Here is a 67,539-nt window from a genome sequence, read left to right on the forward strand (position 1 = left end):
CCGGGTATGGTCAGCCCCAGTGGGGCAGGCGTCCGCTCGGCTCATCTCCCCTTCCCCCAGAGCTGCGCTGCGTCTCCCTCCCCCCAACCAGGACGCCCAAGTCACCCCCCCACTCCAGCACCGGCGGTCACCTCTCAGCTCGTCCCCTCCAGTTGCGCCCGCCCCGCCCCGCCGCACACTCGGCTGACCCCCTCCCTGTTGCGGGGCCCACCTGGCGAGCCCCCCTCCCTGCTCACACCCTGCGCGACTCCGGGAGTGCCCCGCGGTCACGAGCCCCCCACGTGCACGGGGACCGGGGCAGGTGCTACCTGCGCGCTGGGCCCGCCCTCCCTGCTCGGCGCCGCCCCGCGCCGCCCCGCCCCGCGCGCACCGGGCATGCCCAGAGCCCGGTCACACGCCCGCCCGCTCGAGTCCTGAGCGGACCCTGCCCGCGTCCGCCCCGGGCCCGCGCTACCCCGCGCGCCGCCATGGAGCGCATCGAGGGGGCGGCCGTGGGCCGCTGCGCAGCCTCGCCCTACCTGCTGCCGCTCACGCTGCACTACCGCCAGGTGAGCCCGCCTTCCGCGCCTTCCGCGCCTTCCGCGGCCTGACGCCGGCCCCGGGCCCCGCCCACGCGCCCATGGCCCCGCCCATGGCCTCGTGCCCCCGCCCCGCGGACCCCGCCTCTTCGCCGAGCGCTCTGCCCCGTGAGTCTGCGTTCGCAGACACGTTGAACGTCCGGCTCTGGGCGGGGACACCTCGGGGGACCACTCATTCCTCCAAGGAGGCTTTGCTGGGCCCCGGCCCTTTTTTGCGGTGGGACGTGTTGGGCGCCCCGGGGATCAGGGAAAGCTTCCTGGTGGTGGTCTCCGTTCTGGGCAGAGGAGGCCGGCGATGGAGCTGGTGAGCCCTGGAGAGCCTCTCCAGGTGGGCTACCTGCCGGGGCGTCACCTCCTCCTGCCGGCCCGGGAAGGGAGTGCAGGACCACACCGCCTCCCGTGGCGCTGTGCAAGTAGTAGGCTCACAGGAAACACTTGTTTGTCCAGTTCGGGCCCCCACCTTTTGCTTGCCGCTCCACCGAGTTCCCCCACGCCATCCAGGTGAGGACTGCACTCCTCCGAGTCTGGTGCAGCCCCTCCCCGCCCCCTCAGTTAGGACAGGTGGTGCAGGTCTTTGGTGCCCCTCTGCCGGGCTGTCCCTGGCCTGCAGCATCTTGTGACCCCCCCCCTCCTCCCCAGGCCCTTTACTCTCACTAACCTGTGAAGCCCTCTTGACGCCCAGCCTGACAGAGGCTGCAGTCCCCTCCCCCCTCCCTTGTCGCTGCTGTCCCGTTGGCTCTAGGGGACAGGGAATTCCTATCCCCAGGATGGACCCAAGTTGGCAGCACCGGCCTGGGGCAGAAGCCAGGGTTGGTTGAGGGGCAGAGTGCAGGGACACCGAGGTTGCTGCCCTTTCCCTGGTGTTGGCCTGGGGCAGGGATGCCTAATTGTGGCTGCACAGCCTCCAGGGGCTGGGGCTCTGGGGCCAGCAGGTGGGCACAGGGTGATCAAGGCACGTAACCGCTGTGGCCTATGGCTGTGGCACCCTCCCCCACTTCCTGTGGAGTGTGGATGGGTGCTGGTAACCAAAGCTGAGCCCATGCGGGTGGTAGGCTGCGATGGACACAGGCTGGGGGCCGGGGTGGTGTTTCCCAGGGGCCATGGGACACTGGGCTGGGTGGTGAACGTCACTGAGGGGCATCTGCAGCCTTTGGTCAGTAGCCACCCATGGCCAGGGGAGACCTGGTGGATGGACAGACAGACCAGCCAGAGGCAGGGCACCCGCGTGGCTCTGAGGGGGAGGGGCTGTGTTTAAACTCTAGTCCTGTACCTCCCTCCCAGGGCCCTGGAAGATGAGCCAGGCCTGGGTCCTGATCCTCTGGGAGGGGCTGGCTGGGCCTCAGTGGGCCCCTCTGGACCTTCCCCTGCACCCTGCCTTGGCTGGACCTGAGGGTCTGACAGATGTTTTGATCTTGATCCAAGAGGGTACCTGAAACCAGCGCGAGATGACACTTACCCTGAGGGAGGCAGGGGGCACAGCTGGCACATGGCAGACTGGGGGGGCAGGCCTTCCCCGGAGCTCATCCTGGGGGGTGGCTGGCCCTTGGGTGGCCAGATTGCAGGCAGGCCCAGGCTTGCCTCTTGGGGGTGGTGTCTCACAACGGCCTCCCGGGCAGCCCGACCTGCACAGGGCAGGCCATCGGCTCTCCCTCCAGCTTGGAAACCGAGGCTCCTGCCCGTCCAGAGCACCTCCGCCTTCAGGCCCAGCTCAGACCAATGTCCCCAGCTCCCCCCAGACCAGCATGCGGGCCTCTGCCTGTCAGGGCCCACTGCTGGGAATGAATGCCCTTTCTTTTCTGTGGGGCCTGGTGCAGTGTCACCTCCTCCAGGAAGTCCTCACACAGGCTGTTCCTTAGTGTCCTTCCTCTTTTGCAGCCCCGGTTGCCCTTTCGGTGTCTCTGGTGCTCAGATCCATGTGTGTTTCGTGGCTCGGACAGGGCCCCAAGTGTGGGGCCAGCAGCTCGCCAGGGCGCAGGGCTGACCCAGTGGCTGAGCAAGCCGGTGGTGGGCGTCCACAGGGCTGGGCTCTAGGGCCCCAGGGCCAGCCGCATCCTCAGAGACCCCTTGGGGAGGGGTCAGGGCGAGGCGGAACAGCCCGGAGGACGGGAGCCTACCTCACTTAGCGGTGTCCCGCTGGCAGGGTTCTGGCCCCTCATGCCCCCTGCCGGCTGGAGCCCCGTAAGCATCGGTTCTGGCCGCCCCCGGTGGTGCTGGCCCAGGCCCCGGCCCCCCGCACTGCCTTTTGTTCACTGAATGCTGCTCAGAGTCCTGGGAGCTGCTGGGACGGGGCGTCCAGGGTCGGGGAGCAGGGGGGTGGAAGGAAGTGACAGAACAGCAGGACCACAGGACACAGGACAGACAGCCCGAGACAGAAACCGGGCTGGGGAGAGGGTCATCCACTGCCCAGTCATCATCATTGAATCGTCACGTCCTGCGGGCTGAGCTCCTGCCCGGCGCGGGCACACCCTTCCCCAGCTGCTCCCGGGGCTGCTGCGCTCTCCGGAGGCCCGCCTGCCCCTCCTGCCCTCCTGTCGCCCTTTGTCCAGTGGCCCAGGGGAGCTTCAGCAACGAAAACCTGATCTCTGCTCTACCCGCGTGGGACCCCTCCTGCCCCTCGCCTGACTGTGAGGACATGTCGCGCCCGCCTCTCCCCACAGCCCCGTGGCCCTTCCCGCACGTGGCGGCAGTGTCGTCCCTCTGCAGCTTCAGCTCACCTTGTGCTGCGTGCTGGCTCATTCTGTGCCTGGGACGCCTTCCCGCCCTTTGGCCCGGCTTTCTGCCTCACCCCTTGAGAGCACCAGGCTGTCCTGGACTTCCCTGCCCACCCTGGCGGCTACGCCCTGCCCCACCCGCTGCAGCTCGTCGCTCCCGATGGGCCCGGGCCATGACTGGCCGGGTACGGTGGGTCTGTGTGGCCCTCTCGCTCCCTGGAGCACCTCTACCCGCGCTGCCAGCCCTTCAGTCCTCCCTGACCGCTGCCCTGCCTCTTGCAGAATGGTACCCAGAAGTCGTGGGACTTCATGAAGACCCATGACAGGTGAGGGCCCAGGCTGGCTGGCCGCCGGGGAAGCCCCAGGCTGATGTCTGCAGGGGCACAGAGCCCCACCCGCCTCTGCGTGTCTGAAGTCCCCACTTTCCCTGTCGTCTCACTGAGGGGTCAGCCTGAGGCCTGGAGCCCGAGCTGGGTCCCAGCTCAGGCCACCTGGACCACCTCTTGGACCTGAGAGAAGCTGCCCAGGTGCCCTTGCCCCCGAGCGTCAGAAGTATGGGCTGGATGGCAGCGTGGCTTCAGGAGTGAGGCTGGCGGCAGCTGGCCAGCAGGGGCCACGTGTCCCGTCAGTCACCCGTCCTCAGCTGCTGCCACCCCCGGCCTGCCCAGCTGCCCAGCATGTCCTTCCCACCCCCCGGCCCCCGTCCTGCCAGCTGGGATACAGGAGGCCTGGGTCCTGGCCTGACTGTGTGACCCTGGCAAGCTGTGGCCCGTCCTGGGCCTCAGTCTGCCCATCTGAGCAAGGGACACCACCTTCCTGGGTTGTGGAGGAGAGGAGGTGGGCTGGGCCCCCAGGGGGGTGAGGTGAGGGGGCTGTTTCTGTGCTGAGCTGGGCCCCTCCCCCTGCAGTGTGACCATTCTCGTGTTCAACTCTTCTCGAAGGAGCCTGGTGTTGGTGAAGCAGTTCCGGCCAGGTGAGGCGGCCCGAGTGGGGTATGGGGGGAGGGGAGGCCTGCAGGCTCACGTTCTGGCCCCTGGTGTCCTAGGGTCAGAGTGCAGACGTGGGGAGAGGGCTCTAGAGGAAACTGAGGCCCGGCAGGGGGGTCTGGCCAGAGCGGGTCACGTGGAGCTGGCCACCACAGGGCGGTGACTGCGGTCTGCCTTCCCCCAACCAGCTGTGTACGCTGGCGAGGTGGAGCGCCTCTTCCCGGGGTCCCTGGCCGCCGTGGACCAGGACAGGCCCCGGGAGCTGCAGCCGGCACTGCCTGGCTCGGCAGGGGTGACATACGAGCTGTGCGCCGGCCTCGTGGACCAGCCCGGGCTCTCGCTGGAGGAGGTGGCCTGCAAGGAAGTGTGGGAGGAGTGCGGCTACCACCTGGCCCCCTCCGGCCTGCGCCGGGTCGCCACGTACAAGTGAGTGGGGCTGGGCCCGTGGGCCTGCGGGGCTGGGGAAGGGCCATCTGTTGCCAGCACAGCCCAGGGGATGGGACGAGCTGCCTGGGGGAAGGTTGGACGGAACGCACCTCAGGGCGTGATCTGGGCCGGAACCCGGGGCCCTCGGGGCTAGTCCTGCAGCCTGCTTGGCCCCGTGCCCTCCACCGCGGCGGGGCCGGCCAGGCTCTGGCTCCGGGTGGCAGCTGATGCTGACAGATGCCTCTACTTCCTGTGGGATTAAGCGCCGGGCGCTGGGGGTGGGGTGAGTCACAGGTCTGCTCTGACAGCGGCTCAGGGGCGAGGGAAAGGCCAAGTCCTGGGCCGGGGTTGGGGGGCGAAGTGCGGCCCGCCCCCACCAAAGCCCGCCCCTCATTCCCCCGTCCCAGGACAGGATGTTGGGGTGCAGCCCACCCTCGGCCTGAGGGTGTCACAGTGGGTCCCTGACCTTGGTGAAATCCGGGGGCAGCAGGAGAGTCTCACGGTGTGGCCCTGATGCCGAGCACCTGGCGGCCTTCCCCAGAGGCGGAGCCGCCCTCCTCGGCCCAGCAAGGGGCCGCTCAGTGTTGGGCCTGGGCCCCCCTCGGCGACACCCAGGGCCTCGTCCAGGCGCCCCCGGCCTGGGGGTGGGGGTGGAGTTTTAGTCCCGGGAACTCAGGCGTGGGATTTCTACACCAAAGAGCCAGACATCTTGGTGTGCGGGGCCTCAGTTACCTGCAGCGTCCTCCGCGTGGCTGGCCAGTGGCCACGTAGCCTCTGAGCCTTTGGGCTGGCGGTCCGGGGGGTCAGGAGGATCCAAGGGGCCTGACCTCGGTTAGGGGTGAGCCAGCGGGCAGGCCAGGAGGAAGGCAGGTGGAGGTGCCTTGGAGGATTGGGGTCCCCCGAGCTGGTGAGTCTGGGGGAAGTCCTGGCAGAGGTGCTGCACGGCAAAGGCTCAGGGGCAAGGGGACAAGTGGCCCAGGGCTCTGGGCTACGGCCTGATCCTGAGGGTGCTGGGTGCCAAGGAGGGCTCTGGACAGCGAGTGGCCAGCTCAGGCTGCACTTTCGAGGTGAGGGTGGCTGGCTGTGCGGAGGCAGGGCCGGACGGGGCTGGCGTGGAGGCCAGGGCAGCTCTCCCTGGGAGCCCGACGGCGGGCTGCGTGAGCGGGAACTTGCGCTGCCCTGGGGTGGGGCCCATGGCTTCCTTCCGTGGCCCCGGGGCGGGGGGAGCCAGGCCACTCATCTGCCCGGCCCAGGTGACAAGGCCCAGTGCTTGTCTGAGATCCCCCAGCTGAGGACGTGATTGAGTGAGCAGGGAGAGGCAGTGCCCGGCCTGGCCGGGTACATTCTTCTCGGCGCCGGTGTCCGTCACATGCCGGCGGAAGCTGGGACTGGAAACCCCACAGGCCGCTGCTTCCATCAAAGGCGCAGGCTGTAGCTGCCGCCGGAAATGGGCTGTCAGGAAGGGTCCGAGGGAGATGAGGGGCGGGAGGGTGGAGGAAGCAGCTGGGTGAGGTCAGTCTGGGTGGGGCCCCCGCCTGGGGGTGGGGAGCTTGGGGAGTGGGAGGGAAGGTCCTCCGGCTCTGCTCCCTGCCCCATGTGCGGGGCGCGCCTCGGCGCTGCGTCCACCCTGCAGGCCCCGGCTGGCCTCAGCTAACCTCCTGGGGTGGCCTGGGGTCTCCCTGAGCCCCTGGATGTCTCCCCAGACACCCTCTGCCTCCCCTCTCCCCCAGCAGACCATGCTCAGCCCTCCCCTCCTGTCTGTCACCCCATCCTCATGGCCAGCCGTCACCATGGCTGCCCACTCGTTACCTTCCCCGGCACCGGTCTGGGCCCCTGCCCTCTGCCTGGGTGCCTGTCCCCCTCCTGGTGGCCAGAAGCCCCCTCCTGGCCACCACCTAGGGAGGGGGGGGACTCCTTGACAGTCCTCTCCAGCCTGTGAACCCTGGTCCCGGCCCTGGGGACCGCGCCCCAACCCGCCATGAGCCCCAGCTCCCCACCCAGCCCAGAACAGGCGTCCTGCGGGTGCCCACATGGGAGTGCTCGCAGACCCAGGCTGCGCCGGCCAGAGCCCCGGCTGTGAACCGGGGCCCGCCGTGCGGGGAGAGGCCTGGCTGAGGCCGAGCGTGTGCAGAGTGTCGGTGCGCAGAACCACCCGCCAGACTCAACGGCTTTCAGCGACGCCCATTTACAACCTCGCGGTTGCTGGGGGTCGGCAGTCTGCTTGCTGCGGACTTGGCCCACCGCTCAGGGTCTCGCAGCCTGACCGCCAAGCTGCGGTCAGGCGTTGGCCAGGCCGAGGTCTAATCTGGGGCTGAGGTCGTCTTCCCAGCTCCTCGTGGCTGTGACTGAGGGCGCTGTCTCCCATTGGCTGTCAGCCGGGGGCCCGTGGTCGGCTCCTAGCCCATAGGTCCTGGCACGCGGCCCTCTTACAGCATGGTGGCTTGCCTCGTCTTCAGGTGTCTCTCTGACTCTTTCCACCTCTGACCCCTAAAACCGGCAATGAAGAGCTTGCCTGACTACGTCAGGCCCACCCAGGATCACCTCCCTTTTTGATGAACTTAAAGTCACCTGATGAGGGCCCTTAATTACATCTGCAGAATTTCTCCTTCATCACCTGACCCAACCTCAACACATGGGAGCCTAATCACGGTGGGAGGTCACATCCAACATGTTCCTAGGTTTCCCCCACACTTGAAGGGGGAGATTACATGGAGTGTGTACACCACAGGGGGGAATCTGGGGGGCCAGGGGGCATCCTGGAGCACTGCCTACCAGGGGCTGGAAGGGCTGTGGAAGGGGCAGGGGCGGCCAGCAGATGCCGTCTCCACCCGTAGGTCCGGTGTGGGACTGACCGGCTCCAGCCAGACCATGTTCTACGCAGAGGTGACAGATGCCCAGCAGGGAGGCCCAGGCGGGGGCCTGGCGGAGGAGGGCGAGCTCATTGAGGTTGTACACCTGCCCCTGGATGGCGCCCAGGCCTTCGCAGATGACCCGGATGTTCCCAAGACCCTTGGCGTCATCTTTGGTATCTCATGGTTCCTTAGCCACGTGGCCCCTGGCCTGGGTCCCCAGTGAAACTCCAGGCGGTCTGGACGAGCCCAGTTCTGGACACCTGCTCCGCAAACCTAATAAAGGCTGGTGTAGCTCTAGCCTGTGTCTACCGACTCCGAGCTGTGACCGTGGTGGGCTGGGGGGCGGGGGGGGGGGGGTGCGGTCTCCGTGAAAGCCCCTCGGCTCCACCGGGGCAGAAGCCTGCAGGTTGTGCAGGGGGCAACTGGGAGTTGGCGGCTGGCAGAGGGCTAGGCCAGGCCCCGGGTAGTGCCCCAGGTTGAGTGGGGGGCAGGGAGGATGGTGCCGTGCAGTGCCACTTCTGGGGGTAGGAGAGGTTGGGGACAGGGGCTCAGCCATGTCAAGTGCTCAGGGTCCACTGAGCACTGGGCAGTGGATGGAGCTGTGGCCTTTGGAGTGGCGGCCGCGCCAGCCGCGTCAGGAGGGTGTGGACTAACCCACAAGGCATGTGCTCCCTGCTTCTGGGGCCAGTGACGGGTCCCCTCCGTGACTGGGGCTCTCAGTAGCCCTGTGTCCCCTGTGTTGGTGATGAGGTCTCACTCCACCTGCCAACCTGTGTGTGGTGTAGCCTGAAAGCCCCGTAGGACCCCTGCCTTGCACACTGGCTCGCACTTGGGGCCGCAGGAGGGCTGGATGTCTGCTCAGCCAGGCACTGAGTAAGACCTCTGTACATAACGGGTGGGCTGGAGCCCACCATGAAGAACGTGTGCTGGTCACCATGGTCATGGGCGTGTGTGGGCGTGGCTGGGCCATCAGTTGGGGATGAGGGCCCAGCCTGAGGGCCAGGCAGGCTTCTTGGAGGGAAGGCTGGCCTGACCTCTTCTGAGGGTGGCGACCTGGCCCGGCCTTTTCCCAGAGGCCCCCAAATCCTCTGGTCAGCCCCTTGGGCAGTGCCCTAGGGGATGGGATGGGGGCAGCCTGGGTCATGGTCCACTGACCCTGGAGAGGGCAAGGTGTCCAGGGGATGCTGCCCGGCAGGCAGGTGGGGACTGGGGAGCTGGAGTGACCGGGAGCTTTGCCGTGAACCTGACTTCGTGCCCTGTGCCCAGCGTCCCCTGGGACTGGACCCTGGGCTGGAATGGTAGAGGATGCCAAGGCAGGACATGCTGCCCTGGCTTCCGCTGAGACCCTGCTGTCAGGTGGGGGCACTTCCCCGGGGCTGAGGTCACCCTGCCCTCCTGTGCCCCCTGCCCCGCCCCAGGCCCAGCCCAGGCAGGCGGGCACTTTCCTTCCTGCTGGCCTTCGGAGTGTGTGTGGCTGAGCCCCGCCGGGAGTGGCTCAGTGCCAACAGCCCCCGAGCCTGGCATTCGAGGCTGCCTTGGGACAGCTGCGCCCAAGGGGCCCACTCAAGCAGCATCACCTGTATGCAAATGCCGGCTGTGACCCAGGTGGGGCCACCCAGGTGGGGCCTCCTGGGAGCCCAGCCAGGCAGTGACACGCTGCTGGGGAGGGGCACTCAGGCATGGGTGTGCGTCCAGGGGGCCGGCAGGGTCGCGCTGCACTGGGGTCTCGAGCAGCCCAGCTCCGCCGCGTCCAGAGGAGGCCTAGTGGGCCGCCCCGGGCCCCAGGACACCTGGAGAATTCCCAGGGCAGCACGCCCCACCCTGCCTGTGTCTTGCGGACTGCCTGATACTCACCTGAGCTCCGCTGGCCTTCTGAGCTGGGCTGCAGGCGCTGCCCACCATCTCAGAGGGGCCCCTAGTGGGTACTGGCTGGGGCTGGGGGCTCTCTGTGCCCTGGGGAGCATGCCAGGCTCCAGCCTGGCGGGGCGGGGGCTGGGGGCAGGGCCGCGGACTTGGCTGCAGTCCAGCCCCGCACTCTGCTTGGCAGCCCGATGGGGCGGGTCAGCAGGCACCAGTGCCGGACCTAATGGAGCTGGCATTGATTTCCCGGCACAGGGGTGGGGGGGCTGTAACCGGAAACTCCCCTCCCTGGCCGCTATATTTAGCACCGTAGAACACGGGCGGAAGCGCAGCTTGCTCCCGAGCCCAGCCGGCTCTGTCCAGACGCCCAGCAGCTTGTACCCCGGCCTGGTCCTGAAGCCCCCTGGCCAGGCGGAGAGGCCTCCACCTCGTCTCTGCCTTGTCCGGCACAAGTTGAGACCCATCCCAGAACTTGCCTGGTGTGAGGCGCTTGGAGAGGGAGCCCTTGGGTTAGGGGGCAGGTGGGGCGGGGAGACTGAGGGGTGTTGTGGCCCAGTGGGCCCCAGAACGATGCTGGGGGTCCTCCTGGAAGAGGCAGGGCAGCCTGGCCCAGCAAGGGAAGAGGCAGGAGCCTGGCTGCCTCTGGATCTCCAGCCCTCTGGCCCAAGGGGTGCAGAAATCCCTGTAGGAGGGGACCCCAGGAGGGAGGATCCCCTCTGCCAGCAGCCCCAATGCCTTCCCTCAAGAGGCCAGCTTCCTGTCTTGAACCTCTCCTGGGTCCCTTAGGTCTGGGCTGTGGCTTCTAGGGGGCAGGAGGGGGAAGGGGACCATGAGCGCGCGGGGGTTTCTGTTCCCTGGGCCGGGAGGCAGGGAGCCCATCCCATTCCCAGAGGGCCTGGCTGGAGGCAGATGGGGCCGGACCACTGTCTCCCCAGGGTTGCAGGGCGGGCGGGGGCTCCCTGTATCCCTGAGGCAGGGTTGGCCAGTGGGAAGGGCTCCAGGGTGGCCACGTCCCCTGGCAGGTGGAGCTGGAACCTTGAGACGGGTGAGCATCCCTCACTGGTGCCTTCATGCCGAAGACGGCCCTGAGCGGGGGAAGAGCCTCCGCTGAAATGCCAGCTTCTGGAACCGGCCGCACAGCAAGCCCAGCGTCAGCCCCGCCACCCGCCCTGTGAGCTAGTCCAGGCCATCGTCTCCTCCCACAGCTGGCCAGGAGCAGGAAGCGTCGGACAAGGGAGGGGCGCACGGCGGGGGGCTCTTCTCCAGATTCCGCCTCTCACTTGCGCTGGAAGTCCCCCCTCCTCCACCTCTCCACGGAAAGGCCGGCCCCCGGCCCCTCTCGTTTGCACTATGGCCGTGGCCGCCTATGGCCTCCCTGTCTGACCTCGCCCTGTGCTGCCCCTCCCCCCCCAGCCAGGGGTCTTTGTGACAACGTAAATCACAACCATGCAGCCCAACCCAGCTCAGCTGCTTTCTGTGACTTCCCGTCAGCCTTAGCAGGAAGACTCTAGCCAGGCAGGCCCAGCACAGCCGGCACTCACCACCACCTCCAGCCTCCCCCTCTGCCCCTCACCTGCCTGGCCATGTGTTCTCCTCAGCCCCAGGGCCTTTGCATGTGCTCTTCCCAGCCCCTCACCTGGCTGACCCTGGCCTGCCCTCTGGGTCTTAGCAGGCTTCTTCCCCATGTGCTGCTGCATGCCTCACCCTTACAGTTTGCTGTTCTGCATTGTTTGTCTATGTTCTCTGCCCACCCCACCCCCCAGCCCCCACTGGCTGTGTCAGCCTTGCTCACTGCTTGATGAGTGCAGGAGAGCGGTGGGTGTAGGACAGTGGGCATGGGTAGGGTTGGAGCCCTGGACCCCTGGGACAGAGCCTCCAGTACTCAGTACTGTCTCTGGGCCAGAGCAAAGAGGAGGAAGCCTCTCCCCGGGGAACCCCTGTCCCCACAGCAGTAACCGCTACCCACCCTCAGGAAGAAAGCAACTGGAAGGCTCTGAACACAGCTCACATTCCCTTATTTGGTGGGGGTCACTGTGCATGGCGGTGCCTGGCTTGTGTCCTGCCCCCTCCCAGCCTACAGAGGGGCTCAGGTAGGGATGGGCGCTTGGAGTGAGCAAAGCCAGGCCCATTTCTTTAGGCCCCTGAGGCCTGGACCCGCAGGCTAGGCGGTGAAACCAGGGCATTAGGCCCCTTAGGCTGCTGCCGCGCCGACATATCCTAGTGTGGGAGAGGGCAGTGTCTGTGCTCCTGAGTTCCTTCTGCCATTGCCCTTGCCCCTGAACCTGGCCTCCTGCAAAGCTCTCTTCCTCCAGGAAGGCTTCCAGCCCCGCCCCACCCCCCACATTGTAGCAGTGACTAGCTCCAGGCAGGGGTTGCACCCCCAGCATCCAGCCCAGGGCCGCAGGAGCCAGGGGAATGAAGAAAGCCCAGTTACTACGGAGGTTGAGCGGGAAGACCCCTTTGGACCGAAGCGGTATCCCTAACGGCAAAGGCGAGCTCCAGCCCTGAAGGGGACGCTGACTGGGGGAGAGGCTGGGATGTTTGGAGACAAGGAGCCTCGGCGGAGGCGAGGCGAGGTTACTCCGGTAGAGGGCAACAAGGTGATGACAGAGGGTGGGATATGGGGGCCTGGCGACCGGGACAGCAGCAGGAGCCTCTTTGGGCGGCCCTCACCTTGTCCTTTTGCGGGTGCACTACCGTCCTTTATTCGCCCCGCCCCGCCCCGCCCCGCCCGGCCCAAGCCCCGACACCCATCCTGGGCGTTCCTCGAAAGTATGGCCTGGCGAGCCCCGCACCAGCACCGAACTGGGCACACAGTCTGCGCGGAGAAACATTCGTTCCCTGGCTTCCTGACCCCCCCGGCAGTGAGGCGGCGAGGGCCGGGGCGTGGGAGGGGAGCGCCGGGGGGGTGGGAGGGGAGCAGCGCCCCCTGCGGCCGGAGTGGAGGTGGTAGGAGTGGAGGTGGTAGGAGCGGCACGGATGGGGGCACTCACAGGGGAAGGGGGTCGCGCAGTTAGGGCCGGGCAGGCTCGGGTCCCAGGCCGCGCCTGCCCCGCGTGGGGCCGAGCCCTGATTTGTGCAGGAGGCGGCATCTCCTTTGGAACCGCGAGCAGCGCGGCGGCGGCGGCGCACCGATAGGAGGGGACCACGGCGGTGACCTCAGGGGGCGCCCCACCTCCTGGCTCCTGACACCCGGCGGGGCTCGGGCGAGGGGAAGCCGCTTTGCGGCGCCCAGCACCGCTCTCTCGGCTCGGCGGAGGCTTTAGTAGATCCGCCGCCGCCGCCCCGCCGCCCGAGGGCGCCGGGAAGCGTGCGCCGGCTCCAGGCGCTGGCAGAAGGAGTCCTCCGCCGCCTTTAAATCCTGGGCGCCCCCGGCACCCCCCCCCCGCAGCCCCACCCCGTGGCGCGGCCCCGCCCCCTCATGCATATGCAGGTACGCGGGTGACGAATGGGCGAGCGAGCTGTCAGTCTTGTCCCGAACTTGTTGGCTGCGGGCGCGGGGAGCGCGGGCGCGCAGAGCCGAGACCGGGACCCGCCGCCGCTGCCGCCCGCCGCCGCCGCTGCCGCCCGCCGCCGCCGCCGCCGCCGCCGCCGCCGCGAGGGAGCTGGGTCGGCGCGGCACCCTGCGAGCCCGAGCGCCGCCGCCCCCGCGCGCCCGCAGCCCCAGCGCGCCCGCCGCCCGGGCCCGCGCGGCGCCGCCTCGACCCCGCCCGCCGCCGCCTCCTCTGCCGCTGCCGCTGCCGCTGCTGCCGGCGCTTGGAGGGCGGGCGGGCGGGCACTGGGAGGCCGGAGCCGGGCGCGCAGGGGCGGCGGCGGCGGCGGGCCGGCGGGCGGGGTCGAGGAGGCGATGCGGGCGCGGAGCCGGGGGCGCCTGCCCCGGCAGCTGCTGCTGCTGTTGGCGCTCTGCGTGCAGGTGAGCGGGGGCGCGGACGGGGCGCACCGGGCCGTCCCTCGGGGTCGGCGGCACCGCTTGCGGGCGCCGCGGTTCGGAAGCCCTCGAGGCTGCGCGGCGGGTGGGGGCGGGGCGCCCCGGCTCGCGACCCCGGCCCGCGCTTCCCTGCGCTCTCCCTCTGCCTTATTTTTAGGCGGCGCGGCCCATGGGCTATTTCGAGCTGCAGCTGAGCGCGCTGCGGAACGTGAACGGGGAGCTGCTGAGCGGCGCCTGCTGTGACGGCGACGGCCGGACGACGCGCGCGGGGGGCTGCGGCCACGACGAGTGCGACACGTACGTGCGCGTGTGCCTCAAGGAGTACCAGGCCAAGGTGACGCCCACGGGGCCCTGCAGCTACGGCCACGGCGCCACGCCCGTGCTGGGCGGCAACTCCTTCTACCTAACGCCGGTGGGCGCCGCGGGGGACCGGGCGCGGGCCCGGGCCCGGGCCGGAGGCGACCAGGACCCGGGTCTCGTCGTCATCCCCTTCCAGTTCGCCTGGCCGGTACGTGCGCCCCCATCCCCCTCCCCCAGTCCTCCCCTCCCTCGGCGCCCGGCTCCCGGCCCCGCCCTGCCCGCCGCCCCTCGGCCCCTCGGCCTCCCGGCACCTGCGGCCCCGGCCGTAAGTGCGAGCCTCGCGCGCCCGGACCCTGCGGGTGGGGCCGGCAGGGGGCGCCGCGCGGCGGGCGGACCCTGGGCGCCTGCTCCGTGGGGCCGGGTCCGCGCCCGGCCACGTGGGCGCGCGGGGGTCGCGGCCGGGCGGGGTGGCCTCGGCCCGCGTGCACGGCCGCCCGCGGCGTGTGCCTGCGTCGCCCTGCGCGTGTCTGTCTGGGTGGGGAGGCGCGGCCAGGCGCCTCGGGCCTGGGCAGGCCGGGGAGGCATGTGCGCCGCGCGTGCTGGGGCTGGTCTGGGGCAGGCCCCGGCGGAGCCGCCTGGGCCCTTGGCCAGCCTGCGCCTGCCCTGCAGTTTCCTGGATGCCCGGGGGCGGGGGTGGGGGGTGGCAGCTCCGGCGGGCACCGGGGGACCTGGGCCCGGGCAGACCTCGGGCACGTGTGCTGGTGGCAGCCTTTGCTCCTGGCCCAGATCCGGGGGGAAGGTTCAGTGGGCCCTGGTGCAGTGATTCTTTGTCAGGCTCCTTACACCTTGCAGTCTTGGGTTTTTGGTTTTATTCTTTTGTGGGAGGGGGCTTGGAGCTGGCCCGTCAGGCGGGAGCCTTGGGCCTGAGAATGCTGGTAGGGATGTGGCTCATCACCGTGGGCTGCAGGGAGCTGTGGTTGGGCAGGCGAAGGCTTCCTGCTGCCTGATGTGGCCCTCCCAGGTCTTTGTGGTGCATGCAGGGACCTGGGTGGGGGCAGGGATGAGAGAGGACCCTGTGAAGCAGGGCCTCGGTGTGCAGGAGCAGGTGCCCGCAGCTGGGGTGGGTCTGGCTGTAGCAGGACGCCAGGCTCCGACTGAGAGGCTGTCCTTCCGACTAAGGACCTTTGGCTGGACCAGCCAGTGGGAGCCGACAGGAGTATGTCCACCTGATGTCTCGGTTCTGGAAGAGACGAGAGGTTGAGGCCGGGCTGGTTGAAGTTGGGCCCGACGCCCTCCTCCCCGACCCGGCTCTGAGCCCTGTGCTGGCACCTTCTCCTCAGTCTGGGCCGGGGGCCTCCCCTGTCCTATTTACCGCCTTCCTGACCCCTGGCTACACCCCTCTGGGGCCACAGCCCTACCCCCACATACCTGGCTGGTCTCTGGGGTCTCCCTTGACCCTGGGGCCTCAGACGGGGAATGTGTCCCTGGGGTGGAAACGGCAGGGGCGGCCTGGGAGGCCCCGGGCGCCGGGATGAGCCCAGCCCCCTCGCCCCCGCAGCGGCGCAGCAGGCAGGTCTGAGCAGGGCCCGCAGCCTGTCATCTGCGCTTGGGCCGGAGCCAGCGCGGTTCGAAATCGCTACCTGAGGATGTGTTTTCGGCTCGAGTTGGCAGCAGTGGCCGTGGGGGCAGGGAGGCCTGGAGGAATGTGGCGGGCCAACGCGTGTCCCTCGGGCGCTCGGCCCCACTGGCCGGCCAGGGGTGGAACGGGACGGGGCAGGCCCTGGTCTCCCCAGGCAGGAGCCTGCAGACTGGGCGCCGGGTCCTGGGCCAGCTCCCCTCCCTTCCTCCTGCCCCCAGCTGGGTCCTCTCGGAAGGAGCAGGTGGCCCGCCCTCCGGTCGGGGGTGAGGCTGGGGGGCAGCCGTGTGCCTGGGGGGCTGCGCTTGTCCTCTTCTCCCTGCTGCAGCCGGTGCGGCGATGCCAGCGCACTGGTATTTCCGCTCGGCCGGCAGCAGCCCTGGGGCCACACTGCCTCTGCCTGCTGCAAGTCCAGCTCCATCCCGTGAGCTGGGGTGAGTTGAGCTGGGGCGAGTTTGGAACCCAGTGTGCCCACTAGGGCCCTTGACCCTGACCGGAGAAAGTGAGGACTGCGTTTGGTGCCCTGGGGACCGAGGAGGGGGCCGGGCCTTGCCTCGGGGCTTCAGGTGGGAGGGCTCCCGTTCAGGACCCTGGAGTAGGGGTGTGAGCAGGGCCTTGAAGGTGGCTGCAGGTGCACGGGTGTGGGGAGCCGCCCTCCTGCACCCGACCCAGGCCCCTGGAGGGGGAGGGCCGGCAGCTGGTCTGCGCCTGCCCCAGTGACCCTCAGCCAGTCCCGAACGCCCCCCTCCGCCGCTGCCCCAGGCCTGGTTGGGGCACCCTGACCTGGCCGCATGGGCCGGGGTCCCTGTGCTGTCTACCGCCTGTGGTTTCAGGTTGGTGTCGGGCTTAGCTTTCTGGAGAGGGGCGTGTCCAGGGTCTTGGAGGTGAGGAAGGTGGGGTCAGCCTGGGTGTGAGGCCTGCCTCTTCTCTCCTCATCCGGCCCCATGGATGTCTGTATGCGTCCCGCTGGTCCCCTGCAGGAGGTAGGTGATGCCGTGTCGGCCCCAGCGCCTGGCCTGTAGCTAGCAGGGCGGAGGCCACTTTTGGTCACGTGTGTGTGCAGGTGTGCACGCGTGAGTTCTCTCTGGGTGTGGTAGGTGGCCACTGGGGGTGTTGGAAGGGCCAGGTGGGGCTGGCCGATGGAGGTGCAGTGTGGCATCGGGGGCCCTGAGTGAGGGGTCCTGCTGCCTAGTTAGAGGCCACACCTGCCTACTTGGTTTACGTTCTGGTAGCTGGGACCCCAGGAGCTGGCCCACAGGTCGAGGGTCCCTCTCCTGGAGCGAGCCCTGTGGGTTCGAGGGGGTGACTGTGTATGGTGGCACAGATGGGGTGTGGCTGCTCGTGAAGGCCAAGCTGGAGTCGTGAGGAGGACCGAGGTGGGCCTGGGCCTGATCCCGTTTCTGACGGTGTAGCCAACCTGAGCTCGTGGGCCAGAGCAGGTCCTGGGACCTGGCCGCGTGGTGCAACTGTGTGGGCTTGTGGACGGGGGACAGGGCTGCAGGGCTCAGTGCCCAGCCTGGCCTTCCGGCTGGCCTAGTCTCCCCGCTTCCTCGCTGGCTGCCCAGCAGGAGGCCGGAGTCCCTTGCGGGGTCTGTGACGTGCTCAGGGGTGGGCAGGGGACTTGGGCCAGTCGGGGGCATGCACACCCAAGGGGGAGGTCTGCCGGGATGTGGACACAGGGCCCAGCCCCCCCACGTCCAACTGCCAAGGGGGCTTGTCAGCGGCACGAGCCCCCATCCCAAGGTGGGCCAGGCCAAGGTCTGCGCCTGGGAGCACCTAAGCTGCCCTGGGTGGTGTGTGGCACCACCCTCCGTGTGCTCCCGACCCCCAAGGAGCTGGGGACTGGGGTGGGAGCTAACGTGGACCCTGGCCCCTTCCCCACACTGCTCCCGGGGCCTCCTCTGCCCCCTTCCTCTCCATACCTTCCCACTGGGACCCTGGGGTCCTGCCCAGGTGGGGCTTGGCAGGCTGCACCTGCTCCGTGCCGTCACCTGCCCTGTACTTCAGGGGTCTTGGTCAAGGCTTTGATACTGGGGCAGCAGGGCGGGGCTCTCGGGCAAAGTGGGGACACCGGGAGGGCTGCACCGGCCAGTGGAGCGCTTGGATATGGGCGGGGGTTTTGTCCCTGGGCATGAGAGGTGGGTTGGGGAGCAAGGCTGCAGTGTGGCAAGGAGGAGCTTGCTGGGGGGTGTAGGCAGCGGCTCCTTGGAGGGATTGTGGCTTTCAGGGAGCCTCTCAGGGGTAGTGTCTGGCTGAGGGCAGGCTGGGCCAGCGAGGGGTTTCTTGGTGGAGACAGGCATCTCTAATCCTCAGGCCTGAGCCAGGTACACTGGCGTCCTCATCCCCCAGGCTACCATGAGCCTGGTGTGACCAGGGTCGACCTGACTGTGGGCTTTGCAGCCCTGCAACGTGCGTGTGATGAGGTGTCGTGAGACCGTGGGCTGCTGCCGGCCCGCAGGGGGGTGGGAGGGGCACGCCCAGGCAAGGCCCTGTCTGGTCCCTGGTGCGGAGTGTGGGTGTCTGGCTTCCCTTGTGGGGAGGCCTGCGGTCCGCTCCTCCTGCGGGGGTGCCGGGGCCCAGCGCCTTGAGGGGAGGCGGCCCCCTCTCCTCCCTGTCGGGTGACAATGGAGGCAGAGGCTTGGGCCTTTCTGAAGCTCGGGTTTCAGGAAACGTATCTGTGCTTAGAGCTCCTGGCGCCGGCGTGAAGCTCTGCTCCGTGGGGGGCCGGGCGCTGATGCAGGGTGCTGTGGGAGAGGAGCCAGGGCAGCAGGTCCAGGGTCTGTGCTAGGCCTTCTTGGCCTGGGGTGTCCTGGGCCGTGGGGTGTGGCACATCCGGCCCCACGTCTGCCCTGTGCCATTTCTATGTCTGTGGGCGGCTGCCCCATCATCCTTTCTGGGGGGTCAGACAAAGGGTTTGGACCTAGCCTTGGGGGTGGGCCAGGAAGAAGGCCGTGGTCGGGCTGGGATTCTGGTGTGGGTAGGTCAGGGCGGGCTTCCTGGAAGAGGTGTGGCTGGGTCTTCAGGGACTAATGCCAGCCGGCTGGGTGGGCCTCTCGAGGTTGGGCAGGCTGGTGGCCCAACTGTGCCTGGCAAGGGGTGTTCTCCTGCCTGCTTCCTAAGGAACCCGCCCCCGGCCCCTAGCTGTCATCAACCCTGCCCAGGCACCCACCCCCCAGCCCGGTCCCTGGGATGACAGTGTGCCCTCCGAGGCCTCCCGTCCAGGCCTGTTGCCTTTTTCCTGTTCTGTAGAGACCTGGGGTTGACAAAGCCCTGCCGGGCCCATGACCCACAAGGCAGCAGCAGTGGAACGAAAGGTTGCCATTTGCAGGAGGGAAACTGAGTCCTAGAGGCCAGTCGGGAGGAGGAGAGGAGGTGCCGCCCCACCCAGTGGCTCAGGTTCTCTCTGGATGACTTCCTGCCGTCCAGGTGTAGGGAACCCAGCTGGCGGGCGGTGGGGCCCTTGCGGGTGGGCGGGCAGCACATGTCCCCGCGGGAGCAGGTAACCGGAGCCCTGGGCTCTGGCGAAGGTGGCGGTAATCCTACCTGAGTGGCTGGCGTGGGGTTTCCTGGGAGCCAGGAGGCGCTCCCTACTCCCCGAAGCCCAGGTGTGGGGAGGTGGACTCCGGCTGCCCCAAGGGGTGAGCGCCCTGTGGGATGGGCAGCCCGGCCTGGGGCGTTCCTCCCCCTGCCCTACTGGGGGCCTTGACCGCCATGGTCCCGCCCTCTTGGGCGCAGCCCGTGTCAACTCCTTGCTTCCTCCTGTGTCCTTTATAGCCCGTTCTGCCAGGTGGCCAGCACGACTGCTGAAGCCCCGTTGGTCTCTGGCCTCATTCAGACCCACCTGGCAGCCACCCACTTTGCTCCAAAGCGTTAGCACCAAGACTGGCACAGGGGCTGGCAGCCCCACCGTCTGACTCTGAGACCCCTGTTCCCACATCCCTGCTCTTCCAGCCCGAGGCCCCGCCACAGGGCTCCTTCCCGTACTCTGCAGCCTCAAGCCCAGAGGCACCCTCTCCGCGGCCTGCCCTGACCCCCTTTTAGAACAGCAGCTCCGTGCCCCGCTGACTCACCCGTCTGCCGGGAGCATTCCAGGCAGTGGGATGGAGCCGTGTGTGGAAAGGCCCAGGGGCAGGGTGGGCATGCTGGGTACCTGTGAGGAGGGCGCACGCCACGGGGAGCCCCAAGAGGGATGAGCAGTGGGGGACATGTGGACAGAGCCCTGGGGGTCACTGGGGCTCCTGTGAACGGGGGTGTGGAGGCCCCAGTGTCTGCCGGGAGCCCTTCTGGTGGAGATGGGCATCCTGGGCACGGATCCTGATGGCCTGGCAGAGGGCGGTGGCAGGAGTGAGGGAATGGGTTTCAGGGAGACTGAAGAGGTGGGATTGAGAGCCTGGGGACAGCTCCACGGGGGCGGGGGGCGGGCTTCTAGAAGGATGGAGGGTGGTTTCCTGCTTCCCGCCCATGCTTCCTGGGTGGGTGTGGGTCCTAGGGTGGCGGCTGTGAGCATGAACTCCTGCCGGTCGTCCAGGGGTGTCTGGGAGACAGCTGCGGGGGGGCTGGGCTCAGGGCAGGGGCAGCGGCGTAGGTGAGCTGAGCGAAGTTGAGGGTGGGCACGTGTGTCCTGGGCCCTGAGGCCGTGTCGTGGGAGGGGCGGGAAGAGGAAGGGCAGCTGGAGGCACGGGGTAGGGGACAAGAGGAGGGTCTCTGAGGGAGGACCGCGCTTGGGTGTCCAGGGGCTGTGCGTGCGATTGGATGTGGCAGGCAGCCCGCGGGGAGCTGCCTGGGGCCGGGATGTGGGGGACGGCAGAGCCAGGGCTGAGTGGAGTGGGGTGCCGGCAGGCAGCTGCAGGGGCGAAGAAGCCAGCCTGCAGGGGCTGGGAGATGGGGGTGCCGAGGGTGGGGAGGCGTCTGGCCTCCCCAGGGCAGTAGCCCTCGGGCAGGAAGCCGGCCAGCCCGTGTCCCAGACATGGCCCTGTCCTGTGAGCCCCCAGCCCGGGTAGGGCTAGGGCAGGGTGGGTGGTAGTCGGCACCTTTGTGGCTGGCCCGAGAGGGGGCCGAGCAGCATGGAGTGGGGAGCCACGGAGGGTCCCTGCTGGGGAAGAGCTGGGCAGGGAGGGGTGAGGCGAGGCGCGAGTTTGTGCCGGGAGCGTCTGGCTGTCTTCACGGCAGGCGGGGCGGTGGTGTCCTGGGGCTGCTCAGTGATGTCAGCCCATCATTCACCCCATCACTTGCCTGGTGCCCGAGGGCCGGATGGTCTTGGGGGCAGGGAGGGGGAGAGAGCATAGGCTGAGGCTGCCTTGGACAGTCCCTGGGCCTCAGTTTCCCTATCTGTGCAGCAGGGGCCGCTTTCTGGGTCTTGGGTGAGGCAGGCTAGTGGGGCAGACGTTTACTGTGTCCCGGGGTGGGGGGTGGGGGGGCGGCACCAGCGTTTGGGCCTGCCCCTGCCGTCCCGTGGCCTGGTGACGGGGCATCGTCCCTCCCGGGCAGGCTGGGGGTGGGACCTGCTGTTCCCCACGGTGGGTTGGGCCCCTGTGAGCTGCCGAGGGGCCTCCCGCTCAACCCCCTCTGGTCCCCGGCCACCTGGCACCCCTGTCTGCAGCTGCTCCAGCTGTGCCCACCTTCTGCCCGCTGCTCTGTCTGGGTCACTCTCCCTTCTCTCCGTCCTGACCCAAGCCGGTCAGGCTCGCTGGTGGGCCACGAAGCTGCGGGAGCCGCGAGCTCACACCCCCTGAGCCTTCATGACCCGGAGGGGCAGTCCTCCTCCAGGGGGTCATCTCGGGGTCTGCTGAGGAGACCCCTCCTCAGAGCCGAGGGATAAAGTGGGGGTGTGGCCGAGGCATGGTGGTGGTGGTGGTGGTGGTGGTGGTGGGAGGGTTGGGCTGGGGCAGGGCCTCGGGTACCTGACGGGCCCCTCCCTGTGTCCGCAGCGCTCCTTCACCCTCATCGTGGAGGCCTGGGACTGGGACAATGACACCACCCCAGATGGTGAGTTAGCCCCGGCTGGGTGGACCGCTGCCTGCAGGGCCTCCCTCAGGGCACTGGGAGGCTGACCCCCTCGTTCACGGAGATGCACCTAGCCAGGTTCCTGGTCCTTTGCCTGCTGGGGACAAAGGCCCACGTGGCAGGAAAGACCCTGAGGATCTTTGTGCTGTTTCCCTTTTTGCCCTGGCTGCGAGGAAGCTCTGCCACCCTTGTGATCTGCTGAGCTGCGTGTGCACTGCCCTCCTCCCCAGCCTCAGCTTCCTCTGTGTTGTTCTGATGGGCGTGTGTCCTCACTGAGGGCCGAGGGCCGCACCTGGGCCTCCCCAGCGCTCCCGTAGCCTCCTGCTGAAGACCCAAGCCTGTTCTTTTGAGGCCGGGTCAGTGGCGCAGTGGAGTGGTTCGCTGCCGAGAGCTCTCTCTGGCTTTCTGAGCCCCCCTCTGCCCACCTGCCCTGGAACTTGGGGCTTGGTGACCCTCCCCCGCAGGCTCACCTGGTGGCTGGCCGACCTTGCAGGGCGTCTGCGGGGCCCTGTGGTGGTGGGGCAGAGAGGTTTTCCTTGGACAAACAAGGAAGAGCATTTGCGTGCACGGCCCTGAGGCAGGAGTGAGCCCGATGCATCTGGAGAAGAGCATGGGGCCCTCGTGGCAGGGGTGGAGGCAGCGATTAGGCCAGCAAGGCCAGGGTCAGGTCGCGGAGGCTTCGTGGGCTGGCTTTCTCCCGGAGCGGGGTCGCTCAGGCTGCTGCTGGAGGGCGGGTTGCAGGACCGGCGTGGAGATGGCTGAGGAGGCGGTTGTGTGAACGCAGGTGGCGGTTGGGGGTGCTGGGACCAGGAGCAGCCTGCGGGGTGAGAGGGGCTCCGGTCGCTCTGAAGGCCAAGGCATGGGGCTTGCTGGTGGGTTGGACGTGGTGAGAGCGGGCGGGGGTGGCCTGAGCAGCCGCAGGGCCGAGAAGCCGTCTTGCGGACGGGCCGGAGCGCAGTTTGGACATGCTGCGTTTGGGGGCAGTGTCACGCGGGCAGTTGAATGCCGAGGCAGACCGAGCCCCTGGGTCCCACAGGTGACGACGCTGTGGGGACGCAGAGGGGCCGCTGGAAGCGGCGGTCAGCGGGGCTGGGCGGGCGTGGGGACAGGCTGCCCAAGGCAGGAGTGTTCCCCGGAGGAGGGCGGGGATGGGTCGGCCCAGGGAGAGACGCTTCAGGGAGGGGCCTGGCCTCTCCTGTAGCTCGGGGGTGGGGGGGTGCACGGGATCCTTAGCCTCTTATTGCAGACTTCCCCGAACTGGTGCGAGCGTATAGAGAGACGTACCACGAGCCCGGCGCCTGTGGTTGCCAGCTCAGGGCGCTTCCGCCCACGCGGCAGCTTGGTTTGAAGGGAGGCCCAGCCATCGGGTCGCTGGATCCGTGCGTGCTCGGGGCCGAGAGAGGCTTGTTTTCAGATGAGCGGTAGTGAGCGGTGCGGTTGCTGCAGGGAAGGCCCTCAGAGAGAAGGGGTCCCGGCAGGGGCGGGAGGGTGGCCAGCGACGTCCACTGGTGAGGGGTGGGCGTGGTGCCCGGTGGGGGTGCCGGTGGGAGCAGGGCCGCGGGCTGCGGGGCACAGGCGGGGTCGCCTGCGTTAGCGGGGCAGGAGGCCCCTCTAGCCCCGCGCTTCCTGCGGTGGCCCTGCTGTCCCGGCTCTGTGGCCTGAGGCCGCTGGCCGCGTGGTTTGGCAGGCTGTGCGCCTCCGAGGGGGGTGTGGTGGCTGAGCCGGCTGACTCTGCCGCCCCCCCAAGAGGAACTGCTGATCGAGCGGGTGTCACACGCGGGCATGATCAACCCGGAGGACCGCTGGAAGAGCCTGCATTTCAGCGGCCACGTGGCACACCTGGAGCTGAAGATCCGCGTACGCTGCGACGAGAACTACTACAGCGCCACCTGCAACAAGTTCTGCCGGCCGCGCAACGACTTCTTCGGCCACTACACCTGCGACCAGTACGGCAACAAGGCCTGCATGGACGGCTGGATGGGCAAGGAGTGCAAGGAGGGTGAGCGGGCTGTGCAGGGCCGCGTGGAGGGCTGTGCGGGGAGCCACCCGGAGGCCCCCCACCCCCACCCTGTGCCTGCCTCAGGGCTGTGGGGGCCCGTGCATGGCTGGCAGCAGCGGCGCCTCTCTGATCTCTCTCTTTGCAGCCGTGTGTAAGCAAGGATGTAACCTGCTCCACGGGGGATGCTCCGTGCCTGGGGAGTGCAGGTGAGTGGGTGCCGGGCGCTGCCCCTTCTTTGCTCTCCAGGCACACTTGCTCCCTCAGCAGGGTTTGGCTGAGCGCCTGCTGTGGACGCGGTGCTGGGGAGCTGGGTGTTGGGGCCGCAGTGAGTGGGGACACGGGCCCTGCTCCCACGCAGCTTATAATCGGCACAGGGACGCACGTGGCCTCAGAGCCTGGGCGTGCCCAACAGTGATAGCCCCACGAGGACAGGGGTGCGGGGGCCTGGGGAGGGGGCGGCCAGGGCCGTTTCACGTAACTTGGTTGGGACGGTCTTACACGGGAGGCAGAGAGCCACCCGAGGGCAGGTGGCTGCAGCACAGGAGGTGCAGAGGGCACAGCGGCTTGTGCTTGTGGGTGGAGGACAGGGAGGGTGGTGAGTGTGGGGGGGACCTAGAAAAGAAGGGGGTGCTGCTGCAGGGTTTGGAGCTGAGCGAGGTGGGATGGAAGGACCAGAGCAGCTGCTGTGTGGGAGGGGCCAGGCTGGGGAGGGGGTGTGTGATGGTGACGGTCCAGTGGGAGGTGGAAGGGTGGGCAGTCCTGCAGACGTCCTGGAGTGGAAGCGGGGAGGATCGGGGAGGACCCCAAGCCTTCTATACCCTGTGCCACTGGACACAGGGATGGGCTCAGGTGCAGCAGGCAGGGGTGAGAGCAGCAGGTGCCCCGCCCTGCCCTGCCCCGGGTTTGTGGGGAGAGGCCTGGCCCGAGACACGGGTGGGCCCCTGAGGCACACGGGCGGTGCTGACAGCCGCCGGGGGGCAGTTGGAGAGGAGAAGAGGTCCAGGAGCCGGTCCCAGCCTCCTGCTGGTGACAGTGTACGATGAGCTGGCAGAGGCCACTGGGCAGTGACACAGGGTTGGCCGGGGGTCAGAGGGAACCAGAGAGCGAGGGTTCCCCGCAGCCTCATGCAGACAGGGGAGGCCATCGGAGACCTTGATTGGGGGGAAGGTAGAGTTGCCGGCTTGGGCAGGGTCTGGTGGCTGTGGGAAGGGAGGAGTAGTCCTGCCAGGTAGTGGGCAGAGAAGCGGGGGTTGGGACAGCTGGAGGGGCGGGGCCAGGCTTCGGAGCCGGGAGGGCTTAGAGCAGGGCTCTCTAGGGTGTGTGAGCAAGGGTGGGCTCCGCGGGTGCGTGAGGATGGCCCGGGAGCTGGGCCTGGGGGACCAGGTGGGTGCTCAGGGGCGAGCCCCCGGGAGGGGCCTGCACGTTGGCAGAGATGCGCAGGTGCGGGGAGTGACGCCTGTGCCCCAGCCTGGGGTCTCACTCATCCCGGAACCCCTGGAGGGCGGCTTTGCTCCCAGGTGTGTTTTTCAGGAGAGGACGCTAAGCAGGGAAGTGCAGTGACTCCCCCGCTGAGTGTGGACGGGGGGGGGGGGGGGGGGGGGGGCAGTGTTTGGGATCCGGGGCCGGGACGCGAGGGTGACCCTCCGCTCGTCCCGTGGTGGCTTTGGCCTGGGAAGTGGCATGTGGAGCAGACCCGCCAGTCCCAGGGCAGGGAGGCGGGCAGGCTGCCCAGGGATAGGCAGGGGGCTAGGGCTGCACCCACCCGGCCACTCACTCTGCCAGGTTTCAGACAAGTTGAGTGGATCTCCAAGTGGCGTGGGGAGCACAGTGCCGGTGAGAGGGCACCTGGGGCCTGGCCCAGGGTGGGTTCATGTCTTGAGGGACAGGTACCTCCAGGAACCAGATCCTGGGTGGGAGACGGAGTGCAGCACTGCTCCCTGCCCTGGGCAGGGCCCTCCCCTGAAGCCCTGCCCTGTGACCTGTGTGGTGGGCATGAGCCCTGGGACTCCGGGCAGACGGGTCCCCACCTGGGTCGTGAGCACAATGGAGCAGGGCCGTGCTAGCGGCTCTGGGTCGCCGGTGACGGAGCAGCCGGGTGGGAGGAGGGTGGGAGAGGCCCGCCCTCCACTGCAGTGTGGGCTGTGCAGGAAGGCGCGGAGGGGGCGGGGGGTGCGGCGTGGGACGCTTGGGACAGAGGCTCTAGGTGAGCCCTAGCCGCCTCTCTCCCTGGCCTGCGGGTGAGGCCCAGCTGCCGCCCGTGGCTCAGGGCTCAGGTTTCAGCGCAGGACAAACCCCCACCGGATGCTGCGGAGATGGCCGTGCCTTCCTGCCGTCTCCTCCCTGGGCTTCTGGGGCCAGGAAAGCTGGGGTAGGGGGGGCGTGGAGAGGGCTGCCCCACCCAGGGCCGAGAGCGCGCCCGAGGGACCCTCGTGCTCCCTGGCAGGGGTCACCCGGAGGGAGGGTGGTGGATGGGGGCGTGTGGCCCAGGCCGGCACACACACCGCGCACGCCACCCCCGGGTACGGGGGGCCGGAGGAGCCCCTTCTCACCGGCCTTGGTTTCCCTGTCCTGCATTGGCTGAGCTGGCCAGCGTCCCTGCTGGGTGCCGTGGGCCACGGGGGCGGCCCGGGAAGGGCCGTGGCTCTTTCCTTTTCCAAAAATAAATCCACGTGGTGGGTGATGGCACGGACGTCACTCCCTCCTGCAGGACGAAGTTCTAGGGAGGGTCCCCTGGGGGTCACATCCAGGGCCTGAAGGGCAGCCCGCCGGGCCCCGGGGCGTCTAGCACAGGGTGCTGGTCTCTCTCCCCCGAGAGCAGTGCCCCCGGCTGGCTGAGCTCCGGCCCTCGCTGATGGCCTGGGCGTCTTTCTGCCCCTCCTCCTGAAGGACTTCCCACAGAGGACGTTGGCCCACAGCTCAGGCAGGGCCAGGCCTCAGGGTCGTGGCCTTGCAGCCAACAGGCCTTTTGAGGCCATTTGCCGGGGAGCGGGTGACTCTAGCCCAAGGGCTGCCCTGAACCTGGCTTCTCTCAGGGCTGGACTGGGGCGGCCTGTGGGCCTCAGTGTCCCCATCTGTGAGATGCGCCCGTGATTGGGCCTCGTGGAGAGAGAAGTTACTGCCCTTGAGTCCCAGGTGAGGTCACGTGCTGCGCCCACGGTTACCGGCTGGGGCCAGGCCAGGAGTCCTTTCCTGACGCCCCGCTGGCCCGCGCGGGCCTGGCAGCACCTGGCCCTCTCATTCCTGGGGTCCCGGCAGTGCCTTCCTTTCCTGGCGCTTGCTCTCGGGGCCCTGCTTGGGGTGAGTCCCAAAATAGCTCCGGGAGGAGTGACTGGACAGCTGCGGCCAACCGTGCGAGGCCAGCGGCCGGGAGTGCCGTGACGGTGCGGGCTGGCCGGCGGGACCGTAACCCCCGCCTGGCCCGGGGCCCTTTTCAGTTCAAAGGCTGAGGCTGCCGGCCCTGGGCGGCCCATGTGACTCTGCGCCCGTGTCCCCAAGCCACCCTGGGAGCGGCCAAAGCTCCTGGGGTCCACTGTTACACACGTGGCCTCACGGCCCTCGGCTTTCCCCAGGTGCAGCTATGGCTGGCAGGGGAGATTCTGTGACGAGTGCGTCCCGTACCCGGGCTGCGTGCACGGCAGCTGTGTGGAGCCCTGGCAGTGCAGCTGCGAGACCAACTGGGGCGGCCTGCTCTGCAACAAAGGTGTGCCTGGTGGGCGAGGGGCGGGGGTGGTGAGGCCCCAGGTAGGCGCCTCGGGGAGGTAGGGAGCGAGGGGCTCGGTCTACTCCCTGAGCGCCCACCCCTGGCCCTAGACCTGAACTACTGCGGCAGCCACCACCCCTGTACCAACGGGGGCACGTGCATCAACGCGGAGCCTGACCAGTACCGCTGTGCCTGCCCCGACGGCTACTCGGGCAAGAACTGCGAGCGGGGTACGTCGGGGCCGGGAGCTGGCTGGGCCCACCACTCTGGCCTTTTGTGTGGCAGGCACCCCCCCGCTCCCACCTCGGGGCCTTGGGGGCTTGGGGAGGAAGGAGGGGCCCTGGGCCGCCACACCCACTTCCCGTGGTTCTCAACACAGCCGAGCACGCCTGTGCCTCGAACCCGTGTGCCAACGGGGGCTCCTGCCACGAGGTGCCCTCAGGCTTCGAGTGCCACTGCCCATCCGGCTGGAGCGGGCCCACCTGTGCGCTTGGTGAGTGCCCACTCCAGTGCCTCTGGGGCACTCAGCCTGGCATCTGAGGGGTCTGGAGGGTAGGGGTGGAGTGGCCGCGTCCATGTGGGCGGCAGTGGTCAGGGGAGGGGTGACAGGAAGAGCCAGGCCCGTGTCCCTCCTTCCCGCCCCACACCTCTTCTTCTGATCCTCTGCAGACATTGACGAGTGCACCTCCAACCCGTGTGCGGCAGGGGGCACCTGCGTGGACCAGGTGGACGGCTTCGAGTGCATCTGTCCTGAGCAGTGGGCGGGAGCCACCTGCCAGCTGGGTGAGGGGCCCGCGGGGCGCGTGTGTGCGTGGGCTGTGCACTGGGCATGCGCGGCTGCTGCAGGCGCCGGGGCGGGTGGGGCCTGGGCCCCATCGCTGCCCTTGTCTCGTTCACAGACGCCAATGAGTGTGAAGGGAAGCCGTGCCTTAATGCTTTTTCTTGCAAAAACCTGATTGGTGGCTATTACTGTGATTGCATCCCGGGCTGGAAGGGCACCGACTGTCACATCAGTCAGTACGGGTGGGCGGGCGCAGGTGGGCGGGGCTGGGGGGAGAGGGAGTCCCAGCCGTAACAGTGCCTCTGCCCCGCAGACGTCAACGACTGTGGGGGCCAGTGTCAGCACGGCGGCACCTGCAAGGTGAGGGCCGGTCCGTGCCGTGCGCGCACGTGGAGGGAGCGTCGGGGGAGCCGCCTGCGGGGGCGGCTGCAGGAGGTTCACCCCCCCGCTCCCCCCACTCCCCCCAGGACCTGGTGAACGGCTACCTGTGCGTGTGCCCACGGGGCTTCGGGGGCCGGCACTGTGAGCGCCAGCTGGACGGATGTGCCAGCAGCCCCTGCCACATCGGCCTCTGCGAGGACCTGGTCGACGGCTTCCGCTGCCACTGCCCCCAGGGCTTCTCGGGGCCGCTCTGCGAGGTGAGGCCTGCGTGTGCTACCTGCCTCCCCCTCCTCCAGCTGCTGCCCGGGTGGCCCGTCCGAGTGGCCAAGAGGGGCCACAGTTGTCGTCGGCCCTGCAGAGAGTCCGGGCTGCCTTTCTGGGCAGGGGCAGAGCGGGGCCGCAGGGTCACTGCTTGTCACGATGAGCCCCTCCTGGTGGGGTGGGCCGGGAGCCCTGGCCGGTCAGCCGGCTGCCCCAAGCCCTGTCTGTCTGATTCCCACAGTGGCTGGAGCACCTGGGCCCCTGAAAGAGGGGCACTAGGGTGGGGTGGGGGTGCCACACGCGGGTCTGAGGAGAGGCTCGCGCACCCACCGCCCTCTGACCTGCCCTGGCCGTTGCAGGGGAGACTAGTGGGGCTGCAGGGGTGCAAGGGGCGGGTCTCCTGGCCAGCAGCAGGCTTCCTGGGGCCCAGGATAGAGGTCCTGTCCAGCGCCGTGGAGCCTGGCGGTGATGCTTCTGGGAAGGACCCGCGGACAGGGCTCAGGGTGGCCCTGGTGGCTGGGGAGGGGGGCCCGATAGCTGGCCTTCCTGCCAGTAGGAGGGGCGAAGGCCGGATGCAGCGGAAGAGGGCTGCCCTGGAGGCGAGGGTGGTGGGAGGGGCCTGGCCTGGCTGTCTAGTCCAGGTGGGGCCTGGACCTTGGGGTTCCTTGTATGGACGCCAGCGAGGCCTGGCTCATTGTCCAGCGCCAACAGTAGGGCCTGGGCTCTCGTGGGTGCCCCGCCTCCCAGGTGGATGTTGACTTCTGCCAGCCAAGCCCCTGCCAGAACGGGGCCCGCTGCTATAACCTGGAGGGCGACTACTACTGTGCGTGCCCCGAAGACGTGGGCGGCAAGAACTGCTCTGAGCCCCGGGAGCCGTGCCCTGGGGGGGCCTGCAGAGGTGGGTGCAGCGTGGGCGGGGCCTGAGGGCGTGGGTGGGGTCTGCAGAGGTGGGGCTGACCCCTCCCATCTCTGTGGCAGTGGTCGATGGCTGCGGGTTCGAGGCGGGGACCAGGGTGGCCCGCGTGGCCCCCTCCGGCGTGTGTGGCCCCCATGGACACTGCGTCAGCCAGCCCGGGGGCAACTTTTCCTGTGTCTGTGACAGCGGCTTCACAGGCACCTACTGCCATGAGAGTGAGTGGCTGTGGACCGGGGGCTGGGAGGGGGCCGGGAGGCCTGGGGACCTGGCTTACGCCCGCCTCCTGCAGACATCGACGACTGCCTCGGCCAGCCGTGCCGCAATGGGGGCACCTGCATCGACGAGGTGGACACCTTCCGCTGCTTCTGCCCCAGCGGCTGGGAGGGCGAGCTCTGCGACACCAGTGAGTGGGCCGTGCTGCCCCTCCCTCGGGCCCCACGTGGCCTGTCACCGGGCACCTCAGCCTCAGCGGCCCCAGGTGGTCACCAGCTCCATGTGGCGAGCTGGTGACCGGAAGCCGGGTGTGTGTGTGTGTGTGTGTGTGTGTGTGTGTGTGTGTGTGTGTGTGTGTGTGTGTGTGGCGGAGGGGCACACGCTTGCCCTCCCCACGCCCTCTGTCTCTCCCTGGCCCAGCTCCGGCGCCTCCTCCCCCGGGCAGCCCTCCCTGAGCGCCGGTGACCCCCTGCTGACCGGCGTCCTCACCCCCAGATCCCAACGACTGCCTTCCCGATCCCTGCCACAGCCGCGGCCGTTGCTACGACCTGGTCAACGACTTCTACTGCGCGTGTGACGATGGTTGGAAGGGCAAGACCTGCCACTCGCGTGAGTGCCCGTGAGCCCCTGCTGCGCTGGGGGCTGCCCACCGGGATGCCACCCACTGCTCCAGGCACCCCCTGAGCGGCCGTGTGCCCGCAGGTGAGTTCCAGTGTGACGCCTACACCTGCAGCAACGGTGGCACGTGCTACGACAGCGGCGATACCTTCCGCTGCGCCTGCCCCCCGGGCTGGAAGGGCAGCACCTGCACGGTCGGTGAGGCGCCCCGAGGGCACGCTGGCCCTGCCTGCCCCTTGCTGTCTGGGTTGGAGGCGTGGGGTGGAGCACCTGGTCTGCCCAGCCCAGGTGAAAGCCCCCCCCCCCCGCCTCCTTCCTCTCTTGCTCCGCCCTTGCAGCCAAGAACAGCAGCTGCCTGCCCAACCCCTGCGTGAATGGGGGCACCTGTGTGGGCAGCGGGGACTCCTTCTCCTGCATCTGCCGGGACGGCTGGGAGGGCCGTACCTGCACACACAGTGAGCCCTTGGGCGTGGGTGGGACCCACTCCTCTCTCCCACAGCTTCCGGGTCCTGTTCCCCCTCGAACCTGCCTCACAGACCTGCCCCTTGCACTTGGCCACCAAAGTCCCGTTGAACCCCAAGATCTGCCGTGCCACCTCCAACACCCCCCGAGCCCCGCAGCCCAGCCCCCTCCCGTGTTCTGCCCTCTGTCCGTCTCCCGCCAGCCACTCGCCCTGTGGTCTGGGCGTCCTGCTCGCGCACCCCACCCTCCTAGGCCAGTCCCCTCCAGGACGGGCTCTCCTACCAGAGCGGCCCTGGCCCCCCAGCCTCCAGCCTGGTCACGGTGGGCTGGCTGGGGAGCTCGGTATCCTCCCGCCCTGCATGCCTGGGGTGCCCCAGGCTCGGCACGGATGGGTGCCAGGCGGGTGGATGCCGTGCCTACTGTCCTCTTTTTTCCGCAAACACAGATACCAACGACTGCAATCCCCTGCCTTGGTGAGTGGCAGCCCCTGAGGCGGGCTGGCCGGGGAGCTCAGCCTGTCCTGGGCCCCCTGACACCCACCCTCTCCCCTGCAGCTACAACGGCGGTGTCTGCGTGGACGGCGTCAACTGGTTCCGCTGCGAGTGTGCGCCGGGCTTCGCAGGCCCTGACTGCCGCATCAGTGAGGGGCCGGGGGGCACCGGGCGGGCAGTGCTGTGGGACCCCAGCCTTCGGAGCTGCTCCCACCTCACCCTGAGCCGTAGTTTCCTTTGTCTGTGCCCTGCCACCCGGCAAGGGGCAGACCCTAGTTTGGGTCGAGGTCTCAGTACCCAGAGGCCGCCCCCCTCCACCCGTCCCAGAGGCAGATGGGGGTGGTGCTTAAGCCTCGGGCTGGTGACAGTGACGGTGCCAGGCCCAGCCCAGAGGGCCCCCCAGGGCAACCCGAGGCCCCAGCTGGCCGGGAGCTGCTCCTCCCACTTGCTGCCCGATGAGCCGCCGCTTTCCCCGCAGACATTGACGAGTGCCAGTCCTCACCCTGCGCCTACGGGGCCACGTGTGTGGACGAGGTCAACGGCTACCGCTGTAGTTGCCCTCCTGGCCGGGCCGGCCCGCGGTGCCAGGAGGGTAGGTGGGGGCACGTCATGGGCGAGGGCCGTGCCTGGGGGGGCAGGGCGAGACCCGGCCGTCACGGCTGCCCCCACCTCTCCTCCCCGCAGTGACTGTGTCCGGGAGGTCCTGCTGGTCCCAGGGAGTGCCCTTCCCTCATGGGGGCTCCTGGGTGGAGGACTGTAACAGCTGCCGCTGCCTGGACGGCCGCCGGGCTTGCAGCAAGGTACAGGGGGCTCCTGCCCCAGAGCCTCTCCAGCCGGCCCTGCTGGGTGTCCAGTGCCCTGGGGTCCCCGTCATTCATCCGTGACCCTGTTGCTCACCCTGTGAGGGTGCTGGGAGAGGGGGACGGGTGAGCCAGGCTCCAGAAGACCTGGGCCTGCCCTGCCCTGCTCTGGTGGTGTCCTTCTGGTGCCACATTCAACCTGGGAGCGCTGGGGGTCCCCCGGGTGGGCCCCGCCCCGCCCCGCCCCGCCCCGGGACTCACTGACCCGACCGTGTCTTTCCCCCTCCCCCGCGTGGTGCCGGTGTGTTTGCGGGTCCCATCTGCGTGTGCCCAGGTGTGGTGCGGCCGGAAGCCCTGCCTGCTGGCTGGCCGGCCTGACGCCCTGAGCACCCAGTGCCCACCTGGGCAGCGGTGCCAGGAGAGGGCCGCGGGCCAGTGCCTGCAGCCGCCCTGCATGGCCTGGGGGGAGTGTGGCGCGGAGGAGCCCTTGCTGCCCAGCACCCCTTGCCGGCCGCGCTCCGGCCACCTGGACAACAACTGCGCCCGCCTCACCCTGCACTTCAACCGCGACCAGGTGCCCCAGGTGAGCGGCGCCGTCCACCGCGCACCGCGAAGGTCTGCGGAGCCCTGGTGCTGCATCCTTCCTCCAGTGGCCACTGAGGTGGCCCGAGACCCCTGCTGGCCGCCTGGCGCCTGTGGGGTCAGGGAGGCTGGGGAGCCTGGCCGAGTGCGCTCAGATGAGGTGAAGTGTTGGTCCCAGGGGAGTGGCCAAGAGTGGCCAGTCTGGGCCGAGGTGCCTGTTCCTCCAGTTGTCCAGGGACCTGGGCTGAAGGTGGCCTTCCAGGGAGGCTGGGGCAGCCCACAGCTCCGCGGGCACTTCTCACTCAGGCCGCATCCCCGTCCTTACGTCTTTGTGGCCTGAGCACCGGGTGAGACCCCACCCCGCCCTGACCGTGGTGGTGGTCTGTGTCGTGGGTGAGGGGGCACAGGACCGCTGTGGGAGCCAGTACCCCCCCACTCCCCCCGCATCCCTGCTCTGCTCCCTCAGACAGCCTGTAAGGCGTGTCCCACCACCGGCCTGAGGTGCCAGCTGGGGGTGGACACCTCAGATTCTCGGTCCCTGGGCCGTGCTCACGTGCAGCCCGTCTTTGCTCAGGGCACCACCGTGGGTGCTGTCTGCTCAGGGATCCGCGCTCTACCAGCCACGCGGGCGGTGGCCCGGGACCACCTGCTTGTGCTGCTCTGTGACCGGCCGTCCTCAGAGGCCAGCGCGGTGGAGGTGGCTATGGTGGGTACCGGCAGGCGGGGTGGGCACCCTTGTTCAGCGCTCCCCTCTCCAGGGCCCTCCTCTGCACGTGTGCCTGGCGGGGACTGGGGCAGAGGGCCCAGGCCAGGCTGGCTCCCAGGTACTTGGGGACACGGGGTGACCACAGACCTGGGAGTCCGCTCCGGCACAGTTGCGCGGCGTAGGGCTGTGGCCGCTCCCCGTGCCCTTGCTGGAGGCCGGCGGAGCCGGGGTGGGCCTGCAGGAGAGGCACTGTCAGCCCGGCGAGGGGAGGAGGAGGGGCCGGGCAGGGCGCATGCGCAGCTCCGCGGGGCCGGCGCGCACAGCTGGGACTCTGGGCAGGGGAGGCACCGGGTGACGGCAGGAGTCGGGGTACAGAGGCAGCACCCAGAGAGGGAAGGAGAGTGGCCAGGGTGGACAGCGACGGGGTATAGCTGGAGGATCCCTTGAGAGCAGGGTAGGGAGCGTGAGGAAGCTCCTGAGCCCGGGGCCCCCGGATGGGGAGCCCTCAGGTGGGACTCTGGCTCGAGACCATGGGGGTCAGTTGTGGCCTGGGTGCGGCGCTAAGGCCAGGGCCTGCCCGACTGGACGGGGCGGGCGGGACTGTGGGTGGAAGCCTCGTTTCTCTGTCGCCTCGGCTGTACCCGGCTCCCTACTTCACCTGTGCTGTGTTCCCTGGTGTCTGTGGCAGCAGGGGTGCCCGTGGGATCAGGCCGCCTTGGGATGTGTGGTCAGGGCCTGGCCACCTGCCCGGGCCCTCGGCTGAGTGGGTGTCCTTGGGGCCCTGCTCGGGGGCCCAGGTGGCTACCCAGTGTAAACGGGCACCGTGGGGTCTGGGGAGGCTGTGGCTGGGGGCGTGCGGGGAGAGACAAGGGGGTAGGGGCAGGGCAGCTTCTCAGGGTGCTGGCTGGGTGCCGGTGTTGGGGCAGCAGGGCCGCACGGTGCCGGCAGGGCTCGGGGGAGCCCCGGCATCGGGGGCCAGTGCTGGGTTTGTGGCACCCTCTGGACTCTAGGCGTGGCTGGCTGGGGCTGGGAGCCTATCCGCAGGGACAGCCGTCCTAGCCCCAGGTGCAGGGGATCCAGACCAGGAAAGTGCAGAGCAAGCCTCACCCACCTCCCCGTGAACTGCCCAGCGTGGGGCGACCCCCGCCCTTCGATGAGCCTCCCTCCAGGAAGCCTTGGGGCCGCAGGTTCCCAAGCCCCTCACTCTGCTCCAGGGACGGCCCTGCTCGTGGGACCACAGCCACCCGCATCCCTCCTTGCCGCTGATCGAGAGCCGCTGGCCTGGACGGGAAGCTCAGTGTGCCCTGGGGCTGCACACGGGGCCAGGCACGCTGTCCCACCGGGGGTGGGGGTCCCAGGCCTCCGGACGCGGGCGCGCTGCCCCTCAGCTCTGTCCTCTGCCTCAGTCCTTCAGCCCGGCACGCCGCGACCTGCCGGACAGCAGCCTGATCCAGAGTGCAGCTCGAGCCATCGTGGCGGCCATCACCCGACAGGGGAACAGCTCGCTGCTGCTGGCTGTCACCGAGGTCAAGGTGGAGACGGTCGTCGTGGGCAGCTCCGCCACGGGTGAGAAGGAGGAAGGGGGCCGCCTCTCGGCCCCCGGGCCGTGGGAATCTTTCAGGCACGTGGGGCTTGGAGGGGAGGGCCTGCGAATTGTCCTGGCCCTGCCGGGGGGCCGTGCCACCCAATCCACAAAACGCTGCAACTGCTCTGCACCTGCCAGCGAGGGGCCCCCAGCCCCCCACGCACCCCCTCCCCGGCCCCGCTCCTGGGACCCTCCCCACCACCGGGAGCCAGAGGACCCCCGCCCGACGGTCCCCTCGCGGCGTCCCCGCCCCAGGTCTGCTGGTGTCGGTGCTGTGCGGCGTGTTCAGCATGCTGTGTCTGGTGTGCGTGGCTATCTGCGTGTGGTGGACCCGCAAGCGCAGGAAAGAGCGAGAGAGGAGCCGGCTGCCGCGGGAGGAGGGCGCCAACAACCAGTGGGCCCCGCTCAACCCCATCCGCAACCCCATCGAGCGGCCGGGCGGCCCCAAGGACGTGCTGTTCCCCTGCAAGAACTTCACGCCAGCCCCGCGCAGGGTGGGTGAGGCGCTGCCCGGGCCGGCGGGCAGCAGGGAGGACGAGGAGCCCGGCCGCGGCGAGGACGACGCTCCGGAGGCCGAGAAGTTCCTCTCACGCAAGTTCACCAAAGACCCCGGCTGCTCGCCTGGGAGGCCGGCCCGCTGGGCCTCAGGCCCTAAGGTGGACAACCGCGCCGTTGGGAGCCGCGGCGCCATGTGCCGTGCCGTCCGGGAGTAGGGCTGCGGCCGCCAGCTGGGCCGGGACCCAGGGCCCCTCGCCGGGTGCCACGCCACCCGCCGGACCACCGGAGGCCGAGGCCGTGTGCATAGTTCCTTTATTTTGTGTAAAAAAAAAACACCAAAAACAAAAAACAGATGTTTATTTTCTATGTTTCTTTAAGCTTGTATAAATTATTGGGTAACTGTCAGGCGGAAAACAACGCAGTATTCTCGGGTAGTTGCTATTTTTGTAACGTTTCTGTGTGTCGCACTCGCCGCGTGGCAGGAGAAAGCAAGGATGTCTGTGTTCTCACCAAATCGTTGAGCGTTTGTTCCCAGAGGTGGTGCGCTGTTTACAGAATCTTCCTTTATTCCTCACTTGGGGTTCTCAGTGGCTCCAGGCCAAAGAGCCAGTGGGACCCATGGCTGTCGGTGGGACCACCCGAGGCTGACAGCGGGACCCGTGGCTCTCAGTGGGACCTGTGATGTTCGGCGTGGCCCATGGCTGTTGGTGGCACCTGCGGTTGCAGTGGGGCTTGAGGTCATTGGTGGGGCCCGTGGCGGTCGGCGTGGCCTGAGGCCCGTGGGCAGACCCTCGCCAGCTCGCCAGTCCATCCGCCCCAGTCTGCCGTCCTCGCTCGCTCCTGCCCAGAGCGCTCGCTCCAGAGATCTCTCAACTGTGCTTTCAGAAGTGCCCTTCCTGACTGCTCTGTTCTCCCCGGGACGGTGGCAGTATTGAAGCTTGTGACAAGTGCCTTCACACAGACTCTCCCCTCGCAACTGTCAACGTCTGCCGTGGGCACCAGGCCGCTGCCCACCTGCTGGCCCCGGCCGCCCCTCCTCGTGAAAGTGCATTTTTGTAAATATGTACATATTAAATGAATCACTGTATATTTGATTTAATAACTTAAACGTTTTGTCCTCCCTTGTTCTTCGGGTGCTGTTCCTTTGTTACTTAGAGTCTGGGCGGGAGGGGGGCGTCCACGGCGCAGAGCCAGGCGCGGGGGCGCGGGTGTGGGCTGTGTGCGAGCAGTGGGAGCGTCCTGCCGCCGCAGGGCCCCTGCGGGCGGGGAACACGTTCGCATCCGTGTGGTTGACACAAGCTTTCCTGGAAATGAGGCGAGGGAGGCGCTTTGCATCCGCTCCGTACTGAAAACAGGTGAGCAGAGCTTTGTAGATTGTGTCAAGGCGCTTAGCAATGAAGAGCCCTCGAGGTTCCGAGGAATTAGGTCAAAACTTGAGAGTGTGAGACGCTGCTCCGTGAGTGCCTCTTGGCTCCCGCGGGTCGGGCACACTGGGACTCGGGGCGGCCGTTCAAGGCCCTGGCACCTGTAAGTTTGTGCACAGGTCGCCGAGAAGACCAGGTGGTCGCTAACCAGGTCACGGTTTACGCCAGCCTGGTGCACGTGTGGAGCTCAGCCAGAAAGATCCTGAGCTTCCGGTTTCCTTTTAAGCCATGTGTACCGAACTTGGGCCCCCAGGTGCCTGCGGGAAACAAACGCCAATGCCCTTTGTCCTGGAACTGTCTCTGCCTCGTGATTTTCCGAAGTCAGTGAACAGACCACAGTCCAGACCCAGCACGACGGGAACCCCGGCACCAGGGGCAGCGGCCGGCAGAACGCCCAGCACGACGGGAACCCCGGCACCAGGGGCAGCAGCCGGCAGAACGCTGCCAGGCTGCAGGTGCCCATCGGGTGCTTGGACCCAGAGTATGAAATGTGTTTGCTGGGGCTACCCTGGTGTCCAGTGGCTAAGACTCCACGCTCCCAATGCAGGGGGCCCGGGTTCGATCCCTGGTCTGAGAACTAGGTCCCTCATGCTGCAACTAAAGATCCCGCACACAGCAACGAAGATCCCGTGTGCCCCACCCAAGACCTGGCGCAGCCAAATAAATAAATGCTAAAAAAAAAAAGCGTTTGCTGGCCGCGCTCAAACAGGACAGCTGAGCAATGCCAACAGGCCGGATGGGAGTTGGAAAATAACCAAGTGGATTTGAAAAAAAAACGCGTGGAATTTCTAGAGATGACAAAGCGTCATCCCCTAAACTGAAAACCCAACAGTCACCTTGAGATGCTGCTGAAGAAAGAATTAGTGAAAAAGAGGGCAGAAGAAAGTGGTCCCGAGGCAGCCCAGAGGCAGAAGGTGGGAAGAGTGTAAGCGGCTGGTGTGGCTGGGGGGGCCCGTGGGGTGTCCCGAGGCGAGCGGAGCCTGGCGGGTGTGGCGCGAGCAGAGAGGTGGCAGAGGCAGCAGCGGCTGGGCCGCTTGAGTCCCTTCCTCGGGACGTGTGCCACAGGCGATGCCAGTCGGTCCGCCGCATTCTGGGCAAGACCCCGTGACCTCGAGGGGCTGGGTCTGGCCTGGGCCTGGAGGGCTCACCGGACACTTCCTGCTCGGGGGGTGTGCCCCTTCCTGTGCAGCCTGGCCCTCCCTCCCAGCCTGCCGCCAGCACCCTAAGCCCAGCTCAGGCCTGGCCTGGGTGACCCGGTGCCCGGCAGGGGTGGGGGCGGGGCCGTCCACGTGCCTCCCCAGGCCCAGCTCACACTGCGGCCGCACGGGCGCGTCCCATCCTCCGCCCTCTCCTGCTGGCGTGGCCCTGGCTGGTGGGGCTCGTTCCCACTTTCAGCACGGCACCTCCCCCGCTCTTGGTGAGGCCACGAAGGGTGGGTGGGATCGCAGCCCCTCAGCCCCCGGGGCGCCGCTCGCCCTGCCAGCCTCTGCCCTCTCTTAGGCTGGCTACACAGAGGCCGGCCCCTACGGCAAGGGTCAGGCACCTCTGTCCCACCCCTGCCAGCACCTTGTCCCCTCCTGGGTGGGTAGGTGGGCAGTTGGCCCCCAGAGGGACAGCCGCCTAATTAGGAAGTTCAGACAAAGGAAAGCACGCTCGCGGGCGCCTGTGCCGTCCCCGAGGCTGCCCCGCGTCTCCCCGAGGCTGGTGCGGGCCTCCTGCGACTCCCCCGGCAGAGCAAGAAGCTGTGGCCGAGGGACAGCTGGGCCCCCAGACTGAGGCTCCTCCGTTTGCCTGTGTGATACAGCAGCGTCAAGCTGTGGCAGCTGGGAGTGGACGTGAAGTCCAGGAGCAGTGAGGGGTCCCCGGGGCCCCTCTGCAGCCGCCTTGCTCTGGGCACCTGAGGGCCTCCTCCCAGCGGCCCCACCTCTTCCCCTTCCTGGTCGACGGGTCTGGGGAAACCAGACGGGAGGGGCTGAGGGGGCCTCTTCACTGTCCTTGAGGCGCATGGCACCACAGTAGGGTCTGGTGGGCAGTGGGCTTTGGGGCAGCGCGCGGCTCAGGGGTGTAGGCCTCGGGTGCCCGGGGCTCCCTGAGAGGACAGCCCGGCCAGGACCTTTGGTTTGCTCCCAGCTGGGGTCTGGGGAGGCTGAGTGGGCCCAGCAGCGTCTCCATGTACCCCTCATTTGCGTCTATGACCCCAGTGCTGTCCAGTGGAGAGAGGATGCTGGTGGGGTCAGGGCAGCCGTCGGGAGAGAGGGAGGTGGGCTTCAGCCGCGCGCTGAGGCGCTGGCCTGGGGATGAGGCGGGTCCAGGCGGAGTCCGAGGCCTCAGGTGGGAGCCCGGCCAGGCTGTGCTGGGAGCTGCCCTGGGCAGCGGGCACTCTCTCCACAGGCAGGGGCCCCAGGCCAGGGAGCCTCGGCCTGCCCACCGGGTAAAGAGAGGCCAGTGCACAGTGGTCAACATGGCACGCTCCACGGCACGGGCGGAGCGGCACCGGTGCACCCCCCCGTGGCGACACTGGCTCCTTCAGGCTGGCATCGGATCAGCCTCTCCCACCCCCTCATCTGCATGTGGTCAGAGCAGGGAGCAGTGCCCCATCACTGCCGGGCCCGGGCCGAGGGCCGTGTCACGACCCAGCCTCCACTGCAGGCGTGGAGCAACTCCGAGGCCAGGATCGGGGCCTCTCGTACCCGCCACCCCAGGGCCGCCCGCTGCTTCCTCAGTGCTCAGCCCCAGGGACTGCGCCAGCCGGCTCTGCTTGGTGACGGCTCTGCCTGCTGAGTCTCGGAAGAAAATGGGCCCTGGGGAGCGGGGAGGAGATTCCACACTCGTCCCCAGGGCGGCTGGGCCCATTAACCCCTGCGGGCCGGGCTGGTGTTGGCCTCATGGTGGCCCAGCTCCAGCTATCCTGGGACCCAGCCCGACCTGCCCCTCCCTCATCAGACCCCAGACCCAGATCTTCCAAGGCGCTGGGTCGTCAGGGACCTGTGAGGGTCTCCAGCTGCCAGCATCTGGGTGCCAGGGGCATGGAGACCACTATACGAAAGGGAAACTGAGGCCTGAGAGGAAGGACCTGGCTGCAGCAGTCTGTGGCCTCCCTGGCCCCGGCAGGTTCTGGAAGCCCGCCATGGGGCCACGGAGGGCTCGTCGGAACCCTGCTGCCATCCGGCCAGGCTCAGGGCCAGCAAGAGGCCAGGGTGGCAGCTGGGCGGTGCCTGAGCGTGAGAGCTGTGTCAAGGACGGTGCTGGCGATGCTCAGACAAGGTCAGGAACGGGCTCTGCGTTGGGGCCGTGGGGGGCGGGTGTCTGCTCAGGTGGGAGAGACCGCTCATCAGGCAGAGGTGCGCCACGTGGGGGTCCTGCAGAGACAGCCTCCCCGCCCCGAGCTCCCGAACGCCGTCCTCTTCACGCTTAGGCCGCCCCCGCCCCTGCACCTGCACCTGGGAGAAAACCTCCGAGAGGCCCTGTGGCGGCTACACCTCACATCCCAGCCCTCCCTGCATCCTCCCAGGTCCCCATGGCGCTGGGGGCTGTTGCACCCTCCCCTCCACCTGTGGGTAGAGCTGCTGCGCCGTCCACTCCCACGGGCCCCCCAGGCCCCCAGAACCAGTCACAAAAGTAGCCCCCAGGGGGGCTTGGTATCTAGAGGGAGGCCCCGTCAGGACCCCCAGCACCTGCCCCATGAGACAACGGCTGCAGGAGAAGCTGGCCACAGAGCTAATTATCAAAGCCAGAGACAGAGACAGAGTGAGAGAGAGAGAGAGAGAAAGCATCGCAGGAGATCAAAGGATGGCTCTAAATGGCTCTGCAGCTAAAACATGAGGTCCCAGCGACAGATTCAACAGCAGAATTGAAAGAACAGGTGGTCAGTGCTGAGACGCAAAGTAGCGCCTTGAAGATCACAAGGGAAAAGATGAAATTCTTGGGAAGAGATTCAGGGGAGGTGACGTGAGTAACAGGAGCTCCAGGAAGAGAGAAAGGAGCAGACGGGAGGAGCAGACACATCGTGAGATCCCTGGCTCCAAGGGAAGGGCCCTGGCCCCAGGCCGTGCCTCAGCAGGCACCAGGGAAGTTCTCTGGGAAGCGAAGGAGGCTCGGGTGGATCCAGGGAGGTGAGCCCAACCCACGAAATGACAAGAGGCATTCGGCCTGTGCAGCAGGCAGCGCTGCCGCCCCCGGCGTTTCCAGCACTTTCCCTCCCCGGGCAGGTGACATGCATGGGTGACCCGTCGCCCTGGTTCTCTGCCCTCCAACGCCCCCCCGCCCAAGGCCCGTGGTGACTGGGACCCGCCACCAGTTGAGACCTGGGCGCCGAGCACGCCCGCAGCCGGCCTCAGTGGGAGCAAGAAGCCCACGTGTGTGTTAAGCCCCGAGACTGGGGGCTGCTGCTTCCAGCTGCACCTCCTCTCCCAGCCCGACATGCACAGGGCCCTGGACTTCCTGTCCGTGCAGGCAGCCTGGCCTCACTGCACTTCGCAGACACCGCGTTTTTGCAGATTGAAGGTCTGTGGCACGCCTGTGTCGAGCAAGGCCATCAGCGCCATTCATCCAACAGCATTATTTTATTTTATTATTTTTTTGAGTTTAATTAATTAATTTATTTTTGGCTGTGTTGGGTCTCATTGCTACGTGAGAGCTTTCTCTGGTTGCGGCGAGCGGGGGCTACTCTTTCCTTGCGGTGCGCAGGCTTCTCCTTGCAGTGGCTTCTCTTGTTGCGGAGCATTGGGCTCTAGGCACGCAGGCTTCAGTAGTTGCGGCGCGTGGGCTCGGTAGTTGTGGCTTGTGGGCTCTAGAGCGCAGGCCCAGTACATCCAACAGCATTATTTTAAAATGAAGGTCTGTACACATTTTTTTAGACGTCATGCTATTGCACACTTAATAGACTACAGCATAGCGTAAAGATAACTTCCGTATGCACTTGGAAACCAAAAAAATTCATGTGACTCACTTTCTTGCAATATTTGCTTTATCAGGGTCGTCTGGACCTGAACTGCAACGTCTCCAGGGTCTGTTTGTGCTGGGACTGGTTATCTGCTGTTGCGTGAGAAGTTACCCCAAGCGTAGTGGCTTCAAATGACAAACTTATCATCTCACAGTTTCTGTGGGTCAGGGCTCTGGGAGAGGCTTCACGGGACAGTTCTGGCCCGGGGTCTCCCGAGGTCACGGCCAAAGTGTCGGCCAGGGCCGTGTCCTCTGAAGGCTTGGCTGGAACCAGGGGCTCTGCCTCCAAGCTCCCTCACGTGGCTCCTGGTGGGGCCTGAGCGCCTCACCCGGCGGCCCCCACAGCATCCTCACAGGGGCGCTGGGGGCCGGGACCCGCAGGACAGGAGCTGCGAGGCTTGGCTGACCGACCCGCCAGTGCCGTCGCTGCACCAGCTCCACCTGGGCGTCCTGCCCACACCCGAGGGGGGAGGACCCGGAACATGTTTAAAAGCGCCACCGGCCGCCCCCCTGACCCGACCTGACACACACACGGGGCACCAGATGTCCAGCGCCACCCTGGGCGCCCAGGCTTCCGAGGGAGGGGAACCAGCGCGGGGACCCCACTGCAGCCGGCGCGGGAGAGACCTGGGGTCCGGGAGCCCCGAGAGTGCCTCGCGACCCACACAGAGGAGAGAAGTGTCCAGAACAGAGAGCCAGGCCAGCCCCGGACGAGCAGATGCGGAGGACGCTGGACGGCTGTCTCCCTCCCGCACCTGTCACCCGATAGAGGGAAGGAGGAGAGGCTGCCCGGGCGTGGGACGGGGCTCCCCAGCCAGCTGGGCCCCGAGTCAGAGCAGTGGGCTCCCAGGCCCCACCTGGAGCAGCAGGCTGGAGGGCGCCTCCCTCCCAAGGCCGAGGTGCAGGCTGCAGGCCGGGGGGTGGGGGTGGGGGCGGGGGCTGGAGAGACACCTGCCTGCCTTGCAGGGAGTCCTGGGGGCAGGTGGCTTTTCTCCTCCCCATCCCTCGGGGAGAGGAGTGGGGGTCGACCCCGGGGTCTTGTGAGGAGAGATGGGGGCGCCTGGAGGAGGGAGCCCGCCCCTCGCCCTGGCTGGGGACCTGCCCAGCTGCAGGAATCCTCGGTGTGGACGCCCGAGGTGGGGATATGAGAGGGTGTGGGGGGCTTGACGAGTGTAGAGTGCACGAGGGACCCTGCAGCCTGACCGCTGCCCTCGGTGGTGGGACGCAGGTGGGAGCAGCTGGGCGGCTGGAGAGGGGACAGGGCCCCGCGGGAGTGGCCACGCTGCCGGCAACCACATGGTGAGGAGGAGGAAGATGTCATGAAGGGAAGCTCGGCCAGAGTCAGGGCGAGGACGTCATGGGGAGGAGAGGGGTGGTGGACGTGTGCATATCTCATCCCTTGGAGGGGTGGGGGAGGGGCGGGCGGTGGGTGTGTCCACCTCTCATCCCATGGAGGGGTGGGGGAGGGGCGGGCGGTGGGCGTGTCCACCTCTCATCCCATGGAGGGGTGGGGGAGGGGCGGGCGGTGGGCGTGTCCACCTCTCATCCCATGGAGGGGTTGGGGGAGTGTGACCCCACAGGCTCATCCTTGCTGTGTGGGGTGGCGGTAAGCAGGTCAGGGCACAGGTGTTTGGCTGCCCAGCTGCTAACAGCAGGAGAGTCATGTTTGAACAGAAAAGCAGGTAAGTCTCCACTCACGGGGGGGATGAGAGGGATGGGAGGGCAGAACTTCCTGTGAACAGGGAGATACGGAGTGAACAGCAGGGGCATCAAAGCCTCGGAATGCAGAGCAGGAAGAAGAGGAGCCAGGGAGGGGCAGAGCACAGGAGGAGAGATGCAGTGAGTCCTGCCCTTCCGGCTCCCGGGCCAGCAAACCCAGCAGTGCTCCCTCGGAGGGGCCGGTGTTCGACTTGGTCAGGAACCAAGACCCCACTTGTGTGTGCTCATCGGGCTCACAGGCACTCACATTGACTCCTCAGCGGAAGAGAGTCTAAAATTAGACGCGGAGGGGCTTCCCTGGTGGCGCAGTGGTTGAGAGTCCGCCTGCCGATGCAGGGGACGCGGGTTCGTGCCCCGGTCCGGGAGGATCCCACATGCCGCGGAGCCGCTGGGCCCGTGAGCCATGGCCGCTGAGCCTGCGCGTCCGGAGCCTGTGCTCCGCAACGGGAGAGGCCACGACAGTGAGAGGCCCGCGTACCGCAAAAAAATAAATAAATAAATAAATAATAAAATAAAATAAAATAAAATTAGACGCTGATATAAAGAGAACCCACGTGACAAAGTGGGATTTGATGGATCCATCGTTTAGTAAGTGGAGTTCGCACACATGGCTCCACCTTCTATACAACAAAATTCATAAGGACTTAAATATAACGCTGACAAAGCGGTAATATCTATTATATTCAAAGAGCTACAGACGAGCAGGAAGACAAATATGCCCAATAGAAAACTAGGTGAGGAATGCGAGGAAAGAATTCTTGGAAGAGAAAATCAAACGGCAACAAAGGAAATAGTGTGGTGGGCAGTTCCGTGTCCTGGTCCCTGGAACCTGTGAAGATGGGACCGTACCTGAGCAAAGGGGCTTTGTGGATGCGACTAAGTGGGGATCTGAGACGGGGAGATGGTCCTGGGAGATGCGGGAGGGGCCGAGGCCTTCTCATGAGTCCTTAGAAAACCTTGGTGGCTGGGGAGAGAGACCATACCCTGGGAAAGGGCAGAGACACGTCCACTGAGAGCTGCCGAAGACAGAGGAGGGGTGACGAGCTGAGGAAACTCAGCGCCTCCAGAAGCTGGCAAAGGTGAGGAACAGATTCTCCCCTGGAGGCTCCGGGAGGAACAAAGCCCTGCTGACACCCTGATCCTAGCCCAGCGAGACCCAGGTTGGAATTCTGACCTCCAGGACTGCGCGATCATCAATTTGTCTTGTTTTAAGTTGTGAAAGTTTGTGGTGATTTGTTGTGTTAGGAAACCAACGTAGAAAAGCTGTTCCACTTTCATAACCGTCTGAGAAATGCGAGTTAAGTTCAGCGTGAAATAGCACCTTGACCTCATCAGGATCGAGAACCCGGCTGGTGGAGGGAAGCTGGGAGTGGCAGGAGCCGACGGCTGGTGGCCGAGAAGGAGGAAGAGCTGCAGCCGTCGGGAAAGCACCCGGCGCTTGGACGAGCGTCCAGTGCTTGCAGCCTTTGGTGCAACCTGAGAGCACCAAGCATTAGGGTCCTAAGTCTGGGCTGTTTATAGCGCGTGGCCAGTAGTCACCAAGAGCCAGACCCCAAGCCATGCCACCCGTCGGGGAGGGCCACAGCCTACGCGGTGTGGGACGTGGCGAGGTTTACGAAGAGCGCACTGAAGCGCTATCCGCGGCCTTGGGAAGTTTGCCCCACTGGATGGTTGAGCTGGAAAGGAAAGATCCAGAAAAGGAGTCATGATATCTATTCTGTGTTCTTTCTTTAATTCCATTTTAAGAAATTGTGGTAAAATAGACATAAAATACGTTACCACCTTAGCCTTTAAAGCGTGCAGTTCTGAGGCATTAAGTACATTCACACTGTTGTGGAACCGTCATGATTTATTTAAATTTTTTTTCAATTGTGGCAAAGAACACAATGTAAAGCTTCCATACTAACCATTTTGGGGTGTGTGCTTCGGTAATGTTACGTATATTCACAGTGTCACGCAACAGCTCTCCAGAGCTTTTTCATCTTGCAAACCTGAAACTTGGTCCCCATTAAACAGCACCTCTGCATTTTCTCCTCCCTAGAGCCCCTGGCTTCAAATTCTAGGAATCTGACTACTTTAGGTACCTCATGCAAGCGGAATCATGCAGGATTTGTCTTTTGTGACTGGTTTATTTCACTCAGCACCATGTCCTCAAGGTGCATCCATGCTGTAGCCCGTGTCAGAACTTCCTTCCTCTGGAAGGCTGAACGGTATTCTGTTGTCTGAATGGACCACAACTTGTTCATCCTTTCATCTGTCCGTAGACCTCGGATTGCTTCTAGCTCTTGGCTGTTGTGATAACGCTGCTATGGGATCAACATGGGATCCCTCTTTGAGATCCTGTGTTCAGTTTGTCTGGATAAACACCCACACCGGGATTGCGGGATCATATGGTGATTCTATTTTTTATTTTTTCGAGGACCCATCATACTGTTCTCCACAGTGACTGCACCAGTTTACATTCCCATCCACAGTGCACAGGGTTCCAATTTCTCCACACCCTCGCCAACACTCAATATTTTCTTTTTTTTTTCAATAGTAGTCATCCTAATGGGTGTGATGTGGTGTCCCAGTGTGGTTTTGATTTGCGTTTATTTAATGATCAGTGATATTGAGATGATCTATGTGTGTTCTTTTAAAAGAAATCATGGCGGGACTTCCCTGGTGGTCCAGTGGTTAAGAATGCAGGGGACGTGGGTTCGATCCCTGGTTGGGGAACTAAGATCCCCCATGCCTCTGGGCAAACTAAGCCCGCGCCTCAACTAGAGAGCCCACGTGCCGCAAACTACAGAGCCCACGCGCTCTGGAGCCCAAGCGCCACAGCTAGAGAGGAAGCCTGCATGCCGCCACGAAAGATCCCGCATGCCGCAGCTAAGACCCGACGCAGCCTAAGATTAAATAAATAAGTAAATAATTTAAAAAAATAAATCATGACTATCTGTGTCATACATGCATATCCATCCATGTGCATATAATATGACCTCACAGGCGTTCCCCAAGCTGGACGACAGTGACCTTAGGTTTCAGGGACATGAGCGCCCCGGATGCTTTCTACCTGCACACTCCTGCTGTAAGAACCATGGCTTCTCCCAAGGAAGAGAATGTGTGCTCAACTGTGAAGAGAAATTTACAGTTACCATCACACATTCCTTACTTTAAAACATAGCTTTATTGAAGTGCACTTGACACACAATAAATGGCACAGGCTTAAAGCACACACTTGATAAGTTCTCACGTGAGTATACACCTGCAACATCATGGTAACAATCGAGACTGAACTCGGCCATCGTCCTCAGAGTGGCCCTGTGCCCCTCTGTGCACCCCCCCCAGCCCCAGGCAACATCTCATCAGCTCTCTTTCATGATGGATTAGCTTGCATTGCCTGGAATTTCGCGCAAATGGAATCAAACAGGATGTACTCTTTTTTGACTTGGTTTCTTTCCCTCAGCTTAATTATTTTGAGGTCAGTCCCTGTCGTACGAGTCAGCAGCTTACTCCTTTTTATTACTGTGTAGTTTTCTATCGTACGGATGTACCACCATTGGTTAATCCATTCATACCCGTTGGTGGACATTTGGATTGTTTCCAGTCTGGGGATTCCTATAGCTTTATGATAGGTCTTGAAATCAGGTAGTGTTACTTCTCCAACCCTGTTTTCCTTTTTCCTTTTTTGGCTGTGCTGCGAAGCTCACAGCATCTTAGTTCCCCCACCAAGAACTGAACGTGGGCCTGAGCAGTGAAAACGCTGAGTCCTAACCACTGGACCACCAGGGAAGTTCCTCCAACTCTGTTCTTCTTTTTCATAGTTCTTTTGGCCATTCTAGGTCCTTTGCATTTCTATCTGAATTTTAGAATCACTTGGTCAATTTCTACCCCTCCCCCCAAAAAAACCTGCTGAGATTCTGTTTTGTTTTTTAACTTTTTACTTTGAAGTAATTATAAAATCACGAGACGTAGCAAAAAATAGTACAGAGGGGTCCTGCATACCCATCACCCTGCATCCCCCTCTGGCAGCATCTTCCGTAACTGTGGTGAGTTACCAAAGGCAGCACGCTGACCGACACGATATGATGAACCTGCCCACAGACCTTCCTCAGACATTGCCAGTTTCTGCAGACGCTCCTTTTTGTGTGTGTCTTTGTGTATCGCTCCTTGATACTTTATCATAAAAGTAGATTCCTGCAACCACTGCCGCAAGTTAGATACAACCAAGATCACCACCACCACAAAGACACCCACCCTGCTGCCCTTTCCCAGTCCCCCTCCATCCCTACCCCTGACAGCCGCTGATCTGCTCTCCACCAATGCAATTTTGTCGTTTCAGGAATGTTGTGTGAGTTGAACTACACAACCTGCCACGCTTGAGACGAACTTTCTTCCCGCAGCATCATCTCCTCTGTATCCATCGAGCTGTTGATGGACAGTCTGTTCCCATGTATCGTTGAGCTCTGTTCCAGTGCATGGACGCCCCAAGATTTGTCCAGCTGTTTACCTGCTGAAGGACATTTGGGCTGTTTCCACACAGAGAGCTCCATAGACATTAGTGTTCAGGCACTGGTGTGAATGGTGGCTTTTGCTTCTCTGGGATAAATGCCCAAGAGTGCGAGTGCCGGGTTGTAGGGTAAGTGTGTATGTTTAGCTTTTTAAGAAACTGTCTGACTGGTTTAAGGAATGGCCCTACCACTCCTGCTGGGATTTTGATTGGAGCTGTGTTGAATTTGGAGAGATTCCGCGTCTTAACAAAATTGGGTCTTCTCACCCGTCCCTGTAGTGTACCTTTCCGTTGATTTAGGTCTTGGTGAATTTCTTTATATTTATTTATTTATTTTTGGCTCCTCTGGGTCTGTGTTGCTGAGTGCAGGCTTTCTCTAGTTGCAGTGAGAGGGGGCTACTCTTCATTGCGGTGCACGGGCTTCACATTGCGGTGGCTCCTCTTGTTGTGGAGCACGAGCTCTCGGTGCGCAGGCTTCAGTAGTTGTGACACGCGGGCTCAGTAGTTGTGGCACACGGGCTTAGTTGCTCCGCGGCATGTGGGATCTTCCCAGACCAGGGCTTGAACCCGTGTCCCCTGAATTGGCAGGCGGATTCTTAACCACTGTGCCACCAGGGAATTCCCTTCGTGAATTTCTCTCGGCAATGCTCTGTAGTTTTTTTAAAATTTAAAAGTTAATTTTACTTTTCTCCGAGTATAAGTGATACTCGTTGATTAGAGAGAATGTGGACAATATAGAAAAACATAGAAATGAGGGGAAAACTTTCACAATCTCACTACCCAGAAAACAACCGCTGTTAATATTTTGGGACTTTTTTGATTTTCTGTCCTTTTATTATATGTAATTGTAAAATACACATAACATGTAATTTACCATCTTAACTGTTTTTAAGTGTGTAGTTCACACTTTGTGGTTTTCCATTTACAGCTCTGGCACATCTTTTGTCAGATTTATCCTAAGTATTTCCTATTAGGTGATGCCTTTGTAAATGGTATTTTTTTCAATTTCTGATTGTTTCTTGCTAGAATATAAAAATATAATTGAGATTTGTTTAAGGATCGTGTGTCCTGCAGCCTTGACACATTTGCTTCTCTGTTCTAGCCCCACCTCTTTACCACTTAGGATCTGACACAGCTCTGTTGGCGAGGAGGCGCTGAGTCATCCCCGAGGATCCACCGTTAAATTTCCAGATGTTAAGCGAAGGGGTCCCAGGGTGGGTGGGGTTCTGAAGAAGAGATGCTGATGGTCACAGGTGCGCAGGGTGGGAGCGGGCAGAGCCGCTGCTTGGAGGGGGCTGGGGGAGGGAAGCGGCCCTTGCCCTGGACGCGCTGCCCGCTCCCCGTGGGCGTCCTCGGCTGCAGGCACCAAGCTCCGTTTTTTTGGTTTTTTAAAAAACTTATTTATTTTTGGCTGCGTTGGGTTTTGGTTGCTGCGCGCGGGCTTTCTCTAGTTGCAGGGAGCGGGGCTACTCTTCATTGCGGTGCATAGGTTTCTCATTGCGGTGGCTTCTCTTTTTGCGGAGCACGGGCTCTAGGCACACGGGCTTCAGTAGCTGTGGCCCAAGGGCTTAGTTGCTCCGCGGCATGTGGGATCTTGCCAGACCAGGGCTCGAACGCGTGTCCCCGGCATTGGCAGGTGGATTCTTAACCACTGCGCCACCAGGGAAGCCCTTGAAGCTCCATTTTTAAATGGGTCTCTAAACCCGAGCACTGGAGCGGTGTGATTGCTGGTGGCGGGGGCTGCAGTGAGAGACTGAGGGGCAGCCCCCCCCGCCCCCACCCCCGTGTCTTCACCCGCTGTGGGTGGCACATCTATCCTTGCCCTGCCGAGCTCCATCCCATGCGCACTCCGCGCCACGCGGCCTTTTTCCCGTTAGATTGAACCCTGTGAAATTGCCTTTTTTAGGTGAAACCAGACGCTTAACAATGATTTCATGCGGGTCAACCTATTTCAGTGCAGCCACGCGGCAACAATTTTCTCAGGGCAGAACTTCCCAGGTCCCAGGACCAGTCAGCCTCTAGGGGCGCGGAACGCGGGAGGGAGAGCGGAGTCCCTCACAGCAGCAGTTCAAAGCCAAGTGCCCTCTGATCTGGAAAAGGAGGGGAGCGAGGACGTCCAGCAAGATCTGTCCTCCTGTGCTGTCCACCTCGGCTTGGTGGGCCTTCTCTCCCTCCCCCTCCCCCCTCCCCCCATTCCCTTCTCCTCCCATAATATGTTATGTTATGTTTTAAAATAACATTTGGATTAAAGAGGAATTCATAAGGTAAATTACAAAATACTTAGAATTTAACAATAATGGAACCTTTACAAGTTAACATTTGTGGGACACGTTTAAAACAGTATTAGAGACAATTGTATACCTTTGAATATGTTTATCTGAAAATAAAAAAGTCAAGGATCTATAAAAATAGCACAGAATAAATCCAAAGAAATTAAGAAGGAAGGAAATAATAAAAACATAAACCAAGAGGGAACAAGAATGAAGAGTAGAAATGATGACAAAATCAAAGTTGGCTCTCTAAATAGTTTATTTCAAGAGTGATTAAGGGAGGGACTTCCTTGGTGGTCCAGTGGCTAAGATTCCACGCTCCCAATGTAGCGGGCCCAGGTTCCATCCTTGGTCAGGGAACTGGATCCCACATGCTGCAACTAAGAGTTCCCATGCTGCAACGAAGATCCTGCACAGCCAAATAAATAACTAAATATTTAGAAAAAAGAGTGATTAAGGGGAAAAAAGAGGTAAAACAAAATATAGGACAAAGGGGGTAAATAACTCTTGCCTATGGTCATTATTCTAAATACAGGAGGTGTTTTTTTAAGTATACACCCATAAGTTTGAAAACCTAGGCAAAATGCGTAGATGCATAGAAAATTGAAAATACTGAAATCCAAACAAGAAGGATGAGAAAACCACAAGAGCTTAATAATTGTTTAAAAAATTAAAGTAGTAACCAAATCTCTCTCCCAGCTCGCACATGCACACACACTCCCCCAAGCTCCTAACCCAGCAGTTATTACAGGTTATATCTACCAAACCCTCAGGGAACAGATAACCCATGTGATGTATACGTCGTTCCGGAAAAAGAGAAATGGAGGGAAAACGGTCCAATCCATTTTATGAAGCTACTACAGAGATTAAAAAAAAAAAAAAAAAAGCACATGGTAAGTAAATTCTAAACCAGTTTTATTTATGATCGTGAATTTTTAAAATCTTAAAGTATTAGCTAACTAAAATCTAACCATATTTAAAGTCACATAAAGTTTCTCTCAGTAATATAAGGATAGTTCATATCAGAAAATTTAACACAGCAATTCACCAGGTTAAAGAAGAAAAGAAATAAAATCATCACACTGAGGTAGAATAAAGCATTTGATGAAGTTTAACACATACCCATGATTTAAAACAAACAAACAAACAAAAACTTAGGAAATAGAAGCTAGAGGGATTTTTCCTAACTAATAAGGACTATTTCCCTCAAATCTGTGGCAAACTTAACAGAGACACTTTGCATGCATTCCCTTTGGGGTTGGTAATAATGTAAGAATGTTCGTTCTCACACTTACTGTTCAATATTATTCTGGAAGTCCTGGCCAATGTAATAAGACAAGAAAAAGGAATCGGTAGTTTGGAAACTAGATGAAGGGAGATAAAATTGTATCATCATGTCTTTTCAAATAACATGTTAACTTACACTGAAATGCCAAAATAGTCAACAGATTAACTATTAGTACTAATAAGAGTTTAACAGAGCTGCCCAATACAAAAGTCAGTGGTATTCCTTTAAGTCACTGAAAAATACATATATAACAGGAAAGGTGTTATTTTCAAAAAGAACAAAAATTGGGGCTTCCCTGGTGGCACAGTGGTTGAGAGTCCGCCTGCCGAGGCAGGGGACACGGGTTCGTGCCCCGGTCTGGGAAGATCCCACATGCTGCGGAGCGGCTGGGCCCGTGAGCCACGGCCGCCGAGCCTGCGCGTCCGGAGCCTGTGCTCCGCAACGGGAGAGGCCACAACGGTGAGAGGCCCGTGTACGGCAAAAACAAAACAAAACAAAACAAGAACAAAATTTGTAAAATATTCAGGAGTTAATCTTGAAATCCGCAAGTCCTTTATGGGGGAAAAAGCCCTGAAATATCTTTCCAAGCTTTAGCAGAAAACTGGAATAGGTGACACTTTTCTGCCATGCTTGTGGGTTGGGGCCAGTCTGTGCAGGTGATACTGCTGCCCTCAGGCTGCTGTCGCCTTGGCCACACTTGCTGGTTCTGGTGCCCAAATTTCTGTGGGTTTGGAGACCTGCAGGAGGCTCTGAGCAGTGGGGTGGGTCTCTGCTCTGTAGGCATTGTGGCCCCTCTGGGTCTGCCTTTGATCCCAGCTGGCCCATGGCTGGATGGAGCTGCCCTGGCCCCCAGCACTTGCATCCATGGGCTGAGCTCTAGTCTCCTAATCCATGGTGCTGGGACCTGGCCTTCCCCAAGGCTGCCCATCCCATGCTGGGCTTTGTGGCTCCTGGGACAGGACGTCCTGGCCCCTCTGCCCCACACAGTTGGTCACAGGTCAGTGGGCCATGTTGGTGTTTTCTGCTCAGCTCTCCATGGTCCGAGTTCCTGAGAGAGACATTGTGGTGTGACCAGGCCTGACTGCTTCTTCCCAGACCATCTGGCCAGGAATGCCAGGGCGTGCTGGAGCATGCCCGTCTGCCATCTGGCTCAGCAGAGCTGCTTCCTGTGTGTGTGTGCATGTTGGGTGTGGGGCCTGGGCCTGGACCCTGCAGGAGATCTGGAGTCAGCTCCTCCCTGAGCCTGGAGGGGGCAGGCCAGGGGATCTCCCCTCTGCTCAGCCACCTGGACCCTGGGCTGGCTGCATGACACCAAGCCAGTCACCTGATCTCTCTGGGATGTGAGTCCCAGCCACGGGCCTTGGCCTTGGTTGAGGGTCCCATTCTGCGGACCCTTGGTGAGGGCTTCCCCTGCCACAGCTGGGGACACAGGGTCTGACTCAGGCTCAGGAGTGACATGTGAAGAGGTTTGGGGCCCTGGGAAGGCCAGAGGCGAGGGCCGGGGGCAGGGAGGAGGTATGGGGCTGTGGGCGGAGCGTGCCATGGCTACGTGAGTCTGGAGCGGGGGAGGAGAGGGGCAGCGTCAGGACAGGGTCTGCAGAATTGGCCGTGTTTGAGCCCTGGCCTCTTTGAGCTTTTTCCTCACTTTGGCCCCAGGGCCCTCAACATCTTCACAGCCACCCCCAAGTCTAGGTCAGACTGTGTCCCCCAGCATGGAGGATGGACATAGGAGGGGTGTGTGCACACAGATGAGCAGGGGCTTGACGGGAGCGCAGGTTTGCTCCTGTGGGCACTGGAGAGCCATGGTGGGCTTTAAAGCAGGGGAGGGTTCTGTCACATGCGTGCTGGTGTTGGCAGCTGGAATAGGGCAGGGAGGGGGCAGGTGAGGAAGGACTACCTGGGGTGTGCTGGAGTGGATGGAGGTTTAGGAGGCTGGACAGGAAGGAATGACTCCCACCAGGCTCTGGCCTGAGCAGCCAGGGGAGGGGTGCCTCTGAAGTTGGGGGGCGGGATCAGGGAGTGTCCCAAGGCCAGCTGGCACCCCCATCGGTGCTCAGAAGGAGGCTGGGCTGGGGACAGAGGACAGGGTCCCTGGCACACGAGGGAGATCGGAGCTGGGGTTTCCTGAAAGTCACCCAGGAGGCTGTGTCAGGTCCTAGTGACGGAGAAGAGGCTTGGGGGGAGGATCGAGGCGTGGCGGGCAGAGAGGCAGGGGAAGCCCTACGGCACGCCACTGGAGGGGTGTGGAGCTGGCGCAGCTTCACCAGCCAGCAGGTGACCACTGTCAGGAATCCTCACTTATTTCTAGAAAAATCTGTCCTCCTGAGTCAAAACGCAACAGTAATGAATGGAAAGTGATGCTCCATGCAGGACTACCACTAACTGGAAATCTGGAAACCATCGTAATTCATGTCCAATATTAGGGCATTTATTCAATAAACATGGGTCCAGCCTGAGAGATGGATTATTCTACAACCCTGTACATCGTGCTTTCACGGTGTCTGTCGGGGTGATCTCTCCAAAACTCGCATCTGACCACATCTCTCCCCTGCCCAAGCACCTCCCGTGGCCCCCGCTGCCCTCACGACCGTGCTGCAGCCCAGGCTTCTCCATCCAGCCTCACCTGCAAGCTGGCATTCAACCTTTGCCCTGGGCACCACATCAGGCACTTAAGGGTCGACCTTCACTCCTTGGGGCCCCTGCCTGTACCTCCCAAGACTCACCCCGACTCTCCTGCCCTCTCAGCACTTCTGGCCTCTCTCTCCTCTGTGCCACCATCCTCATGCTCTCCCCCAACCCCTCTTCTGTTATCCCCTCCGTCTGGGGCCTGCGGGTGTGTCCGATGCCCAACCAGGGCCGGGGGTGGGGGGCGGTGGTCATTGCAGGTGAGCTGAGCACATGGGAGTGACAAAGGACCTGGGCGCTTGGGGGAAGCAGCCTTGCAGCCCAGCCGGCCCTCCAGCTGGTCCCCAGGGCCCAGCCCTCCCTGGTGGGCCCCCCCTTCCAGCAGGGCCCCGGGACGCCCTGCCGCACTCCGCACCAGGCTATTGGCGGCCCCTGCAGACCTCGTGGAGATTCCCCCTCCCTTGAAGGCAGAGAGGATGCGCATATCCTCCCTGGTCGTGGAGGATGTTTTGGCCCGGTTCACAGCAGGACGCTGGCGCCCAGCAGGTGCGTGTGGAGTGAACGAACGGAGGCGTGGAGGCACGGCTGAAGGGATGGACACCAGCTGCATCAAGCCTCCCAGCTCCTGCTCGGACTTCCCACCCCGGCCACTCCCTGCGCGTCCACACAGGCCGCCGGCGCTTCGGCCTCTGCTCTAGCTTCGCTCCTTGCCCGAGCCCCGCCGGCTGGGAAGCGTCGAGACAGGCTCCCCGGGCTCAGCAGCGCCCGTCCCACCGGCTGCCACCTGGTGCCGTCACTCCACCCCTCTGGGGACCACCCCTCGGCCCCGTCACCACCCCCAGCGTGCCCGGGGCCCAGGCCTGAGGTGGACACGGCCTCGGGTCCCCGCTGTTGGAGGAGGAATTCACCTCTTCCCGGGGGGTGCCCTCCGCCCTCCCGCCGGTGGCGCCTGGCCTCGCCAGGAATGCGCGCGGGGCCGGGGCGCGGGCTGAGGGCGTGCGCTGGAGCGCGGCCGTGTGCCGGGCCAGCCGCGACACGCTAGGGGATGCTGCGTTGTGCCGCCGCCAGGCGCCCCGAGCCGCCCTGTCTGGCCAGGGGGCCGTGCTGTCCCCGGGCCCGGTCAGGTGTGGGGGGATCGGGGTTCAGTCCTCCCGCCCCTCCCCTGCGCCGGCCAAGTGCCCGACGGTGGCGCAGGAATCCGCAGGCCCAGCCGGCCCGGCCGCTGTGCTGGGATGAGGTGCGTGGCCGCGTGGAAGGCCCTGGCCTGTCCGTGGGCCCCGCCGCGCTCCATCTTTCCACCTTGGTTTTGCTCAAGAATGCGTTCCTGCACCTAAGGGGCCTTGCCGTGCCCCCTCCTCCAGGAAGCGTCCCTGGCTGCTCCGGTCGCAGGATGCCTCCCCCAGCCCCTGCGTGCAGACCCTGAGGGCCTGGCCCCGTCCTCTCCGTGTCCCCAGCGGGCTGCACCCGGCTGGGAAAGGACACCCCAAGTCTCTGGCAGTCCTGTGGCTGGGTAGCGGTCGGGGGCAAGGCCTGACCGGGTGGAGAGCGTGTGCACACACCAGGTGGGCAGGAGAGTGACTGACACCGAAGGTTCCCTGTGAGCCCTGCGGCGTGGCTCTGAGGCCGGGCCCTCCGCGTCCTCCGCGGAGCCCTCCTCGATTCCCTTCTCCTTGGCTGGGGGCACGTGGCTGAGGCTGAAGGGGCAGGTCCCAGGCCAGCTCCAAGGCCCGCTGGCCTCTGGGAGGGGTGCTAATTATGGTAATTAGCATCCGCAGGTGCGGAAACCCAGGGACGGCTGGCTGAGGAGGCAGAGCCGAGGCGCGCGCCCGCCCGCCCCGGCCCCACGCCGCTCCCGGCTCCCGGCGAGACCCCTCCGCCAGCCCTCCCGCTTGGGGCTTTGAGATTCTGTCCCCCAACCCGGGCTCAGAGGGCGCCCCTCGTCCCAGGGTTGAGGGTGCTCAGTGGCGCCGGAACATGGCATGGGTGAGCCACTGCACTGAGTAGCAACTGTCAGCGCTCAGAGGATGTGGGGGAGGGGCAGGAAACGAGCACCTCTGGGGGTGACGAGCCCAGGATCAGCGCGGGCTCCGCTGTGGTCCAGGGTGAGGCCAGGGCGTCCTGCGGGGGCGTGAGGGTGGAGGTGAGCAGGGCAAGCCCCAGCTGGCAGGGGGGATGGGGCTCCGGACATCCCGGAGTGGGCTGGGGGAGGGGCAGGGCTGGTGTTGGAGATTCACAGGCTGAAGGCGGGGAGCAGATCTGGGCCCCCAGGTGAGAGGCAGGGACCACCTCCCGGCGGGCAGGAATTCCCTGGGGCGTCCGGGGAGCAGGGCTGGGCCCTGGGAGCTGGGGTTCAGAGCCTGGGGGAGCAGGGGTTTGAGACCTGCCCCCTGCCCCCCTCCCAGCCTCCCCTGTGGCCTGGCTGGCAAGGCCTGGGCGTGCCCAGCTCCCTGGAATTGGCAAGGATCAAAGGGTGGAAAGCCGTCCTCCACCCTCGCCCACTGAGACAGGAATTTGTGGCCCCGGGGGACGGAATCCACAGCCACATTCCGGGTGCCCTGGTCACCACAAGGCAAGGGTGGGGCAGGGCTGGAGTGCCAAGGCTGGCACCAGGGAGCATGGGAACCCTGCCGCTGCCAGCACCTGGGCAGGCGGCACCCTCTGCCAGCCTGGGGTCAGGGCCTCTGCGGGGCCAAAGTGGGGTCCAGGGTGCAAGGCAGTGGGTGGGGCCTGGGTCTCTTCTGCTCATGGCAGGGTCACTCTCACCACCCAGGGGAGGCGCAGAGCCTGCCCCGTCTGGGCAAACAGGGGCCTCGGAAGGCAGAGGGTGTTGGTGGGCCGCCCCGGTAGGGGTCGCACTGAGGGCCAGGATCCTGGCACACTCAGATGTGCTCACACACGTACGCACTCAGCCTGCGGTGACTCGCTCGCTGGCAGGAAGGCGACCTCGCTTGTCCTGGTTGCAGCCCCAGAAGCACCCTGGAAGAGTCTGCTCCCTGCTGGCTGGAGCGGAGCTGAACTGCCCTGCAGACCCCCACCCTACGGGCACAAGGCCTGGCCTGCTGAGGTGGCAGCCTTCAGAGGCACCCGTGCTGGGAGTGGCGGGTGGAGCCCTGCTCCAGAGGAGGGGGACAGAGACCAGCCAGCACGGCAGGAAGCAGAGCCCCGTGCTCTGACTAGTAGCTGGCCCTGCCCAGCCAAGGCAATGCCTCCCCACCCCCACTTTACAGGTGGAGGAACTGAGCACCAGAGAGGTCAGGTGACTTTCCCAAAGTCACACAGCAAGGTGGAGGCAACACAGCAGATACAAGGTGGACTTGGAGAACGCTTAGAGACCCGAATCTTACTTTCCCAAGAGCCAGGCTAGGTGGCATCCCCGTCTCCGGCCTCAGTTTCCTCACCTGGGGAGTGGGCTCACAGTAACCACCTGGCAGAGCCGTCAAGAAGCCCAGAAGGCGGCAGCCAACGGACAGTCTCTTCTGACCCCAGTCCCGACTCCCAGCTCCCAGGTAAGAGGCTCTGATGCACCCCAACGCCACATCCAAGACATGGCGCCCCCTGGTGGCCACTGGTGGTATGAAGCCACCTGCCCTCTGCCCTTGGGTGAGGGAAGAGCCTTTGCCAGGTGGGTGAGGAAAGACCTGAAGAGGGGATGGGGAGAGGGGCAGGGGAGTGGGCAGGCCCTGGGGACTGAGCTGTGGGGGCCACAGGCAGTGGGGCTGCTGGGCCGGAGCAGCGTCCCTGGGGGCTGGTCTGTGCAGGGGAGGCTGCAGACAACCGGCCAGGAGTTTGGAGCGGATCCTGTGGGTAGCTGAAGGCCATTAGGGCCGAGGCACACTGTCCCCTGGAGGATGCCCGCAGGGGAAGCAGGGACTAGGGCTGGGTCTGCACATGAGAGGAGGGCAGCCCCAGCTATGCGGGGTGCAGATGCCCTGCGGGTGCTCAGCTGTGGGATGTGGTCAGTCTGAGGCCTCTGCCAGTCCAGGCTGGGAGAAGCGCTGGCCAGGCTCCCGAGGTCTTCGGGAGATTGCAGCGCCCACTCCCTTTCAGACCCGAGTGCGTATCACCTCAGGGGGCCTTTCCCACTCCCCCAGCCTCAGAGGCCCACCCTGACTCTAACTTGTCCCTGGGCAGCCACCAGCGTGCTGGCCTGGGAGGCCCCCAGTGCTTTTTGAACGAGGCTTTGGTGAGTGAATGGATGGTGGGGCTCCCTGTCCGCCCGGGCTCCCCCCTTGCCTCCCCCCTTGCCTCCCCGCCCCCGCCTGGGGTCCTGCCACAGGCACCATGCTGCCTGTCTGGTCAGAGCCAGCAGACTGATGGTCGGGGCAGGAGGGATGAGGCTGGGGTGGACGGAACCCAGGGTCATCCACCGGCCCCCAAAACCACGGGGGGGGAGCACAGAGCGGAGCCTGGAAGGGCGGGGCTCACAGGCCGAAGAGGGGCCGGGCCAGTCCATGGGGCTGCGCTGGCCTTTGGGTAAAGGGCTGGGCTGGGGTTCAGGGACACCTGCCTGGCCTCTGGGCACAGGGCAAAAGCACAAGCCTTGGCTTGTAGCCTGAGACCCCCGCTCCTCCCACTGCCAGTGGGTGCGGGGCACATCCTCCAGGGAGGGGGCTCCATGCACCACAGTTCTTCTGGTTCTGGTGCCAGTCTCCCTGAAGGCCACCAGCTCCCCAGCATTTCTGCCCAGAGGACCCTTCCTCCCTGGGACCAGTCAGTCCTGGCCTTCGGTGAGTGCCCCCCATCCTTGGTGCCAGTGGCCAGTGCGTCAGGAGTGGGGTCTTCCTGTGCTGGCTCCCCTTCCTGGGCTCTGTTGTCACCTGAGCCCAGGGGATCCCTTGGCCTGGAGGATGAGCTGGGCTGAATATCTGTGGCTGGGGCACAGGCCTGCCCTCCCCAGGAGCCGGGCCCACCACACACGCCTGGACGCCCAGATGGCAAAGTGCTCCTTGGTGAGGGCTGACAGGGTGTGTGTGTGTGTGTGTGTGTGTGTGTGTGTGTGGCACCCATGACCCCCCAGTGCATTGCACAACTCCCCATGGAAGTGGCCAACGTGTGTGTGTGTACACACTCACTCCTGTGGGCACATGGACACACGTGAGCATACATTCACACCAGCACGCACTCACAGGCCCACACCGTCACACACAGAGGAGCACAGGGCACACACCCTTGTATGACCCCTCCCCACACACGCACGTGTGAGCCGACCCAAAGGGGTGTGCACGGGGCTCTGTCGCTGGGTCCCGCGGCCTGTCTCTCCTCCACGGCAGCTGTAACAAGCCCCCCTCACTGGGGGTTCACCAGACACCGTTCCAGACACCGTCCATGTATCAACTCCCAGACCCTGGTGACCCCTGCAGTGATGGAAGGAACGCCCCTGGCACAGAGCGGGCAACCGAGGCAGTGCGATGCGCACCAGTGGCGCGGTGGCTGTGAGGCGCGGGCGGGAACGCGCAGGGCGGCAGGGCTGCAGCACTTGGAGGCACCGCGCCTGGCGGCCCTGAGGGGAGGAGACGCTCGCTGCGCGCCCCGCCCTGTCGGGGAGCCGGCCTCCTCTTGTCCCCGCGGGCTGGGGCCGGCCCAGTTCGGAGGGGTCGCGGAGGCCGGCGGCCCCCCCGCCCCCCGGGAATTCCAGGCGCGTGTGTCAGCGCGCTCGGCTTCGCCACCTCCTCGGCCCCCTCGGCCCCCGCGGAGAGCTGGATTCCCGAGGGGGCGGGGGAGGCCCCCGGGCCTAGGGCGGGGTCGGTCTCCCCTCCGCCGCCTCCCAGTTTCCGCGCCCCGAGGGGTTGCCGCTCCCCTGGGGAGGGGCGGGGGGGGCAGGCACAGGAGGACTCTGACTGCGGAAGTGGACGCCCCTGGCCCTGGGTGCCGGCACATGCGCCGGAATTGTCACCACCTTGGAAGGGGTGGGGGGCGGGTCCTGCCCGACATTCAGGTGAGACCCTGGGGCTCGGTGACGATCCCCCAGGTCATGACCCACCAACTGTTTCTGTGCAAACCTCTACGTGAGTTGGGGGCGGCGTCTGGATCTTGGGTGCGAATCCCAGTTGTGCCTCGATTTTCGCATCTGGAATATGGGAACCATAGCAGTACCTACCTCGCAGAGTATTGTGCAAATAAAAGACACCCCGGGGAACCCCGTCTGTGCCCGGGATGGGGTCCTGCCTGGGAACCCGGTCGCGGTCCTCTCCGGCGCGCGTTCGCGCGGGGACCCAGGACGCCCGCTTGCCCCGCGCCTCCTCTCTGTCCGCCCTGGCTCCCTCGGGGGCTGCCTGGAGCCCCCTCCGGGCCGCCAAGACCGAAATCTCCTCGCTCGCCCCAGGCCCGCCCCGGCGCTGCTTTGCCGGCGGCCTCAACAGGCCCCGGCGCGCTCAGGCCCGCCGCCGGGCGAGGGTAGGTGCGCGCCGCAGCCTGGCTGCCCCGCCGGCGGGCTCGGGGCGAGCCGCGGATCGGAGGGGGCAGCGGCGGCTCTAGGTCGGGGGAGGGATGGAAGGGGGTAGGGGTGGAGGGGTCGGGGGTGAAAGGGGCAGGGAGTTGGGGGTAGGGGCTGGGAGGGTCCGGGCGGGGGCCGGGGTAGAGGGGGCAAGGAAGCTCAGGGCGACGGGGGCCTGGGGAGAAGCGAGGAGGCTCAGGGTCTAGACGGGGTGAGGGGAGGAGGGGAGGGAGAAGGGAATCTCGGGATCCCCCATGGGGGAGGGGCTGCGGGACGGCTGAGAACCCGGAACCCTCAACTCCCGCCGGTGGATGCCCCGCCCCTCCCCGTGCCCCTGGGCGCCGCACGTCCGTTTCACTGCGGGGGAAACGAAGGGTCCAGGTCTGCAGCGCATCTGGCAGGGGTGGGGTTTTGTGTCCCTGTGCCCGGGTGTGTGTGTGTGTGTGTGTGTGTGTGTGTGTGTGTGTGTGTGCTGAGGGGTACCCCCTGGGTTGCTGATGGGAACGCTGGCGGCCCTGGGGGGAGAGGCAAGCCCTGAGCACTGGCTGAGTCGGTGGTCTTGGACCTCACCTCCGCCTTCCTCTGCCCTCACCGACGCCTCCCGGACAGGGGCTCTGGGCCGCGAGGCGAGAGAGGCGCCCGCGCCCGCCGGCGGCCGAGAGGCAGCTCGGGAGCGAGGCCCGGAGGGCGCAGTGTCTTCCATGTCCACCAGGCGGCGCGATGGGGCCGGCGGAGGGGAGCCGATACGGTTTCCCAGGCCGGCCCGCGGCTTCCCGAGATGCGGACTCCTCGCCTCATTTTGGAGTTTCTGTGCGAGAGGGGAACAGGGAGGCGGCTATTTGGGGCATTAGGTGGATGAAACTTGGGGTCCCCAGCTGTGTCCCTGTGAGGTGACCTTAAGCACCTGGCCCAGGCTATGCCTTTGTCTCCCCTATGAAAATGGAGGTGGAGGCGGGGAGAGAAGAGAATTCCCTGGTTGCTGGTCCACCTTGTCCCGAAGAGAAACAGGCTGCGGGGTAGCTGGGCCTCTGGAGGGCGGAGAGGGCTGGCAGCTGGCCCAGCTGGAGGAGGGGAAGGTGGGCCCCAGGCTCACTGGGGAAGTGGCTGAGCCAGGAGAGGTCATCCGGGACCAGAGCCTGGGGGCCGTGGGGTCTGGGCCTGGGGCTGGACAGCTGGGAGGGCACGTCTGTCACCAGGGCCTGGCCACTCTGGGGAGCAGCGGGGGAGGAGGTGGGGGGAGCCCAGCCTAGAGTAGTGCCCCCTACCCTGAACCAAAGCTCAGCTGCAGGAACCAGCCCTGCATTCAAAGCAGGCTTCTCCCCCTGGTGGGCGCTGCCAACCTCCAGCCCTGGGACCCCTCCCCAGACACCTGCCTTCCCAGGGTCCAGCCCCACGGAGGGAGGAGCAAGTCGGCTGGATAGCCCACTTCTAGCTGTGGCATTGCCCGAGCCCGGCCATCACTCCCTGCAATGCCCGGGGCCTGCTCACCTGCCCCTCCCCTGCCCACCTCACTCCCACCCCGTGTCCCAGTCGCCGAGGGTTCAGCCTTTCCTGAGCCCTTCCCTGAACTCACCCTGCAAGGCTTGGCTTCACTGTCACCCTCAGAGGACCCTTTTCAGGGCCTGTGCGGTACAGGATTAACCCCGTAGGCCAGGGTTGTCCACACCCTGCACAGTCCAGAGAAAGGTTCAGCCTTTGCCTGCTCCTAGGAGGCAACCTCTGAGCCCCTGGAATGTCTGAGACCCCCGTCCTGAGCCCACAGTAGGCCCTCGTGTGGGTGGTGGGCAGGCAGCAGCCCCAAGGATCCAGCCATCAGGTCTTTGTCCTTGGTTTCCCATTTACCAGGGCACGGGATGTGGAAGCAGCACCCCCAGTTGTAGTCAGGCTCTCAAGATAAGAAAGTGGGAAAAGGGAGGGGCCACAGTGGATGGATAGAGAGGTGGGCAGATGGATGGATGGAGGAAGGAGGGAGGAACAGAGGGGTGGATGGGTGGATGGATGGATGGAGAGAGGAATGAAAGAGACGGTGAGTTGTGCACTATAAAACGTAGGTGGTGGGTATGTGGGGTTTCCCTGTACAATTCTTTTAGCTGTGCCGTGTGTTTGAAAATATAATACAATGTAGGGGATATGTTTATAGACAAACACTGTAACGCACATACACATGCGGCTCAAAGCTCGTGAGCTGAGGAAGAGATCTCAATAGAAACTTTTAAATACCTAGCACTGAGTGAGAATAAAGAGCACTACGTATCCAGCTGCGTGTGTGGAAGAGAAGGAAGCTGCTGGGTCTGTGAGCCGCATCCCCGTCTTAGGAAGTTCAGGAGGCGTGGGGTGGGGGAGGCAAAGGGGCAGGAGGGGAGATTTTATACCGCATGCGAAGGTGTCCCTGAATTTTGTAAATCAAATAAAAAGAAGATGTTGGGGGGAAAAAAGAAGATTTTGCAGGGCAGGACAGAATAAGCCCAAAGAAAGTTTGAAAACAGAAATAAAAACAAGCTTGGGAACGGATGAAATAGGAAGCAAAGGTGTGATGGGGAAGGTCCGTGGAGACAAAGTTAGTTCTTTGAAAAGAATCAACCAACGAAACAGACCAACTTCTGAGAAAAATAAACACACAAAAAAAGGAAAGAAAAAACACAAATTAAACAATGTGAATCAAAAAGAAGATACGGGGGCTTCCCTGGTGGCGCAGTGGTTGAGAGTCCGCCTGCCGATGCAGGGGACACGGGTTCGTGCCCCGGTCTGGGAAGATCCCACATGCCGCGGAGCGACTGGGCCTGTGAGCCATGGCCGCTGGGCCTGTGCGTCCGAAGCCTGTGCTCCGCAACGGGAGAGGCCACAGCGGTGGGAGGCCCGCGAACCGGAAAAAAAAAGAAGAAGAAGAAGGTACAATTTTAGATTTAAAAGGAAATGAGAAGCCACAGACTGCTGGAGAATGGTTGCAGACCTTGTATCAGTCATAAAGGACTTGTATTCGGAATATACAAAGAACTTCCAGAGCTCAACGGTAAAGGAACAAGCAACCCGATTTAAAAATGGACCAGGGGCTTCCCTGGTGGCGCAGTGGTTGAGAATCCGCCTGCCAATGCAGGGGACACGGGCTCGAGCCCCCGTCCGGGAAGATCCCACATGCCGCGGAGCAACTAAGCCCGCGAGCCACAACTGCTGAGCCTGCGCTCTAGAGCCCGTGAGCCACGACTACTGAAGCCCATGAGCCTAGAGCCCATGCACTACAAGAGAAACCTCCTCAATGAGAAGCCCGCACACCACAACGAAGAGTAGTCCCCGCTCGCCGCAACTGGAGAAAGCCCACCCGCAGCAATGGAGACCCAACGCTGCACCCCCCCCAAAAAAAATGCACCAAAGATCTGAACACAGCACGGATGACGGCAAATAAGTACATGGAAAGATGCTCCCCGTCCTTTGTCATTAGGGGAATGCAAATTAAAATCACAGTGCAACGCCACCGCATACCCATGAGAGTGGTGGAAACTAGTGACATGAGTAAAATGGTAACACCACATGCTGACAAAATTGTGAAGCAAACATTTCTTACGTATCACAGGTGAGAATGCAAAGAGGTGCGGCCCCGTGGAAGTGCGCGGTCGCTTCTCACCATCTGGTGACCCAGGATTTCTACTCTCAGTATTTCCTCAAGAGAAAGGAAAACTTATGTTCACACAAAAGCCTATGCATGAATCTTTGTAGCAGCTTTATTTATGATCACCCCAAACTGGAAACAAACCAGGTGTCCTCCAGCTGGTGAGGAGGTGACCCCTGAGGTCCGTCCACGAGATGCCGTAAGAGGAAGGGGCTATCCGTGTGCCCAGCAGGGGTGAAATTCCAGTGCCTTTTCTGTGGGAAAGACACCAGACCCAAAAGGCTGTATAATTCCCTTCACGTGACATTCTGGAAGAGACAGATTGAGAGGGAGGGAGCTAGATCAGTGGTTGCTAGGGGTTGGGGGTCAGGGAGGGATTGCCTCCCAAGGGCAGCAGGAGGGAATTGGGGGTGATGGAGCTCTTCTGTAGCATCTGGTGGGTACACAACCGTGTGCATTTGTCAAAACCTACAGGCCCGAACGCTGCAGAGTGAATCTTACTGTATATACATTTAAATTTTCTGAAGTGCAAACATCAATTTAAAAAGAGAGGAAATTAGAGAGTACTGTAAACAGCCATATGTCAACACTTCTGAAAACATAGATGAAATGGACAAATCGTTAGAAAAATAGAATGGGCTAGAAGAAATTAAAATATTGAACGGCCTATGACTAGCAAATCCATTGAAGCAGTATTCAAAAGTCTTCACATGCGGACACTTGGGGCTGGAAGTGAAGACACAAAGGGTGGAGGACGGTAACCCAAAGCCAGGGTCAGCTCTCCTGACCACGTTGACAGGCGAATCTTGGCTCCGACGGGCAGGGAGGGGCTGGGGGGGCGGGGAGCCTGGCATGCAGGCCGAAGCGGTAGCTCTTAGCTGCAGCGGGGGACGGAAGTGTGCCCACTGTCTCCCCGACGCTGATCGGGGTTTCTGGGGCTCCGCCTGGGACCACAGATGCCCCTGTGGCACCTGAAGGCACGATAGGACACGTGAAGAAGGCTGATGGTAGCAGTAGCGCTTGCATTTCTAGAAGGGCCCCATCACTTCTGCCCGCAGGGAGGCCTCGGGGGCCAGCACACAGCCGCCTGCGATAACGGGAAGTTCACGGTGGGGCCCGGGGCCTTTCTGCAGAGTAAAGTAGGAACTGGCCCCAAAGGCATCCAGCTGGGAAAGGAAGACGTAAAATGACCTCTGCTGGGGCTTCCCTAGTGGCGCAGCGGCTGGCAGTCCGCCTGCCAATGCAGGGCACACGGGTTCGTGCCCCGGTCCGGGAAGATCCCACATGCCGCGGAGCGGCTGCGCCCGTGAGCCATGGCCGCTGAGCCTGCGCGTCCGGAGCCTGTGCTCCGCAACGGGAGAGGCCACAACAGTGAGAGGCCCGCGTACCGCAAAAAAAAAAAAAAAAAAAAAAAAAAAAAAATGACCTCTGTTGGTAGGTGGTGTGATCTGAGATGTAGAAAATCCTAAAGATTCCACAAAAAAACCTGTTAGGGCAAAGAGATGATGTCAGCTTAGTAGCAGGATACAAAGTGAACCTGGAAATCAGCTGTGTTTCTATTCACTAACAGCAAAGAAACTGGAGAGGAAATAAAGAGATCAGTTCCATTTCCTTTTCTTTCTTTCCGACCGTGCGTCCGGAGAATTTGCATTTCTACCAAGTTCCCTAGGGAGGCTGATGTAGCTGGTCTGGGGTAGAAACCAGTTCCATTTTCAGTGGCATCAAAAATAATAAAATACTTAGGAATGAACTGACCCAAGGAGAGAAAAGTCTTGTACAATGGAAGCCACAGAGAAGTAAGTGAAGCGGGAGAAGTGAAGAAAGACACAAGTGAAGGGCCCACATCCCCCGCGCAGGGATTGGAGGGCTCACCGTTCTTACAAAGACCGCAAACCCTACCCGAATCCCAATGATGTGCATTTTTTCCCCCAGAAATATCCATCCTAAAACTCATATGGAGCCTAAGGGACCCCAAACAGCCCGGGGAATTAACCCTCCTGGGGCAGAGATGGATGCCTCCCCACCTCCCCGGAGCCTGGCTGGCAGAGACCTAGGGAGAGGGCACAGGGACAAGGGGGCGGATGCAGGAGGGACGGGGCCGCGCGGGGAAGGAAGCCGGACGGGGAGCCAAGTCTGCGGCCGAGGCCTGACGTCCACTGACGTCAGCTCAGCCGGGGGGCGGCTCTGCCCCACACCTTGCAGGTGCTAACGCCCCCCGCCCGGGGGTCCTGCCCGCACCCCATCCTAACCGGGGGAGCCAGGCCACCTGACCCGCACAAGGAGGAAGATGGGCCGGGGTCGGGGGGGGGGGCGGGCAGGGGGGTGACTCCAAGCGCTCCCCGCTCCTCCCGCTCGCCTGGGGCCCTTACGAGGGTTCCTGCACGTCCGTGTGCGACAGCGTGTGCGTGCGTGTGCGTGAGTGCATGTGAGCCTACGCGCCGCACGCGCGTGCCCCGGGTTCACTCGCGTGTGGGTAAACCAGCGAGCCTTGGTGTCCCAGGTGGTGAGGAAGCTGATGGGGTGCCAGCAGGGCTGGGGTGGAAGAGGCCCATCCGGGTGGGTGAGGGCAGTGCCAGGTCAAGGGTGCAGAGCTTCGGGTGAGGAGCACTGACCTGAATCTTCTGCGGTGGGAGGAGCCCGTGCGATTGGAGTGCAAGAGACAGCTGCACACGCCCCTCTCCCACCTGGGCTCTCCCCAGCCCTGAGCAAAGCCCCTTCAGCGGGTGGGCTGCGCCCCGGACATGGTTACCCCGGGAGACCAGCCGCAGGCCCGGCCCTCCCCGCACGCCTGACCCTCGCGCTCCCCCGCGCCCCGCCCCGCCGTGGGTTCCTGGAGGGCCGTGATCCCTGCCTTCCAGGACCTTCCGCGGGGCAGTGCACGCAGCAGGTGCTCGGTAAATGCTCGCTGGGTTGAGCTGATGGCCAGACCAGCCCTAGTTCCCCCAGCCCAGCAGCCCCCCAGGGTGCTACCTAAACTGCTGTTAAGGAGGTTGGCCGGAGCCCCTGCAGAGGAAACCGACTGCTTCCGGCGTGAGCAGGTGTGTCTCCCACGTGGGGCTGCTGCCTCGGCCTCCTCTGTCTGGGGAGGGGGGCGGAGGGAGAGGGGAGCGAGGGGGGAGGGGAGCCTCACCCCACACCCTCGACAGCCCCACCCCGGCAGTTTTCCTCCCCAGGTCACTTCTGCTTTTTTACTCGGTGGCAGCGGATGAGGGGGAGGGCACAGCGCCTCAGACCCTGCTGTGCAGTTACAGACCTGGAAGCACCTTCTCGCCCCGCCCTCCTGGCACCTGGGCGGCTTCCCGGGTCTGGGCTGGTGGTGGGTCAGGGGCAGCCCCTCTTGGCAGGGCTACCAGGCAGCCTGTGTCCCCGCCCACCCTCCTCCCATGGGGACATCAGAGCAATTCCTAACAGGGGCCTGCTTTAGACCCGCCCACAGGCCCTCGGGGCTCCCTACCCCGGAGGCAGTGCCG

General features: G+C 64.1%; 2 protein-coding genes across 2 annotated transcripts; both read left to right on the forward strand.

Annotated features, from left to right (window-relative positions):
- The first annotated feature begins 467 nt into the window (after positions 1-467).
- NUDT14 (nudix hydrolase 14) lies at positions 468-7,776 on the forward strand. The gene is made up of 5 exons (XM_065872698.1): positions 468-548; positions 3,572-3,615; positions 4,198-4,262; positions 4,464-4,701; positions 7,536-7,776. The coding sequence occupies exons 1-5, from the start codon at positions 468-470 to the stop codon at positions 7,774-7,776; spliced, it is 669 nt and encodes a 222-aa protein (XP_065728770.1).
- Positions 7,777-13,260: 5,484 nt separating this feature from the next.
- On the forward strand, positions 13,261-35,488 carry JAG2 (jagged canonical Notch ligand 2). The gene is made up of 26 exons (XM_065872993.1): positions 13,261-13,326; positions 13,499-13,849; positions 21,205-21,262; positions 23,028-23,279; positions 23,425-23,485; positions 26,849-26,979; positions 27,090-27,209; positions 27,359-27,472; positions 27,649-27,762; positions 27,879-27,992; positions 28,074-28,120; positions 28,228-28,398; positions 29,150-29,300; positions 29,381-29,533; positions 29,608-29,721; positions 30,027-30,140; positions 30,234-30,347; positions 30,488-30,604; positions 31,057-31,084; positions 31,166-31,251; positions 31,581-31,694; positions 31,787-31,902; positions 32,237-32,485; positions 33,059-33,190; positions 34,597-34,756; positions 35,031-35,488. Exons 1-26 carry the CDS (start codon positions 13,261-13,263, stop codon positions 35,486-35,488), a joined length of 3,705 nt encoding a protein of 1,234 aa, XP_065729065.1.
- The last annotated feature ends 32,051 nt before the right edge of the window (positions 35,489-67,539 follow it).

Source organism: Phocoena phocoena, chromosome 2 (genome assembly GCF_963924675.1).
Source record: "Phocoena phocoena chromosome 2, mPhoPho1.1, whole genome shotgun sequence".
Classification (NCBI taxonomy): Eukaryota; Metazoa; Chordata; class Mammalia; order Artiodactyla; family Phocoenidae; genus Phocoena; species Phocoena phocoena.

Bases quoted from the DNA above. Each gene is read 5' to 3' on its own strand.
- JAG2 (XM_065872993.1), top strand. From the start codon at position 13,261: ATGCGGGCGCGGAGCCGGGGGCGCCTGCCCCGGCAGCTGCTGCTGCTG. The intron at 13,850-21,204 runs GTACGTGCGCCC...CTGTGTCCGCAG, and splicing joins CCTTCCAGTTCGCCTGGCCG to CGCTCCTTCACCCTCATCGT. The intron at 26,980-27,089 runs GTGTGCCTGGTG...CCCTGGCCCTAG, and splicing joins CGGCCTGCTCTGCAACAAAG to ACCTGAACTACTGCGGCAGC.
- NUDT14 (XM_065872698.1), top strand. From the start codon at position 468: ATGGAGCGCATCGAGGGGGCGGCCGTGGGCCGCTGCGCAGCCTCGCCC. The intron at 3,616-4,197 runs GTGAGGGCCCAG...CTCCCCCTGCAG, and splicing joins TTCATGAAGACCCATGACAG to TGTGACCATTCTCGTGTTCA. The intron at 4,263-4,463 runs GTGAGGCGGCCC...TCCCCCAACCAG, and splicing joins GGTGAAGCAGTTCCGGCCAG to CTGTGTACGCTGGCGAGGTG.